This window comes from Danaus plexippus (assembly GCF_018135715.1).
Source record: "Danaus plexippus chromosome 9 unlocalized genomic scaffold, MEX_DaPlex mxdp_24, whole genome shotgun sequence".
Classification (NCBI taxonomy): Eukaryota; Metazoa; Arthropoda; class Insecta; order Lepidoptera; family Nymphalidae; genus Danaus; species Danaus plexippus.
Window position 1 is genome coordinate 1,778,081 of NW_026869847.1, and position 72,089 is coordinate 1,850,169.

The 72,089-nt window shown below is 29.1% G+C and overlaps 1 protein-coding gene across 1 annotated transcript; it reads left to right on the forward strand.

Annotated features, from left to right (window-relative positions):
* Positions 1 to 19,949: 19,949 nt before the first annotated feature.
* On the forward strand, positions 19,950 to 59,940 carry LOC116767751 (uncharacterized). The gene is made up of 9 exons (XM_032658221.2): positions 19,950 to 20,074; positions 49,972 to 50,054; positions 52,856 to 53,312; positions 54,488 to 54,596; positions 55,371 to 55,453; positions 55,662 to 55,798; positions 58,641 to 58,821; positions 59,387 to 59,538; positions 59,820 to 59,940. Exons 2-9 carry the CDS (start codon positions 49,994 to 49,996, stop codon positions 59,912 to 59,914), a joined length of 1,275 nt encoding a protein of 424 aa, XP_032514112.1. The 5' UTR covers positions 19,950 to 20,074; positions 49,972 to 49,993; the 3' UTR covers positions 59,915 to 59,940.
* Positions 59,941 to 72,089: the final 12,149 nt, after the last annotated feature.

Below are 72,089 nucleotides of genomic sequence, written 5' to 3' on the forward strand. Positions count from 1 at the left end.
CGTGTGATTTCGTTTTATATAAGATTTGCGAGTAAATAAAAGGATTACTTGGTTGCAGAACTGTTATAAAAAAGGTGGAAAGAAATCCATTGATAGAAAAAAAAACTCAAAATATTACAGTTACACTTCCAAGACAAAATAATTATTTATTTGCAGAAGGCGAACTAACGAAGAGTGAAGTCAATATATAAAAGTAGGTAAAAGTATTCAAAGGAAAATAAGGTTTCTGTCATTAGAGCTTACTTTTTTCAAGAAACTTTTGTTACTTGTCTAATAAAAGATGAACAGAATTGCTTTAATTTAATAATTTTCCCAGGAAGAACAAATTTTATAACATTTTTTTTTTCTAAGTTAAATTTTATGCCGCGATTGTCACTTAGTGAACCTTAACCAATATTTAATTAACAAATGCTTCGTTACAAACCATCTTATGGGCTAACGGAATAAAGGCTTTTACGGTCATTTTCAATTAATAGGCATTTAATATTCATAAAAAAGTGATGAACCAAAATTAAATTTCCAAATATATAAAAAATATATAACAATTAATGTTATTATAATGCGAAGAAAACAGAAATAAAGTTTGCAATAGATATTCATTGTGGAAGACATAAAAATATTATGCGGTTTTAATCTTCCCTGTTTCGTAATTTTTAAACCGGGTAGCGTATCGAAGAGAGGAAATTAAAGATAAATTCTTCTGTTTATGTCTCCTATTGCGAGCTTTAAGCATCTTTCTATAAAATGACCAAAGTTAAATTTACAGTCACAGGTCTTTGTGATTACTTTTAGTGTTAATGACTTAAGTTTAAATAGTAGGGAACAGACTGCTACATTAGATAGTTCTATTATTAACCGATGGAACGAAGCTATTTATGTTGTTTGTTAAACAGTCAAATAGAAAATTAGATCTCAGAATGGAAAATATTTTTTTTTTAGTTTATCTAGTATTTCATTGATTTGCTTCCATTTTATTTTTGAAAGCCTTTAGTAGAAAAGAAGAAAAAAATATGTTAGGTGTTAAAATAAAGTTCGTTGATACTAAGATTTTGAAGGATGAATCCAGCGGAATTAAATGGGCCATGATCTCAATGGAGCTAAAAGTGAGCATCATGTGTTGGATCTTCAGCAAATTTCTGTTTGGTTAAGCTTCGTTATCATCATCATCATCATCATCAGCCTATTAGAGCCCACTGCTGATTCCAGGCCTCTTCTCGCACGGAGAAGGTTGGAGCATTTATCACCACGCATGCTTAAGACGGGTAGGCGATTTCAATCTTACAATTTAAAATTATAAGACCAGCTTTTCTCACGTTGTTTTCCTTCACCATTTTTCAGTGATGTCTTAATTCAGTTCTTCAGTCTTCAGTTCTTCAGTCTTCAGTGTATTTTTAGAGTACATATGATTCGCAAAAGATCACATTGGTACTTGCCAGGTTTCTAACCCGCGCCCTCACCTATGAGAGGCAGGCCTTTAACCTCCAGGCCACCACGACCAATACCAATTAATATTATTGTGACATGTGAAACTAATAATTAACAATAATGTGTGTAGAAGCGATCATTCTTAATGTTGCAAGGAAGCAGTAAAAACGTAATTACACTTTATAGACACAGTTAATCATTTTCCCTCTGAGGAGTTATTTGAATAGAAAACATGATACAGCAACAATTAACAACGCCAATTAACCAAAATTAAATTTAGCTGTTATGTAATCTTTAGTAAATAATTTATTTTAGTAATAAAAATATTAATTTTATTATACGTTATTTGTTAAAATATGTCAGGTATTTTTGGAATAGTCGTTTTATAAAATTATTTTTATTTGCTTGAGACCTGGTCAGATAACGCATGCCCCTCGATATCCAGCTGGTTTCGGTCCACATTACTTTATGAAGTAAAGCGGCAGCGATAGTAAAGTAATTGAAACGACCAGTCAGGAATACTTAAACACTATAGGCTTGGCAACTTAGCTTCATAATCTAAACTGATAGCAGCAATGGTTTGGTAATTCATAATATTTTATAAGAAGTTATAACTAGTCATTTCATTCAAATGAAACTAATATTATTTGGATTACTACGCGTATTTTATTATTTAAAAAACTACATACTCCCGACGCTACTGCCAAGTAAAGAAAAAGTCGGGGGTATGTAGTTTTTTAAATAATAAAATACGCGTTGTAATCCGAATAATATTAGTTTAATTAAATTGAATACTCGCGAACGTCTTAGATCTCATTAGTCATTTTATTTTACTGTCAAGAACCTTTTATGATATTTTATAATAATAAAGCACTATAATACTGTAACAGAATTTATTATTTTATTGTTTAAGACGTAATGATTTTTAGAACATTATTGATATCCAACGAAATTTCTTACGGTAATTCCAATTAATGATTTCTAGAGGAATAATTTAAGGATGTCCTCACCGATGATAAAAAGTTGATGTAATACTTAAAATTCAAATATATGATTTATTTTTGGACGAAAAATAATCAATTGAATATAATGTTGACATGAAATGATTAACATGCATACAAATATATACATAAAATATTTATATAGCACTAAAATGTTACCAAAACGGATCCTGAGTGTTGTTTTGATTAATGATTCTGTTGTTTGACAAATTATTACTGACGACCCAATTCGTTTGACAAATAAACTGATTTATTTCGTTTTGTTATACGCAAAATAACAAAACATTTTCCTCATATCCGAAACCATACTTCCCAACCTATCACGTCTATTTCCAATGTAATGTTATTAGATAACATTACACTTCGTTGTGTTTCTTGTTTCTGATTACATCGGCATGTTACTATACGGTTACCGTTGGTAAAGCTAAGACTATTCTTACTTACATCTGTCAGTCTATGCTTTATATTACTCAAATATATCCCGATAAAATTTAAGTTAGTGAATTCCAAAACGTTTTATTGTTTATAAATTATAAAACAAATTCAAAAATAACATTTTCAAATAGATATTGAAGTATAATTTTGAGAATCCATATCTTACATGCGAAACTACCTTAAAGTGATAAAATACCTTAAAGTTATAAAAATAGACAATAGTTAAAAGCATTGGGTATTAAGGTCAACTTGACAACTTCTGAGTTCATTGGATCAGTTCACTATATTGTATAAATCGTTAAAGCATACATAGAGCTTCGAATTAATTAAGAGCAGACATGGAAATATGTATATTACGGAGCTATTACGCAAAAAACTAAGAGAAGGCACTAGGGCTACAAAATTAAACATCAAGCCTTACTCTATCATTAAAACGGCTCCGTATTGGACTGTAATGATGGATACGTATGAGAAGCAATATAAAATCCTAGAGGGTGCGTCGGCGTCCAGACCAGACATATTCGCGAATTTTAAAGCGCGTTGTGCTAATAGAGCTTAAGTTGTCTTGGGAAACCAACATTTCCAAAGACGTGGAGGTGAGCGTTTAACACGCGTTAGGTGGGGCCCCTGTAACATAATCCTGGGTCGCAAGTTCCAGGCACTGTTGATGCTCCTCTCCCTGCAACGCGATGGACCCGGTACCCGCACGATGAATCCATGGAATGCTAAAAGGTTTCTTCTCTAAAAACCAGTTATAGCACACAAAGCTTAAATTAGTCTCTCAATTAGTAATTAGCCAGTTGAGTTAAATTTGAAACATATTTTTTTTCAAATGAAATAAAAAATTTGCTCACACATAAAAGTACATCAGAATAGTAAAAATGGTAATAAATGTTCGGTACAAAATTAAAAAACAAATGCCTTGAAAAATAAATAAAAATATTACTGTGATTAACTCAACGGCATAACTGTAACAAAATAAAATTTTGTGAGTGCAATGAAAAATATACTAACTACTCTAATACGTTCTATAAAAATGGTACGTTTTTTTTCTCATTTATTACATCAACGTTCTGGTTTTTTAATAATACAAATAACGTAGTTATGTCCTTTAATATGATTATGTTATCATTACTAGCACTCGTAGACAACGGTGTTTTTGTTTTTGTTGTTAGTAATTATTTCATGCTCTTACATTTTCGTATTTAAACAAGTGAAGCTTTCATGCATAATGAATGGTAATGGTATCGTTAATTGTTTGATGAAAGGTTATACATAAATAATGTAACGCTTGGCAAAAAAGTAAAACATTGTAAGTGTGAAATTTTATTTATTTATCAAACCCTTTTGATTCCAGAAATCAAAAATGTTTGCTTTGTCTAATTAACAAATGTTCTTGTTACTTGTTATGTTAAACAGAGGATCCAGGGTACTGATTATTTTAAATATATGTAGGATCCTATAAACACAATAACAATTGGATTAATAATTATAAAAGATGATATAGATATTATATTATAATACATAAGGAAAAGAAATAGATCTGTATTAGTGTAAATAAATTATTTTTACTAAATAGAGAATGTCGTATACTTAGTCAGTCGGAACTTCTTTTAAATTAAATTGCTTGAACTTAGTTTTAGAGATTTATATGATAGGAAATTACATTGTGTGCATGAAAAAGGACAACTTTTAAATTTCTTTTCTTTGAGTTCTTCTGGATAAAGCGAACTAAGTGACTTCTTCACAAATATATTAACTGACTTAAAGATTTTGGCTATTCAAAAGACTCGTAAGCAGTTACATGGATGAAATGTTTTAATTTGATTAATTTAGTAATAGTACCTTTTCTTTTACCTAACCTACTCACTGCAAGATGACTCGGACGTTTTCGCATGACTGTCAAATTACCCACTACAATAACCAACGGTTACCCATATCGCTGTAGTAGGACATTATGGGAACACTATTACACACACCGCAATGTCTGGAAAAAGTAAAACCTTATGGTGGCGTCCCGGGAAACGAGATCCTAGTCAATGGAAGTATTCGTGGCAACGTTCCCACCAGAGCTAAAGCCAGTAGAGAAGGCGTGGAGGGCCTGCTCCCGCTGACTTCTTCCCAAATTCTCATATGTGAACTTTTTCTTCATAAATAACTATATTATTATTCTAAATAGTTTAAGTGTTTTTTCTTGAGAAGTTAATTGTTAATTTGACATTTTGTTGAAACTATTATCATTATAATTACGTGTGTAAGTAGAGAGTTTTCTAGAGAATGTGTTCCGGTATACCCGTTCAAATGATTAAGATTCACACTTTCAAGATAATATTAAAAAGCAATAGCAAGCATATATCATAAGTAATATGAAATAAACCACTATTTACCAAACATAATAACTAAAATGTTATAGAATTATATTTCCATAAAATCTAATTAATGAGTTTCTGTGAATACAATTAACAAAGAGTTAACTGCGACGTAGAATTTTTAAACACATGTCCCATATAAATGGAAGTCTTAACTTTAAACAGAGTCACAAGTCAATACATGGAAAATATGAAAGTTCAAAGTTTGCATATCTTCCCTCATTATGATCTTTTGTCGTTTCATGGTCTAGGGACATCGACTTTAATGACTTGCTGTCTGTTGGTTCTATTTTAAAAAGTCTCTACAAAACAAGAGAATCGTTTTTGGAACAACCTAAAGCACACGTAACATTTGTTGATTTAAATGACTATTGTACGTATGAAATTGAACGATATGTTGCTGTTTTAAATATTGGTTTATTTTTAATATTAGTTTTGGTGAATGCATTGTATTGCTTCGATATTATTATTTACATGTATTCTAATTAGATTTGAATGTTAAATATACTGGTAATTATAATCGATTCCGGCATGTTTTGAAAATAGTTTGAATTACAATATTGGCTCTTTCTATATAGTTTATAGAGTTTACTTATTTTATATTAATTAATATTAATATCTTCAATGACAATTTTATACAGAAGCGATTTACATTTATTGGGCCATTATTTTCATATTTTTAAGTCGTTTATAATTTATTTATATAATTAAATATTTCTTGTTATACTACTACCTACCTTACCTAATACCTTATACAACTACCCTCTATACGAAAATAAAAAAAATATTAAGCTCAAAAGTGGCTTTATAAGACATAAAAAAAGATTTGAACAACTATTAATAAAATTCAAAACATATTCCGAAACAAAAATCCCGAGGGCTACGGCTGATGCATTAGAGTAGTGAATTGAGCATTACAAAGACGTCCGGTCGAACGCGTGACTGGATTGCAAATGAGACCAAAAGCGGAAGGAACAAAATACGCACTTAATCTTTTGTAGGGGAGCCATCAGCTAACGTGAAAAGCCATTACTTTTGACAAATCAATACTGAAATATATTAAATTAAATATAATATATTTTTAAACAGATCTCTTAAATCCTTAGTATCCTAAAACATATGTTCAAGTCTGGCAAGTAATAAATAGTGCATAAAAATATCACCAAACACAATCAAATCAAACTCTTTTCAGTTTTTTCTCTTTTAGATAATTTAAGGTTTAATGAACTCAGTCTCATTTGGGTTAACACTCCTATTATTTTGCAATGTAAAGCCAGATCTTATGACAAATAATAAAACTGGTTAAATTCATAATTGTTGGATTATGAATTTGACCGGTTTTTTGACTAGACCAACTTTACATCAATTCTAACGTATATATGTGGCAAGACATAAGGATTCCATATCATTTCTGAAGACGTATTTTTATGAAATATTCGATACAATATTTCAAAGAAGTCTGACAATATTAATATTTGTTCATAAATGCCTTTATTATAATTTCACGGAATTTCTCTCGACTAAAAATATTCATAATAAGTAGTGGGAGTGACGGCGTCGTGTCGTAGAATAACGAGTGATTTATGTTCCTCTGACGTTCCTTATTTAAAAACAATCTTGAAAATTTCCTATCCTAAAGTTACCCTGTATAATGAAACTAAGAATTATCAAGAGAATTGTTAATTTTTCAACTACTGTTACAACTTTGAGACGAGTTTTTAAGATATTATCAAAATTGTAATTCAACTCTAAGGTATTGTTATATTAATCGCTTTAAAAAGGTTTTTATTTTTGTTTACTTCACGATATGAAAATAAGAGACGATCGTATTTAGATTTCGTCAATTACAATTTACATACTTTAAAAAACTACAAAAAATATATTATACTGTTCTATAATAATAATAAAAACGACGCCTACTTAAAAATATCAAATAAATCCATACTTTAAACACATTTTAAGTATGAATTAAACTTAATGATAATGTATTACTCATAATTAATTAAGGAGGGAAGTATACTTACACGGAACGTAATATTAAAATATATATATATGAAAAAACACTCGAAACCAAAAGTTTTTGCAACATTTACAAAATTTAAACAGAATGAAATATCAAGTTGCGGATAATATTAAAGAAATAGGATACCAATAAAGTTAAGATTATTCTCATAACTTCCAGACGTGGCAAATATTTCAAAGCATCCCTTCGAGTGGATTTACAGAGCAATAAAAAGTAACTCCGGATATGTTTTCAGTGGTCCAAGTAACAAGCGTATTGTTTGTGGCTATTAATAAATACAACTCATACGTTGAGAAGGGAATTAAGAAGAACATAATGAAATGATAAAAGTTAATATTACTATATCAAATATATAAATTGGATATTTTGTTGCACTAAAAAGATATTCTGGTTTTACATAATAAATATTTAACATAAACACACACACACACACATACATGTATTGCAATAAAATAAATAGATTTAAACAAAAACACGCAATTCTTCTGTGACTTGTAATCATAAAAGTTTGACAACGTATATGAATGTTAAAGAACTTGTTATATATGCCAATGACAGGAATCAGTACGTTTTGTAGTTCACTTTTCTTTATTTTTTATTATAAAGATGTTTTATACACTATAATATATCCTTAATTCCAATGTCAATCAGAAACAACCCCTTTCTTTTTCGAGTTGCGAAACACAATGTTTTCAATTATGTAAAAAAAAAAACTGTTAAATTCTAATCTAAGACACTTTGTATTCTTTTCACTTGCTCGTAGGCTTACAAAAGCTTTTGACACTTTTAGGAAAATTGAAAATTAAGTGAAGGAAGCCTTAGTATTGTAGCTTAAGGAATTAAATTTACTTATAAAACTCATACAACCAATCCTTTATAATCTATCATAATTTTCTTTCAGTTTGAATGAATGAGCACACTATAGAGATATTTTATCTAGAATATGAAAAAAAAATATAATAAATTTAAGGAGTGATGATTTTATTGAGAAGAAAAAATCTTAAAAAAATTGTATACATATTTTGTTTGTTGTCCTTTTTTTTCATATTTATTTACAACAATACTTTATAACAACTTCAAAAAGGAGGAGGTAACTGTTCTTGAATGTTTTTTTTTTTTGTTTTCGTGAATAATTCTGTTCTTTATGATAATTTTATGTTGGATAAGGGTCAGATATATATATATATATATATATATATATATAAGAATCACTGGTAAACAAGTATTAAAGAACACCAAATACAACGTAGTTATGTGATTACATTAATATAATAAAATGAACTCGAGATATGAAAAAAAAAAGATTAATACTAAAATTACATAGTGAAAATTGAATTCAAGCACATTTAATTATTAGAATAATAACTAACTGCCCTAATTATATTATGGTTTACTTTATTAACTTAACTTTTTAATATTGTATAATAAAGTTTTACATAAAAAGACATAACATAATCTCTTATTAAACAAAACAAATAAAGAGCGAACAGAAAATCATTTAAATTAAATAATACAAAGACCACAGAAACAGAACAGACATTCATTGATAATTACCTACTAATATCAGTTTAAGACGTCGAGATATAAATAATACTAATACCAGGACATATATAGTCTTATTTGGTACCAACATCAAAAGTAACAATATGAAAGTGAGTTAATTTATTTAGTTACTTCGTAGTTTCCTGTTTCATATCGTTCTTTTTTTAATTTGTTGAAAATATTTATTTTATCAAGAAATGAATCAAATCATCACAATTGAAAATAACCGCTTTAAAATTAAATTTATAAAAATGTCGAGACCGAGAACCTGTTTTGATAGAATTCTTAGAAACGTCTTTGTAAGAAACCTTTCTTATAATAATGGGATATTATTTCTGTGAAAAAATAAATTAATCAACCAATTGTTAACAGTTTGGCTTGAAATGGAAAAAACATTGATTATAAAGTGAAAATATCAAAAAATATGACATGTTAAATTGACCGACACAGTCGATGTTCGAAACTTGTGGCTATAACCAAATATGTTATGAAATAGATGAATCAAATCAGAGTAAACTTATGCTTAAAAATGTAAGATACTTTTGTTTTCATATTAAATGAAAATTGTAATATTTCCCACGTGAAAGTATACAAAAATTATATTTAATAGAGAATTACACTAAAGATTTGTTACTTTGTTTTTAGTACACTAAAAATATTTTACTTTGTTACATGAAACAATAATGGCTACGAAAAAAATGTATTAAGGACTACCCGTCCTTGAATGTATGTACAAACCAGATTTTAGTTTAATATTTTTCTTCCAGTCTTCTTAAATTTTCTTCCGTCAGCTTATTTATTAATAACATTATTTTATTCTAGTTCCCTGTTTATAAATACAATATGATGTCCCTGCTCTATGTAATACAATATTGTCCTGTATCGATCTTTACATAAAATTTTAACCTCAAGAGACACAAGTTTCGTAAGATATTAATGTAGATTGCATGTATCTTAAATTTGTCGCTACTTAGTTACCCTGAAAGTAAATCCTTATTTGATATTTAAAAATTTTATTTCCTTATCAGATTATTATCAATGAAATAATTTAAAAACATACAAGTATAGAAAAGCATATTATGTGTGTTTCATGGTTAGATTTTTTTTATTGGTTTTAAGATTCCTAATGAACCGGTTATGTAATATTTTTGTAATTTTATGAAAAAACTAAATTTTGTTAGCTACTTAGCTTTTGGAGAGCAAAAGTAAAAAAAAAATATGGAAAAATATTACAAATAAGCATATCAATTATTATCATTGCTACAGTCTGAATAATTACTGATTTCGTAGGTTGCATTATGTCAACGATTTCTTGTTTGCGAATATTTTGATATGTTAATTATAATATAACCTTTTAAAATATAAACATAGTTGCTCTTGCAAAATAATAATATATGGAAATGCTTATTATAATTTGCTATTTATGATTCTCATGTCATAGCTGTTTTCCTCGAAAACGGTATTCTCCAGGGACTAAGAGCAAAATGGCATTATACGATGAACCCTATCATCTTCATTCAGACTTGAATGCCTCTACAATTTATTTAAGATACGTACTCTAATGTTGGATATGTACTCCTATTTTATACTCTTGATTATAGTTCTTCTTCAGTGCCCCGCTCTATACGCACCTAAAAGATATATCACTGGTAGACCAAATGTTCATTCCTTATGACATGGGAATCTTTGAACTCCAGATAATCTTAACCTTGTAATGTCTTTCCACATTTGGTAATAACTTAAAAGTGTATTGCCATTAAATCATCAAAAATCAAAATTCTTATTAATAGTGTTCAGAAATATAATTTAATCGTGTTTTCCAAGAATTGTTACATTTCAAGACGCGAAAATAAATATTTTATTTCCGAGAAATAAATAAATAATTGTCATAAAGTTATTATATATCATGTTTATAAAACCACATTATCTTATCCTCTCCCAAAACCCATCTATGAACTCTTGCTCTTCTTCTTCTCTCGTGCTCTTCTCCGGGGTAAAGACTAGGTGGTCAGTGTTTTTTACTCCCTAAAACCATCTGGTGTGTTATGATAAGAGCCCCGTACCACTAACTGTAGAAGTGAAGGTAGAATTTCAAAAATATTAAATGATTAGATTAATTAAACCGAGGTGATATATTAAAAATGCATAAGTATCTTTATTGGCTATCCATTACTTCAAAAAATAATAAATAAAAAAATTATGAACATTCATTAAAGCTAAAGTTATAACAATTAATTAGATACTGATATCAAAAAATTATAAACACAAAAATTCGTATAACTTAAAGCAATATGTATCTCAATGGAAGAAGACGGATAGAGAAAAAATTAAATTTTTTAAACCATAGTCTAAAAATAGCAACAAATATTCTCACACAGAATACAATAGCTTAGAATTGGTAGTCTCTTTATGTATTACGCAGCCTGTTTGCTAAGTTGAATGAAGGAAATTGGTTTCACTTCGATTTCCTGCGCTTCTCGTCTCGATATAGCATTGATGTTGACCGTTCGACCCCTATACAGAGATTTCACCTCAAATATGTAGAAACCTATGTGCTAATCTAACAAAACTTTCCTTCGCTAAGACTGATATTTCATTTATTTTCGGACACAGTAATCAAGATTTGTCTAAAAATTACCTTTTGTGAAAATTTTAATATCAAAATATTGCAATATGTTAAATAATCAACAATTCGTTTCGTTGACAAGTAATTATTATACTACTTTTACAAAACTATTATTCAAAACAAATAATTTCATACATTAATTTACTAGTTTTACGCGAATACATAGAATAATATTCAGAATATGAGGTATATTCTAATCAACAACCCACTTTTTGATTTTCATCACTTTAATTAGAATGTAGAGCTTCCATGCAAAGTTTCCTAAGTTCGTATAAATATTAACATTTTTAATTGTACACCCAGGTATCTTCATTTAAAAATATATAACATATGTACTTACTGTATTTAAAAAAATATAACATATGTACACAACATAAAATATTGAATCAAAAGGTGCTCTTTAAATTATTAAACTATTTTTGATATTAAACATATCACATTTCTTATATTTTGCCTTCGATAAAAAACGAAAAAAACGTCGTTGATTTTAAGTTTTTCCAATTTCAAAATTGTAGTAATAATTACGAATACGAATTTATTGTTGAAAAAATTGTTTCTTTTTAACCTTTATTTACTTAAGCTTTTATTGCAACATTTAAAAATTTTATTCAAAATATATTTTATTTAACAAAGTAAAAAAAAAATTTTTACATATAATTATTTTCCAAGAAATCGCTTAATATCACGCCACTAAAGTATTGATAAATTTAATCGGTAAAGTTTTTGTAAAGTGGGTCTGCGCCAATGTTTACAAACTTCATAATTATGACTCGTTTTCAAGGTTTTATTTAATGTTAGTTTCTTAATATGATAATGCAGCTATTGCAATAGAATGTACACGCGACAGCAACAATGCATTAGCGAGCTCGTCCGTTTTATTAGCCAGGAGAAAATACATTTTGTTACTTCTCACTTCATGGACAGTTTTTATTAAAATGTATTAGGTAATTAGACAACATACAAGGATTAAGGTACTCATTTTTATATTTAGAAATCCATTTTTTTTTTTATTTCAAACATTTAATATAAATTATAATTACACTTCATGCAAAAAACTTAAAAAAAAAATAAATTAACTATTTAAAAAAAAAATTGATAGTCTTTAAAATAACCACGTGAAAAAGAACGCACCACTTTCGGGGGCCATGCTTATGACGTCACAATGTTAAAAGAATTTGAAGATAGTACACTGTCAACAGCTTCTAATCGTGAAAATATCCGTAATATAGTGTAAAAAAAATTACAGTATTTAGTAATTCAATTTAGTCATGTGTGATAAAGGATTTATAAAAGCTAATTCCGATAATATACCTGATGTGGATATATTTTAGATTATTCATAGAAATTTTTATAATGCTATGACTTTTAAAGTTACGATTTGGAGTTGAGTTAAAAAGAAAATTTATTGAATTCTATTTATTCAGTTTATTCGTATACATAAATAATTATTGATTACTATATTATTATAAAATCATTACATCAAAATGATTTTCACAACAAAAAAAAAATTATGTTGTTTACGTTTAACATCTTGAGGAACTTTTAAAAATATTTTTCGGGGCTTGTTTTTGTATTATTCGTATATAAGCAAACACGATAACTTTTTATGTTCAGCATTTTTAATATATTTAACGAGATACTATCGGTTAAACGTCAAAACACTGTATCAGCCGTGTGTTACAATGAGGAGAAATTTACATTGTGACGTCACACGCACTAGGGTTTGCTCGGGAAGTATCGATGTGTTTTCGGTACTGTAAAAAAAAAGTATACCGAAAGTATCAAGTATACCGAAAAAAAAAATTGTTTTGTTTTAAAACTTATATATGATCTTTCCACTTATCACAATTTTTTTTAAAAAAACCTTATTAATAAGATATTGTCATTTATTAAAAAATAAGCAAAACCTAGTAAATCCACTAATTTCTTGGAGATAGGTTGAAATCAATAAACAAACATACACGTAACAACATTTTTAAAAATAATTATTGTGTTTATTATAATTACCCCGTATAAGTTAAAAGTAATGAGGTATAAAAAATTAGGAACTTTTCTTACATAGTTATTAGACATACGATGATTCTAAAAATCAAAGCTAGTAAATAAGTTAGTATTAGTTCCTTACTGTGTGGCCACAGTCAAGAGCGGCTTGGGCCGCGGTGAGACGAGAGTCGCTGCGGGCAGGGTGATTTGCGGTGGTGTGTCACAGCTAGACGCGCGGTAGAAACAAAATTATTTTTTTTGGTCGCGCGATGCCTCAATATATCCACCGATGAAGCCGCGCGCGCCGCTCTGAGCTGTGGCCGCCTCGATACTCGTTAGTACATTTGTTTCACTCGCGCACCGCGCAGCCCGTCGCCGCCGCGTGCGGTGCGTGTCTCCCGCGCCGCAGGTCGCACCGCGGTTCGCGTCACCGGTAGCTATGGCATACTTCATAGGTTGTCTACCATTTGTTTTTGCCGCTCGCCGCTTACCGCATCGCAAACCGCGCCGCAATCGCTAGATTGGCCACACCGTTAGATTTTCATTATGACGTTTAAATCTTTAACTATATTTATCAGGCGGTAGAGCTTAGCCATGGTCAAGTAAATACAGCTCGAACACGGGCTGCTCCGACCGGGGAAGTAACATCCTCTCACAGAAGATCGGCCTGAAGTAGTCGTCAATGACTGCGTATCGACCGAGAAATGAGAGAGTTAGTTGCCCTTTTCCTTTTCCCAAACTTTCCCTTTCCTTTTCTACAATCGAGATCGGCAACGCAGCCGCAACATCTCTTATGTTTCAGATGTCCATGAGCGACGGTGACTACCTTCAATCAAGTAGGAAGTCTCAGAAAAATGATTTAGAATTTCAACTAGATTTATTTTATTGATTAATTTAAAATGCTTGTTGTTAATAATACTCAACAACAATTTCAGCTTATTTTGAACAAAACATAACTTAACCATGTTTCATGTACAAGGTTTACGATTGACAACAGTTGAATAATTAAATCCAATCTTGCCATTGCATGATAACAAAAGGATAAAGTCTGGGAAGTTTAGAGTCGGGTCAGCTTCCTCATATTGTATTATTTATTTACTTGAATATTAATTTATAATGCAAACATGGAGCACAAAAATGTTAAAAAATCAACTTTATTAACAGGTAATTTAAGGTTGATTTTATTCTGTAATTTTCAAATTACTATAAAAACCCTTAGAACTGAACCCTTGAAAAAAGAACTTTTTAACATTATCCAATAATTATTGTAAAAAAGATTTATGTAATGCTTTAAAATATTAATATACTATAGTGTATAGTTCTGCGATAACGACGTAATACACGAAATAAAATATTTACTCATATATACATATGTCGTCACAATCTACTGAAAGATTCACAATCTTACGATTTTATTTTTAGGCTTATGTCATAAAATGCGGCACAACTCTTCATCTATAAAAATTGTTTTATATTCTTTGCACATTTGAAATTGAAATACAAAATAAAAAAAAAATAATAAATAAAGTCGGATATTCCTTTTTATCAATAAATTCTCTATCCGTTTGTCTCTATCATATCTGTAAGTTAAAATATGTAGAAAATAGCTTTTCTACATTCTTATCAACAAAATTAAACTTAGACCCAGTATGACCGATCAATGTTAAATAAAGAACGTCTTGTTAAAGGGCTAGATGGACTGTAAGATGTATCGAGTGTCCCACCACGTTCTAATGTCTGTTTAAATGTGTTAACAAGACATTAATATAAACTCCTGCTCTAGAGCTCCCACAAATGGCTAACGGCATGTTTATCTGTTGTATTGTCAAAACTCAAATGTCCAATCCCACCCTTGATTTTTTGTAGCCATAATAACAGCATCTGTTTTGTCATTTTCGACCATTTAATTTGAATTTATTAATAAGGTGAATTAATATTTTTTTTCATATGATTAAAAATTTTGTGGCCGCCTTTTCTGTGACATTGCAAATTAGGTACTCTTTTCATCACTCATAACTTGAACACAATTTATCCCAATGAATTGACAACACGACTTTGACAGGTTACACACTTAGTAAAGTAGAAAAGAAGCTTTTTGTGTGCCAAATCTATGAAATCAGCGATATATAAAATTTGGTCGCATTAGCTAACAAGTGACGTATTGGGGGATATATACGATCAAGGGATAATATGGTGCATCCTAGAAAAAAAGGTCGTATTAAGTTCTATAGCTTCAATTTGGTCGTCTTATAACAAGAACGAATAATTTGGTAGCCGGTCATTTAATAATGCCCTATTAATTTTTCATCGTGGGACGTAAATATTTTGACAGACAATTGTATTTTTGAACGTTCGTTAGTAAGTGCCTTGTTTAGATTTAACAAACAGAGCTTGATGAAACTGGGTCTTAGGGTTTTAAATAACCGTAAGAGTTAAAATAAATTCAGTCATCGTATTTTCAAAGTTGTAGAATTATCATACTTGACCTGGTTATATTTAAAAATACGTTTGAGCCAAACTGAGCATGGTCAATATATGTGTATCTTAGTAAAAAATGCCTGAATTTGAAATTAAACACTTCACAAATAAACTGAGTATAAGAAAAATTCCACGCCAGTTCACAGAGAGGAATTCCGGCCTAACACTTCCATTTTCTTTGTAATTATGCTAGTTCAGTAGGGTATATAAGAATTTTTTACTTCGCCCATTCATACTTACCTTAACTTTAATACTTTAATTGTATCTACAATAAAAAATTAATGTAGAACAATATATGGAAGTTACAGACAAGGCAATCGGTAGCAAGTGAATACATTACAAAAGATTACTTTCAAAAATGTTGAGATTCCTTTAGTGCCCTGTAGTTTATGGAAATATTGAATTTAAAAACACATATATACTAAACGGTCGCATATAACTACTACCTATAATTACCTCACTGCGGCGTGAAGACAATTAAATTTTTAACTTAAGACAGCTTCATTGATAAAGCTGCAAGGTCGCTAGTACTGTCTCTGCAAACATTGAAGACCAATGTCATTAGTGTGTCATTATTTATAAAACTTAATTAAGTATATAATAAAAGGACAATAAGCTACTAAAATATTGAAACAAAACTCATAAATTCGTTTTAACATAATGGAAATAAAAAGATTATACAAATTGAATAAGTTTTATAAATTGACTTTGTCCGTACTAAGAGTTCTTTAGTTTCTCAAGGTAATGCTATTTATTACTTGAAGGAGCCGGTGAAGTTGGCGATAAGTAGATAACTTGCAACTGCCGTAAACTATTGAAACCTTTATGAGAAGTAGATACGTATGTATAAACATATGTACATACATATACTGCCGGCCAAAAGTTTGAGACCACCCTCATCAAAGAATAAAAACGAAGCAAGAGGTTTTATCAATAATGAACATACTTATAAATACTTCCTACACATACCTCAAGAAGAAAAAAATAATAATTTACATTTAAAATGCCGTTAATATTTAAACAGATTTTTCATCAAAAAACCCTTCCTTGCATTTTATTACTTTTTTAACTAGTCTTGGCATACGACCAATCAATTTGTCGATCGTTTCTTGTGAAATATTGTTCCAGCTTTCTTGTAAAGTCTTCCACATGTCTTCTTGCGAGGAGGGGCAACAACTGCGTACATTTCTATCAAGCTCTACCCACAAAAGCTCGATCGGGTTGAGTTCCGGGCTCTGAGGGGGCCACACCATGTTTTTTAACGCCCCTTCTGTTTCTGTATCTTCTAAATAACCCCTGCATAAGGTAGAGTATCATTATCTCGTTGGAAAAAAAAAAACTATTTCAAATTAATCTTACGCCAGACGGAACGGCATTTTGTTGTAGTATTCGTTTATACTGCTCCTTTTTCATAATTTCTTCGACTCGTTCCAAATCTCCGGTTCCATAGCCCGAGAAACATCCCCAGACCATAATGGAACCACCACCATGTTTGACGGTTGGCACCACACAGTCTGGCATTATCTTTTCCTCGGCGCTACGTCGAACGAAAATTCGTCTTTTCGATCCAAATATTTCAAATTTGAATTCATCTGTCCAAAGAATTTTTTTAAAGTCTTCTTCAGTCCAGGCTCGATGGGTAAAGGCCCACTTCATCCGTTTCTTTTTGTTTTGTGGCCTAAGTAGTGGTTTTCGAAGGGCAACGCGACCAAATAAGTTAGCATCTCTCAATCGTCTCTTTACTGCAGTCAGTGACACATGTTTAGGTCGGGATTTGTTCACTTCTGCGCGGATTTGTGGTGCTGTTAGGCGTTTATTCTGCTTTCTGGTAACGACAATAAATTTATCCTCGCTACAAGTGGTAGCTCTCGGCCTTCCCGATCGCAAACGATCTCGATAACTGCCAGTCTCCTTATATCGGGCTATTGTGTTATGAAAACAAGTTTTCGACAATTTAAGTTGAGAGGCAATCGAGCGTTCAGATTTGCCTTCGTTGTGTAAAACAACTATGGCACAACGAGTTTCACTGCTAATTTCGCGCACTTTACCCATATTAATGTCTTTACTTTAACAGTGACGAGCTCAGACTAAACAAGATTTAACTTTATAAAAACTCAGGTAAAAAATATATTTAGGAAGCTAAAATAATCCTGAATTTCTTTTAACTTGAAACAAAACCAAAATATTTAGTAATGAGCAGCTCATAAAAATATTACAACGACTCTACCACCTGGTCCCTGCGCGGCACTCATTAATGTTTTGTAACAATAGACATTTATAGCAACATAACTTATAAATATACAAAAATAATGACAATAATTAGTAGTTTAATAACAATAGAATATGCAGGCATTCAAATTAGCTATTTATCATATGCACTTTTGAAATATTTTGTTGGTGAAGAAGATTTTTTTTATATTAATAATTTTTATCTAGTATCGGGATTAAAAAATTGGGGTTAAGAGTAAGTAACTTCCCACCCCCCCTCTCTTAAAAGTTATATGCAGTCGTTTAACGAGCATTTGCTAAACCAGCACCGGTTTTTTAAAAAGTATTTTTACTAATATTTATTATAATGTACTGACGTTTAAATTATACCGATAATTTAATTTTTTTTTATTAAAGGCACAAAAGGCCAACTTAATGGAAGGTAGTCACGGTCGCCCATGGACGTCTGCAAAATGAGGGTTGTTGCGGATGCATTGCCGACTTTAATTATGGAAGAGGGTTAGGAAAGGAGTAAAAAAAGGGGTAACTGGTACTCCCACTCATCGGAAGAAAAGCAGCCGCTTAAGATTACTTCACGCCGATCTTCTGTGAAAGGTTGGTAGTTCCCCGATCGAGCCAGGCCATGTTCGAGCTGTAGGAACTTGACCACAGCTAGGCTCTACCACCTTAATAAATATATATATGACCTTTGTTTCACTGCATTTACAATTCGAGTCGTTTTATCTAATTACTGGATAAGTAAAGAAATACAATTTTATGGTAATCCAGACAGACTTGACATTTGTGTATATTTCGCAATGTCACTTGCGTCATAACTGTTCGCATTGAAATTGTTTTCACATACTTAACAAATTTTATAATATATTAGCTTCAGCCCACGGACTTCACGAATCTTCTAAACCTGATATAATTATTTATTTACTCAAGAGAAACATATTTTTGATTGTAAAAATTACAAATTATTTGAGTCCATGAATAGCAATAGGCAAAACAGTTATGTACCATAGGAAATAACAGATTTTAGGAATCAAACCTACATATATATTCCATCTAGTTACATTCTTTTTAATACGTCCTAAAATATTATTCTCTGTAAAGGTCTTGCGACAAAAGATTTGGACTCCTTTAGAAACTACTTCACAATTGTTTCAGGGTACAAAAAAATACAAGCACCTAAACTGGGAATTGTTTTTCTAGTTTCTTAATAAATAATTTGGTTCAAATTCACATTTTTAATTTAACTAGAAATACCTAGCTTCTACTACTACTACATCAACTACGATAACTAGATGAATATAGTTCAAGACACTGGATAGTGATATAACTTTTTTGTGAAAAGAATAATTGTATTTTTAGAACCTCTCTTCTCAAATAAATGTCTCGTGTATAAATAAACAAATAACAAATATTTTTTCCTTTTTATATAATAAACATTAATGAAAGTTTAAATTTTATAACAGGCTAAGATAAATAACTAAAAACTATATAACATTTTTAATACACTGTTCCACAAAATTGCAAAAATAATAAAGAATTTATTATCGAATTTAGTAATCGTTAGATAGTTTTCACTTGATTTTCTTTATCTAGACATAACCTAACAAATATAAAAAGTATTTTAATGACTTCTAAGTCACTTAAAAACAAAAGAGTTTTTAGAAATATGCCCCACTTGCTGTTCCTTATATATTCTAACGTAGGATTTTATTATGAATATTATTGAAGAAAAGGGATCTTAAATAAGGTTATAAAAATCTATTACATATCAAACATCCCTAACACAGTCAGTGTATTAGGAATCCACCCACTCTGTACTACGCCAGTACTTCTTAGCCGTCCGTGAGGGACGCACGCGAGTGCGGTGTTGTACTTACGTTAAAAGTTATATGAGTACGCATAAGTGGTAACAATTATTGTGTTTTTTTTCTGTGTGACGGTGAATTAATTAATATTTATTGTTGGGGTAAGAATTTTATTATTATTATTATTATTAATAGTAATGAAACTATTGATATCAGTTGATACGTATATACATATTGTATTTGGCATTATTTTTTATTAATAGCTGCAATCCAAATTGTTTCATAAATTAATAAATATAAAATAATAAAAAAAATAACAAGCATCTTAGGTTTTATTTGTGAGGTTCGATAGATTATTTATAATAAAAGAATACAAAAAATGAATGAAATCGTTTAATAGTTATAATCGTTTTAATTAATAAATATTAATAATAAAAAAAAGTTGAATTTATCTGACGACATACAAAATTTTTGGTTTTCTGTGAAATTTCTGACCAACGTGAATCAATTTGAAGGATTGCTTCCTCATTGATATATAAAAATTATATGAAATATTTTATATACAAACAAAACTGTCAAAGTAGTGTAATCAGAATGAATAAGTGGACAAAGACACTCGCCTTAAGTCATGTAAGATCTTCAGATATTTTTTTAAGTAGTTACTAAAACATCTCAAACGTTTTACAGAATTATATGAATAAGTTCAAATTATTCGAAAGTATTTTCAATCATAAACTCCGAAATTGTTCCAAAATATGCTAATATATTCAAGTAAAAGAAAATTAGAAACGGTATTTCAAAATTGAATAAAGATGAAAACGAATGTACATAGTTATACATGTTTGATTATACTACGGTGTTAACGTAAAACTCAGAAATTTTCATTGTAAAATTTAATTTATAGAAGTGAAATATAAAAATATTTCTGAAAAGATTTTCCTGTGCATATTAACGAAATATCAAAACTTATCACACTGTAGAAGGCGAACTGATACTTTTAAAATATACATAAATAAAACTAAAATACATATAATATTCTTCAAAAAAGCCCATTTATACTTACTACATCGAAAAGTAAAAAAAATATATTTTTATTTTATTTCCCTTAAACATTGTAAAACAAACCTACCCAGGCTAAAACAATGTTTCTAAAACTTAGCGTGTGTTTTTTATATGTTTTGCAAATGCAAGTTGAGTAGGAAAAGATGTTAACCGTTAAAGAGTGTTTTAAGTTTTATGTTGCGGTATAAAAAGGTACGCTCAAAGATGTTGATACTTGGTAACGAGTTGTTTGTAAAGTAACAAACCTGAAATAGCAAAGCTCAATCTTGCGTACATAATTTGAGACTTCAGAAAACAAATGGAGGTATATAAGTACGTGTTCTTCTATGCTTCTATAATAGAAAAAATTTAAATAATTTTTTTAGTCACCGTAAAATATCTCAGTTATTTGTACAGTTTCAATGTCTATCTAAACAGTAATTGTCCAATGTGTATTGGTCCAAAATATCCGAATAAGTCTGAATTGAATATATCTAAATCGAATTATTTATAGTTAATTTTGCTTTCGAACACACTTGCACATATAGCTTCCATATTAATTTGGATAAAAAAAGGAAATGTTACTGACAAGACAAGGGCGATTGCTACTTTTTAATTGGGAACAATTAATGTTCAAAAGGCAAAAAACACTGATTGAAATAACAACGCAAGTTATTTGATAATGAAAATAAAAAACTTATTATATACTTCACCTGTTTAGAACTTTGGTACAACTCCACTTGATTTATTGGGTCGTTATTTTTATTCAACATTATAGAAAACATGTGAATATTGAAGAATGTTTTTAAACAAACAACCGATTAAATTTTCAATTAAAAAAAAAAAAAAAATTAAACATCACAAAAATTTATAACATGCACTCAATAAAACAACAATTAGTTTATTTTATTAAAGCAGATTTTTTTTTAAAGTCTCGTAAGACAATAAACGGAATAATTACAGAAACTGGAAAGGAATGATGATAAAACCAAGAAAAGTGGGTTCAGAATAAACCTTAGGAAGATCAAAAATACTCATTGATGTTAACTAAAGTATAATACTTTGATAAAAAATACAACCTTTCGAGAGTGAGACTTAAGAACCCGCTTTGAGAATATTTATATGAAAGAAAAAATGAAATGATTCCACAATTTCCAGTCTGTAAGAAATCTTAGAAGATACATTTCCCAGAGCATTAAACTTTATGAAATATTTTTTTATATAATTGAAAAATTCATCTGAATTAACTATCTCCCATATGTATCTTACAAAATAGCAATATATTTATTTAAAAATACTCTTTGTTTCGATTTCTATTTTTGGTAATATTACAGCTTAAGAAAACCGCCAACATATACGTGAATTTTTATAATTAGTGAATGTCTTTGGTAATCAATGTAATTAATTTGACAGAGCATAAAGCCAAACAGTTCAGAGTGGCTCCTGATTGTAAATAACAGATGTTTCTGAATTATTAACGTATAAATTACGAATTCGGTATAAATTTAGTTCTTTTTCTCTTCGTCGTCGTTAAAATACGGTGAGATGACCGAATTTTAATGTCTATTATATTAAAAAGCTTGAACGATTTAAAATAACGACACCGGGTTTCAAATGGCACTTACTTTGAACTTATTAGGAAATATTCAAATTCTGTCAAAGTTTCTTTTAAATTTTTTTTCTTTTTTTTCTTTTTTTTCTTTTTTCGCATACCTTTAATCTGGGATAGGAGGAATTCGAGTTTATAATGTCATATAATTAAAACTAACTAATCACAACATTAACTTGACTACATATAATATATTCAGTGAGAACTTTCTTAGTTTCTGCATATTTTATGTGTACTTTATATACAGAATATGGAATTGTACAATTTTCTTAAATAAAATGAAAATATTGAGTAATTTGTTAACAAGCTTCATACAGAGCCGGCTACGTTTTCTATTCGGGTTTATTTGTTATGTGCAAACAGTACGTGTTTTGTGGTCATTTATTTCACGGACAAACGGGATGTGGAATAATCCTCTTTGAAGATTAACTCTGAGAACAACAATATCGGGTTTAAAAGCGTATAAAAAATATCTCCAATACTAAACTAACCGGCAATGTATTTCGCAAGCCCAGTAGCAGATGCTACAGTCATCGGAACTGCTGTAGAATAAACCTGAGCCATCTGCTCTTTTGCTCTTTAAAGCACTTGAAATAAATACGATTTTTTTTTTAAATAATATTTTTTTTTGTTTTATATCATGGACATAATATCACAATAAGGCTTGTAACTGGTAAACAAAATTTTACTATGTTGTTAACGATTTTATGAACTCCTGTTTACGATTCCTGACTGTTATCACTTTATTTCGAGAGTGTTTGTTTCGATTAAACTGAAACGCGTACTTAAGTTCGCCAAAATATTACAAAAGCTAAAATATTACAAATATAAGGTTTTTTTACAGTTTTTTTTTTAAATATAAAATTAACTTTAGAATACAATATATTGAATTTAACTTTAAAATATGTATAGATATATAGAAGTGTAAACGTGTTATACTGTGTCACTAAAATTATAGTGATAATATTTCGTTTGAGTTTTTTATGAAGTACATGTGTCAAGAATCCCGGCCAGGCGGGGTCTTTTGTCATTGCGTTCCGGAACACGTCCCATTTAGAAGATGTTTTTCGATGTCAAATGGAACACTATTTTGTCTAATGTTTATCATTTCTCTCGTTTTACGCTTACACAAGTATTCACTTCTGTTTTAACCGAAATGTTTAATGTCTAATCTATATGTGAGTTATTTATGCTTAACAATATTTAAAATCACAACACAACAAACCTATTATCGTTTTTATCTGAAGGAATATACAACATACATTTGCGTCGCAGCCGTAGGCTTAAGCTAAATTACGCCATCTAGCAACAAAGCATTCGCGTTATTCACTTAGGGAATTTAAATATTTAAAGCTTTCTTAAAAGCAGAAAAGAGTCGCTGCGTCTATAAAACCTCACGAACGCTAAAGCACATTTAAATACAATAAAAAATTTAAAGAATTTATTATCTCATACAGTAGACATATTTGCGTAATCAGATCAACAAATTTATAATTGTCTTAACTCATGAGCAGTACTTTAAATAAAAAACGGTCATGTCCATGTGTCTATTGCAAGAACTAAATGTTTCAGTATATGAATATAGTAGCAAATTTTACATTTGAATTACTTTAACTTTTATATTACTCAGTGGAAGAGACAAGCGACCGAAAATATCATTATAAATATGACCGATTCGTAGAAAAATGAACCAATAAAATATCATGACTTGTATTTGTTCTAGCATCAGGCTGCTCCACCCTTTATTTCGATAAGGATCCCGTTTGACGGTCTCACAACGATGTTGGGAGTATTGTATTCTGTTTATGAATAGTGAAAAAAGTATCTGAGATTTTTAATATAACTACTAAAAGTTTATACTACGAACAGGCCTTGATCCAGTGATTAAACTAATGTTTTAAATAAATTCAAATTATATACGTATATATATCTATATATATATATATATATGTATATATACATATCACTATATATATGTATATAGTAATATTCCATCACATATCGGTATTCAACTAATTAAGAAAAGATACTACAGTTTTTTTGTTTTAAATTAAAAATATCTCGTAAGAAACATGACTTCTATATGATTAGTTTTGTATGTCCATAACTAAGTTAAAACAACGAATTAGTGACTTATACATTCAATTTCACTGAAATTATCAATGTATAGATTTTTGAGAACAATATAAAAATAATAACAAAATTTCCAAAAACTTATTACAAATATTAAAATAACTTATAAAGTTGAATGTATCAGGTTAAAACTTTAACTATAAACTGTAGCGGAATAAGAAGCCTTAAAATTTACCCGAATCCAATGCACGGTGAGTACATAGAATATCCAATTAGGGGAGACAGGATGCTTTTCTGAACAAGTTTGCTTGCAAACGACATGAAATTGATGAGTTTAATAAATTGTAACAGCATAATAAAGATTGAGTCTCTGAAGTAATAACATAATATTAATATGATCTTCGAGATACATTCTGTAGTATAAGAATTAATTAATTAGAAAGAAAAATATTTTGTAAAAAATTATCATGTACTATTGATCTACAAATTTAAATAGAAAATTCCCACAGAAACAAAACTCATCGTAACTTTATGACTTATGCTACAAATATTATGTCTAAGTTGTCTATTTTGTTTAAAGTTATAAATTAATGAAAGTCAAAGTTTGGTCGTAAATTTGAAATTTTAAATAAGTTTTTCAGTTTCGTTTCAGCTAGCGTTTAAATTTATTTGAATTTGATTACCTAATTAAAATGCAACTTCTGTTTACTACTGAAAATACTTAATCAAAACCAACTCCTTTGATTAAAAATAAAATAAAGAGACTTGAAATTAATCAAAAATTACTTTATGTATTACATACATTGTGTTAATGATCAGTGTAAACATTTGAAGAGTAAATTAAAAGTAAGACGTTTTTTTTTTAAGTAACACATTTTCATAATTTATAATTAATTATTCATGTTTACTTTAAAACCAGTTATTCACTTTTACTATCTTTTCGAAAGTAACATTATCATAATTTGTATTCTTGAAAAAGTATTAAAATTTATTACGGTTAATATGGTATATTTCATAGTATAATTTATATACAGTTTTCGTTACAGTAAGTTTTGACTATTGATAAAATTATAATCTCACTGCTTAAACGATTTCCTATACTTTTGAATCTCTCACTAACGGAACTCCTTCACTTTTGTAAGAATACCTACATAGAGATGGCTCTGGCTTTTTGAAGATCTCAAAATATTTCAACTTTTTAAACAGATTCTGAGTTTCAGAAAAGGTTTTGTTTCTTGATCTATTTATATGTATGTAAAGCCCTTCAGATGAATACAATAGATTACTTTATTGACATACAAACTATCTTAGGTCTTGTGACAAATTTTTAATGATTATGATAAATCTATTGCTCAACAGAAATATAGTCCATTATAATTCAAATATTGTAGACTAAGTAGAGTTCGCAAATTAAGGTAATTTAACATGACAGCACTGTCAGCAAAGTAGAAACTTCTTAATCCGAAGTCGCTGCATACATTTGTTCATTTATAATTTTGTATTAAACTATATTCTCAAAAGGTATTTCACACCGATTTACCGTCCAAAGAAAGAAAGATGTCACATTTCAATCATACAAAGATGAGACCCTGCGCAGGGCAATTATAGAACACCCATTAGAGTACAAACAATGCCTCAAATTCGATAGCGATAGAAGTATTTAAATCTTTATATATATAGAGAAGAAACCTTTCAGCATTCCATGGATTCGCCGTGCAAGTGCCGGGTCCATCGCGTTACAGGGAGTGCAGCTTCAACAGTGCCTGGGACCTGCGACCCAGGTATAGCTTTAAGGGGCCCCTATTTAACGCGCGTTAAACGCTCACCTCCATTGTCCAAGCTCCTCTCTTTACCTAATCAAATATGAAACGAACCTGCTAGGGCTGCCTTCGAATCACGTTCCAAGAATGAACTGATGTTAGTACTTGGCAGACCTAAGTCTTTTAGCAGGTTGTAGAGAGATTTGGCTGTTATACCTCTAACTCCTACTTCTACCGCGTACAAATTTACAACGAACATATTCTTAGTGAGTTCGTTAGTGAGCTCGTAATACTTGTTGACCTTGATGGCATGGTGTTTGGGGATATTGTTTTCCCAAGGAACTGTGAGCTCTATTAGTACAACGCACTTTAAAATTCGCGAATATAAAAATATGTCCAGTCTGGAGGCCGACGCACAAATATCTTCTGGGATCTTAAATTGCTTCTCATACGTGTCCATCATTAAAGTCCAATCCGAAGTCACTTTAATAATAGAGTAAAGCTTGACGTTTGATTTTGTAGCCCTAGTGCTTTCTCTCACAAAACCTATTGATCGTTGGTTCGTGATTATTTATTTTGCGGTCTTGCTACCGATAGACTAACCGCTTGACGTATGATTTTTAAAACCCTATCGTGACGACGCGAGTATTGACCGCTATCCAGGAGTACCCTACATACCACCTTAGCAGTTCCAACTGCCTCCCCGCAGATGTAGCAAGTATTTTCGATACCTTTGCCCCATCTTACTAAATTACTCTGATCCGGGAGAGTCATCTGGAACGCATTGAGGTAAAATTTTAGCCGTGCTGGCGACCAACCATTAATTAAAGTGCGCTATTTTAGTGCTAATGGGATGCGAAAATTTCCTATGTGTAGCCACTCATTCTGCATTTCTAAGCTCATTGTATGGATCTCATATTTAGAATTCTCGTTTTGCCGAATAAAGGTCTTTAATAAATCCGTATCTTTGGCCTTCCTACTTGATCCTAACCCTACTCTATTACTTTGTGCCCCTATCATAAACTGTTTGTGGAATTGAAGTCTCGATTCTAGCTCTAGGATATCATTGTCCTTTGGGAGTGATGTAATAACGTCATCCTGGGATTTCCCCAGGATATGTCTCTTGGAAACTCTTAGGTGTTTATAGAGCTCCGATGGCCTTTTTAGGCCTTACTAAAATCATAGACGGGTCTTACTAAAATCATAGACGAGGAAAGGCCAATACAAACGTGATATTAGATAATTATCGTAGATCCAAGCTTTTTTGACGTTACTAATCGGTTGGTTATTGTTAAGGTCGTTCAAAAAGCTATCTACTGTTCCTTCTAAAGATAGAGTACGACCTATATTAGCAATCTTACGACCGAGAAATTTAAAAGGAGCATTTTCCGTAACCGTAGAAACGCATTTACCGCCTAACGATAATCCCGGATCGTATGAGGTATATTTTGTATTTCGCCTACCGAAACACAGACAGTGACATTTATTTGATTTTGTCCTCAATCCATCCGTCCACTCACAGAATTTATCCACCTCATCCAATAGAACTTGACAGTGTTTGGGGTTACGTGTCTGTATTGCGAGATTCTGTGTATTTGTTATTGAACTTGAACCGATACCCCAATTTTTTCTCGTTGCTTATTAGTTTATCTACTAAAATATTAATAACAATATTAAATATTATTGGAGACAAACAACAGCCCTGTCCTACATTATATCTCAAATTTTTTGAAACGCCTTCTTTAGATATTATAGATATATTTATATATATATATTTAAGTATTAATTTTAGAAACTATGTATGTAAATCGATCCTTCAAATAAGTGACGTCTGACATAAAATAAAGTCAAGATAATCCCTATTTGATTGGATCTTAGAAAGAGCTGAGTGAGATATTATCTATAGGTGATTGCACCATGAACGAGCAAACGCTGAAATATTTTGAGAAATAATATAAAGAGTCTAAGAAAATTGCAGTATACTTTATCAAAGAAACGAAACAAAAATTTATCTAAGATCCAGCCAACGTGACTATAATGGTTTCATCACATTGAAATAATGTGAATTTTGAACTGATAACGTAAGTACTAATAGCGTACGCCCACGGAAGATTTATCTAAAAAGAGATGAACTTGAAAATTTACTTCGCAATACTCTAAACCGTGTAAGGTCTGAATAAAATATGATTCGCTGACGTAATACAGTCGTGCTAAACAATCTCATTTCACAATTAATAATTTCTGGCGAAAGATAATAAGATCATAAATTATGCTAACATACATATCTATATGCTCTATTTTTTTTTAGTTACTGTGTAAATATTTTTACTCAAGGAAATAAAGATACATAACAAGAAATATTAGGAAAAATAATATATTAAACCAATAACCTCACCTTATTTATAGCAAATAAAAATGATTTACAAACATAAAACATGTTCCTAATATAATCTCTTTTCATATCCTTATTTTAGCTTTCGTATATAATTTTTAATTCCAGAATAAATATTACACTCGGTCTTTTTATTTATATGTACTGACATCGAAAGTTCCGTAAGACTTAACTTGGTGTATCGTATTTGGAACGGATAAATGGAACTGAAAATATAATTATTCTTATTTTGCTTACCTTTTAAATTAATATAGTTTGTGAGAAAATGTATGTCATTTGATATTAGACTTAACTAACGTCATTACATTACTTATAAATTGCCAAAGTAGTCTTAAGATTCTTTCATTTAGAGAAAAAAAAATCGACGGAGCTAGGTAGATAGATTAACTCCGTCCAGATAAGACAGTCGAAATATAAAGCATTCTTAATACCCCGACTCGAGTCAGAGCATAAGTTAAAATAACAAAACATTGCGATGCCTACATCTGTTAATGATAATATTTTATTGATGAATAATTGTTAAAAAGCGAATCATAAAACGTGATAAAAGTTTAATTTATAAAGCTAAAATAATGTTCAATTAAATAAACAGGACAATTTGCTCAACAAATAGACTTATAAACGACAGGGGATTGATTAGTTTGCAATTTGCACCAACATGGCAACGATTGATTATCTCAATTGAGGACATTTATTCTAGGGTGTTTTGGTAGAGCTTATATTTTTCAAATCATTGTTTATTTAGTTTCTGGATACACGTTATATATAAATTTATTTTGAATGTAAAATATGTTATATCTAATTAACCAACTCTTTCACATAATTTAGATTCATCTTATAATTTAATGTCAAAATAACTTTAATGTAGTAAAGTTTTTTGAAAAATAAAAACAATATGGTTGAACAGAGTCATAACGTTAATCATAAGCTTCCTTTTATAAATTAATGGAAACGCTTCTAGGAGAACTGTTACCACATTAACGATTTTCAAGTATTTTCTATAACATACAAAGATTACGTATCCTTTCAAACTGTTGTTTCTTAAAATTTTGTTGTACTTTTTTTAGTGATATGAGTGATTATAGTGGTTTGAACACTTTGATATTTCATTCTTTATTTTTGTGAGAGTTTATCGCTCTATTACAGTTACCTCTATGATCTTTAAGATTATTGATCGGTTTTCAACCAGCCCCTTATTTCACACCTAGAAAACAATTATCTTCTCAGTGACAGGTAATACGGGTTTTCGCAAAATGGTAGAGAGTTCTAAAGAACAACAGGACAACTGTGAAGTTCTCGCAGTTTCACTTAACCTCTCGAAAGCTTCCGATAGAGTTTGACACAATAGTCTTATCATAGCTGTGAAATATTCTTCTTCTTCCTGGCAATTATCCCAGCATTAGCCAGGGTCTGCCATAGCTGTGAAATATTCCCTGATTTAATTGCTTGGTTTTCTGAGTTTTTGTGGTACTGTTTTCTACGAATAGTTGTAAACGGCTACTCGTTTGAGCCAATAGTAGTGGATGCCGGTTTTTTTTTTCAAGGATTTGCCTTCACTGCAACTCTATTTTTGCTGCTCATTCACGATCTGTTATTACTGGGTATTATTAGTTACCTAGATGATGGTTACACAGTTGTGGATAGTTACACAGTTGTGGAGTGATATTGAGCTAGTTCAAAGGGCAGCTAGAATCGAGTAGAGTTGGAATAAATAATCCATGGAAGGGCATGTTAATTTTTCAATTAAGACAGTAATGAAATAAAAATAGTTATTTTTTTTAAAACAAAGTAATAAATATATAATTTACATATATCAACGGGTATGCATTCTGTTAATTAATAATATGGGATGAAAATATGTTTCCGCCTCTAAAAACTAAAATTAAAAGAACAATTAAAGTTTTGAGCCCTTTCACGTCTTTCCTAGAGATTTTTATACGACCAAATTTAAAATATGCTGATTTGGACGAAGTAAAAAAAAATTACCAAAGATAGATAAAAAAGCTATTCAAAGATTTTTTTTTAATACTTAAGAAAAAAATTTAAAAAAATGGGTAAAAGGGTAAAAGATTGTAATATAACTACTCACATTATTACCATCATCTATCGCATGTTGCTTCAAGCATTATCTGTAATGAGGTCATTGACTCATTAGGCTTTAAAAATGTCTGCTTTTTTCTTTAAAACCTTAGTAGATAATGTTGCAAAGAGTTTTCTACAAGACATAAGTTAATATTTAGTTAGTCTAATTTACTATGTAAACCTATTGTTAGTTGTCAAAATATGAAAAATTAAAAAAGCTTTATTCTTCTTTCTTTTATTTTTTTGCATAAAAAATATTAGTTCTTTAATTAATCAGCTTATTCTTTCATGTGAAAAATATATATGTATATGTCATTTTACAATCAGCCGAGTAGTAGAGTAAATTGAAAGAGAATCGCCTTTTCATTGTCTAATTATTATGTTTTAAAACACTGCAATTAATTACCTAAATCGAATAAGTTTCAGATCTTTCAGTTGAAGACCAACGATCAGAAATATTTCACTCAAATCATTGTAGCAATAATCGCCTCTGACTGATTAGATATTTGGTAAACGAATGACGTAAGTAAATAAATGTTAATATAAGATTGAGCAAGAAAATTACAAAATAAGAAATTTGTAGGTAGAGGTCTTTATTGAAAAACAAACAAATATTTGAAAAATTTACAATTATATCAAGCACGACTACAGGTGCATTTATTTTGATAGTAAACAAAAAATAAAGACTAATATAAATTTTTAATCTCTTCTACATATGCATTATGCATATTTTTTATTATTTCAAGCTTTAATAAATATTTCTTGCATATTTTTTCAAACATTTATAATATTTTTCTATGTTCCTAGCATATAAAAGTGACGTCTTATAGTGAACAATAGAAAAATTTTTGCCCTATTAAATAAATATGTCAAATATATTTCGTAACGTGACAAATTGCTCTGTCACAAGGTTTTATGTCACGCATAATGCTTGAACTTGCGAAATTATCTGGTTGATGGATTACACGCATTTAGAAGTATCGAGGAGATAAAATGAAAAACAGCAACAGCAACATTATTCCGAACTAATTTTACAAGTGATTAAATTATCACTTATTGGTTTCTGTTGCTACATGAGTATCCAAGTTCATAAAATGTAGGCAATAAATTAGTCTTAAGAATTGTCACAACACAAAGATATATTACAGTTTAAGTTGTTTTTATTAAATTAAATTAATTATTTAAATGTCTCTACAAAATTAAACATTAACGTCACATATAAGTATGCCAAATATTTACTCATAGTCACATAACTAATTTCTACTTAATTCCCTCACGTAGTCCTAAAAAGATAATAATATGAAGAGGATAAATAATTACCGCTGAAAATTATTCTAATATAGAAAACAAATTACTATGAAATTAATTTATAGTAATTACTACTATATGTTTAAAGTTGAGTTATTAAAGTAATAGTTAAAAAAAATTGTATGTCGTTTTAAAAATGAAAGATTTTTATTTTATAACCAGTAGATAAAGTCAGATAACAAATGTAATTTTATTTCTGTCAAGTCTATTTAATTTTGCAACTTCTTAAACATACCATAACCGCACTATATATTTAACTATGATTAAACATCGAAACACCATATTACTATCATAATAAAGATAAAATTATCTTATTCCTAAGTACGTCAAGCTTTCGTTGTAACTTCAACGACGAAGACAGGACTTACATCTAACAAAATTAATCTGATTCTGTATCAGAATCTGTTTCTATTATCTCAATGACATCTAGAAGTTAATTATAATATGTAGAAAACCTTGATTTCTCTGTATTTATTAAGCTTTTACAATGCACAAATTATTGTAACTATTATGATGGCAACATTTTCATTTTATGTGCAATTTATTTAATATTTAAACAGAAAATAAACTTTTGATCACCACCATAAAATAGTCTTATAATAATAATAATTTCAAATGATTCCTAATAATTATATAAATATGAAAAAATCGCAGAAATGTCTATTTGTTTTACAATAAACAGAAAACTTGGATGAGTTGATAACAACAAACTATATGAAAAGTCTCTCTGAGTAAAATATACGCGGCATTACCCACTCTGGATGATTAAAAAATAAATGGTAATCTGAAAGAATTCCACTCAACAATAGCAAAGCATCTTTAATATTAAAATTGATTTTTTTCAACAAACACCTTTTCCTTCCAAATTATTATTTGATAAATCCATAAAAGGCGACCTCTCGAATAGGTTTGAATAAAAATATTTGAAAAGAATATATCTTTTTAGAAAGACTCCAGAAATATTCCGTTTTTATATCAAGACAGATGCGGATTTTACGAAACGTTTGTCATGCAAATTCTATTAATGGCTTTTTCATATGAACTAATTCTAATTTTCTCGATTTTTGATTTACTTTTCTGAAGCTAGCACAATTTTCAACCATTGTTCTGAATAAAACCTACTTTAAATACTACACCTCGTTAACATCTATACATAAAGGGTTTATAACATTGCACTAATTGTTTCAAATTGCAAGAAAACCTTCACGTCTATCAAAGTTGTCAAACTGACTCCCGCTTCATATAATCGATTCGAACATCCCGCTGCGTCAAAGTTTAAGAGTTAGACAGGCGATCGACTTAACCAAAATTAACTTAAAATTTTTGATAAATTTCAATATTAGAAAATTGTGCAAAAATTTTTCAACAAATTTCGAACTTAAAACTTTTATAATGAAAAAACTATTTTCACATCCAATTTAAAACTTTTTTTTTTATATTATGAAACTTTCAAATGAAAACAAATTCAATGGTTATTTTTTTTTACTTTATACTTTATTCACTATACTTGAAACTTAGAGTGAGACAAAAAAAATATTTCGATTTGTATAATTTTACATGAAACATTCTAAATATATGAATGCAAAAATTTAATTAAATCCTATTACAGTTTAGATTGATTAGCGCTCAAAGATTAAAAATTCTTCAGTCATTCGAATGAAACGGCAAAAGTCGAGAATCCAATGTCATGTCAAAAAGTGCTTTGTCATAGTAGAAGAAACGGAACGCACTTAATTGCCTTCGAGTTTCTATTAATTTTCACATTAAAAATGTACAAGAACTTGTTAAATCAATTTATCATTTTATTAAACAACTTCAATATACCATACATTCATGTTTATGGCCTTCCTTATCCAAGATGTTCAAACAGAAGTATATACGATAAATCTTTTTTATTAGATATCTGAAATTAAAACTGTGAGCAGATATTAATTTTTTATTACATCTGTATATCAACACATAATAACACCCTGAGTTAGTACAAGTCATTCTTGCCAATAAACATATTTTTCAAACAAAATGTGAAACAAGGTTCTGAAGGGCATAAATATGTATCATAGCCCGCAGTGGAAGCTAAATGTAAATAGTTTTTGAAGCAAACATGTTTTATTTAATGAAGTAGAACAATTAGAAGCTAGATTTGTTTCATTATATTGATATTATGGATTTCTTACTAATGACCAATACTAAGTATTTGTCCATTCATCTGTCAAATATTGTCGGACGTTATTGCTTTTATATTGTTCCGACCAGATAAGAGCTGCTGTTAGACTTACTCTTCAACTTTATATCTCATAAACTTATATTGGCTTCTGCGCTTGGATATGTAGGATTATAACGCAGGGGATTAGAATTCAAATTCTTTTATAGCGTACATTATGAAGGTTACTACTGGCAATATAAATATTGTTCGTCTAGATATAAGTGAAGTGGGTACTTATGACACACTTTGATGTTTGGATATACGCCAATGTATGTACTTACACTAGACAACAATACAAACAACGCGATTGAAATCTATTCATAAAATTGTTATTTCTAAACATTGCACAGCTAATAATTGATTTTATTGCAGGCGTAAAACATTTTTCTTTAATAGGCATCAAAATTCTCGACTCGTCAAACGGACATTTTATAACACTTAAGTGCTTTCGCATAAAAATAAGTAATTTCTAAAGCGTCATTTCTTCTATATCAAATTGAATACGACAATTCAAATAAAATTTGAATGGCATTTATCGCTGTCACCATCTCCCTTGCTCTCATAAAATTCTCACCTCGTATTAATCAGTTTCTTTGATGAGTAAGTCTGTTAAAGTTGTTTTCAAATTATTATTTCCATTCCATTAAAATGGTGTTGACGAAAATATTCTTCATTTCAATTTTCCTATAATTCTAAACGGGATTGGATATATATTATTTTGTGTGTAGAGTAATGAAGATGTTTATTTCATATATGTAATTGAAAAAAATATATTACCTTTGTATTGCTTTATTTCAATGAATTCTTTATTTATTCGTTGGCTTTCTAATCCACTAATGAATCAAGAGACGTCGAAGTACGGGCTTTTTACAAGGATGGTAAGTCTCTCAATTTTTTTTTATATTAATAAATAATTGTTATTATACACTTTAAATTTACCAACATATTATAATCATTGTGTGTTGTAGATCTAAAACACTTACTTTGTAAATGTAAATCTAATTGACTAATTTCTAATTTGAAACATCGCTAGAAAGTCCTCGACCGTTCTTTGACGTAAACAGACTCCGCTATCACTTTAGGCCCTCAATTATGGTCGAATTATTCAATAACTAATTTTAAATGATCTGCTTTTAAATTTATTCGCATTTCTGTGTATTTTGGTATTGTACTTTAAAACAGTTTAAGTCAATTTTCAATTTTTATATTCAAAATTTTAGTTTTTTTCAAAACAATAATATATCCTCTAATGTTCTCCATTGATCCCGAACAAAACAAGGTTATATATATTGTTTACTATATTTTTAGATAATACGAATTCATTCTTATAAAACCAGATCCATCTGTCTGTACATACGCACATTTATCTAATGAAGTTTGCCAAGAAAATATTAATAGATTTATTGTAGGTGCATATACATATTACCGGTTCTTATATATATTCAAATAATATACAAATTAAGTTAACAAAAAATGTTATTATTGTTTGATAAGTATAATAAAGTATATGTCACACAAACTTTTGATATGAAAACATTCGGTTGTTTAATTTTTAATCTATGTATAACGAGATTCTGCTTTTTATTTCCTTAAAAAATATAGATATCATTAATGTATGAAGTACATTATTACCATAGCACAATATTACATTGCATGTATTACAATAAAAATAAAGAATTTCAAAAGATTGCATTCATTTCCAGTGCGATATTCGTATCTAATCTAAAATAACGATATTACCTTCTGTTCTATAGAATTTTGATTTATGAATAGGTCAAACAGAGGCCAGTGGACATTGTTAAAGATTATATAACTCAACTTTTAATATCGCCAGCTCATAGCGTATTATTTCAAGCTGTCTAATGCTAGCTGCGGTCAGCTGAGCTCGGAGTGCTTTAATAATGGGCATTGTTAGGAAAATCGCACACAGTCCTTTATACAGATGCCTTAACTATTGGCTCTTTGTATGAACTATTTTATTTCTGTTCTTTAATTAAATTCTATTTTTTTTTCTTATTATAATCTTATTCTAAATATATGTATTAAAAATTTATATGAATTAGTATTTTATAATAACGCTTATTTAATATTTGATTACTTGTTATAAAATTTAAATACTAGTTATATTTTTAACATTAGCTTATTTTTATCCTAATAAAGAATAACAATTTTAAAACACCACATCGTTACTGTAATTTTGTACTTGGTTGGTCTTGTTCATTCGTCGTGTACAACTTCATTCAACTTTAATACAAGTTGGCATTTTGGATGTAAATGTCATTCACTATTTCTGGTTTGTTTTGTAATGTGCTTAGAATATGACTTCTAGTTTGTACTAAACTAGAGTCGTGTAAGCTTAAAACGGCGCGCGTTGTATGAACAATTTAAACTTTTAAATTGTCAATTATTATATTATGTACTAGGAACCTAGCCCGGCTACGCTATAACTTATATTTATTTTAACTTAACAAAATTGTTAAATAACATTTATATTATTTCGAAACAAGTCAACGTATTTCCTTGCAATTAACGAAGAATGACTGCTAAAGAACATGCAAACCTTATTAAATATTAAAGATATATAAACCATAAGATTCATTGTAATTTTAACAGGTAAATAATATTCTTTGATTATCATTATGTTTTAGGTTACCAAAACAGATAACCAAAAAGAATATAAATTACCAAAAGAATTCCATTACATTCTCTCCGATGTAACTACTACTTCTGTACTTATATTTGTAATCAAAATACGACAATTTAATTTTGTTATAAGTTGCACTCTTAATAATATTTCTTAGTTACAAAAAAAAACAACAACAAGCTTTTGCAACTTATAAATTTATAAATATCTAAAATCATTTATTTTAAAAACTTAAAAGGTTCAAGTTAATATCGAATGTTCGTAAAATATTCATATAGTCATATCATAACTTATAGTCGTTAACAATACTGAGTTGTTGAATAATAAAATTTCAACAAAAGGCCAAGCCTTGTAGTTGAAGTAAGATTTAAAAAAAATATTCAATAGGTTTAATAATTATTTGAGATAATGGTGCAAGGGGATAGTCGGAGGGGTACATGTGACCCCCCGAAAGAGGCCTGATACTATCCACTGAAACCCAAAGGTTACCTTCATTGCATTAAAAGAGCGCCACGTTGTCGTAAATAATATCACCAATATCGTCTATAGAAAACATTTGGAAAGATAAAATTAGTTTATTTCTTAATTATATTTTTAACACCTTTTTAACCTTATGGACGATAATTTTATTAAAGTATGTTTAAGAGCTTCTCTTACTGAGTCTCTTTGCTTAGATAAATAAAAAAACTATTGAGATTAACTTGCAATTTCAAGTATTTTTATTGTTAATGGAATATCCGGTGAATCTTCGGAACATCAATTTATTGAATAAATAATACGGTTGGCGTGATTTCTGTAACTCTCTTTTTTATTTTCTATACGGATTTTAAATCAATGCAACATTTTAATTGGGAATTTTCCGAAACTTCATCCATTTTCATATTCCAAGACTTGCTTCATTTCCGTATGAATTACGTGTGAAAAGTTCCTTGAAATTTTTAATTGACGATTTGATCATAATAAATATTTACATAATAACACTTAAACAAATATAATTTCTGATAAAATATAAAAATAAGCTGTATAGAAAAGCAGAAAATGTTTTCTAAATGAGATCTAAGATTTTCGCGAGTTTTATTCATTTAAATGAAACTAATATATTTCAGATATAAAATCCGCGTAGTATATCCGAAATATATTAGTTTCATTTAAAGTTATTCTAAAATTAAAATAAACGGTCTTTATAAAGTTTCAAATAATTTTAATGGCGAAATGTATGTTTCAAAGAGAAGAAAATAAAATCTAATATACTATGTGAATTCAACAATAACAGTATCCAGAATCCAAGTGTAAATATATTCATACGAGAGCTTATCTCGTTGTCACACGGCCAAGAGCCGATGTTGCATTTAAGCCAGCACTGACTGTAACCCGTTTAAGATACCCCACACACTTCTACGGAAACTGAACTTCCTAGTATCGCAATGAACGTGACAAAGATAGCAACGATACCGCGAAATTAAAAACAAACCTATACTAAAAAGATGTTCTCGAGAACAAACAAATACTATTAATAGAACTTATAAAAATGATGAAATATAAAAAATCCAGTGATTGTAAAGAAAAGATGGCTAATAGGTAGTAGTAAATTGGAAATCTTCGTATCGATCAAAATACAAAAACGACGAAAGGCTTTTTTCATAAATAATCTTAAGACATTTTTAATAAGAATATATATTAATAAATAAAAGTAATACTTTGCCATACGAATTTAAGTGTCCATCAAACTTGCATTGAAGATTACTGTCACCCTATAAATCTTATAGGTTGTATTTACTGGAACTCAGCCAATCGCTTTTATGTCTTTTAAATTACCTTTATATTGTTAGGAGATATCTTTGTATTGACATATCTAATAAAACAAAGAAAAAGGTCCAAAAATAAATAGGATCAGTGAATTATCTTAGTACAACATTGTAAGTAATAAAAGCCATTTAAAGGAAACTGAAAAAATATTAAAGTCTAATAAAATCATCCATACTTCAAACAATGGCTCTGGGGCTTCAGTCTTTATAAAGGGCACTCGACCCTTTTCACTCTTAGGTTCTTCAAACTCTCATCCTTTTCAAGCAGGTGTTGAATCCACTCTATAACGCTTTGTCGTATATAATAATATTTAAACATTAATTTATAATGTTATATTGGTAATTGAATAAATAGAATTATTACAATATTCACAGATTATAACATTATGAATGATTTAATATCTTATTTCAGTTTGTTTATTTTATCTTATTAATGTATACAATCTATACCTATAATAAAATCGTTCACGGTGTTAATTATGTACATTAAAAATAAATGAGAATGAAACCCTATAGGGGTTTTCATAGACGAAACAGATGCCAAAAATATGATTTTTGAATTTTTTGTGTCTGTCTGTCTGTTGTTCACTTATAACTTAAGAACTACTGGACGGATTTCAATAAAATTTTATATGGGGGTTGCTGATCACCTGATGCAACATTTAAAACACCTTTTACCGCGGGAAAATGCCTCATCTCCATCGGAATATTTTTAAACTACTTTGAAGCCAACTTATGTAAAGTTACTTGCATTGAACACTTAATGGGTTTAATAATGACATGTTGTATTTAATTAATGTACTAATTTCCGAGGGAAAATTCAATCCAATCGGCCCAGTGGTTTAAGTTTTTAGACCAATGGCAGCGCCACCTATCGGAATCAGTTGTAATCATCCCGAAAGCTAATTAAATGCATATACCAGATAATTATACTAGATAATTAAACCATATACAAGGCAGTTAAAATTTTACAAAATATGCAATTTTTTAATTGTATTTAACAGGAATTAGAAATCGATAGACAGGTATACACCACACCGAAGTAAACAAATTTATATTTTGAGACCATGCCGACAACAGTGTCACCTACCGGGTCTAAAAGTAATAGTATTTAGAACTAATTCAAAACTCTGCTACTTATATAGATAAAATTTCTACCAAATGAGCCCAGCCATTTAATAGCTTTCATACCATTAGCAGCGCCACCTACCGGGTCAAGCTGTAATCGTCCCGAAAGCTAAAGCAATACTTATAGGTACATACGAATTACACTGCTTACAATGGTTAGCAAAACACGATTAGATCGTGCTTACTTACCGTGCGTTCACGTACACAGCGTGAACTTGTATGCAGAAATTTTGTATTAAGGTACTTTTTCTACGCGAACAAAGTCACGGGCACAGCTAGTATTTAATATAGACAACATAATTAAAACTAATGGCTTCTTAGAATCATAATGTAAGATATTAAAACAAACGCTTCGATTAAGTTAACCATCGTTATATAAATGCATGGAGGTTCAGTACAGACAGGTTATTCAGTTATTAATAAAGCTGTCTTAAATTTTAATACTTTCATAACAGAGACGATTATTCCTCACATGATGAGATGTCGTCGGAGAACGTGCAAATGCGAGAGAACGTCTTCGGAATATAGAGATGGCAATAATAGTAATGGGATGCGTTACCGTAACATTTGCACGTAGTCATGTAAGACTATATCGAGGTAACGGAATAATGTAAATTGCTTCAGTGAAAATAATAAAAAAAGTCGTCTTAACAATGAAGCCTACGATTTTCGTCAGCTCGCTCCCTAAATGATTTAATTAAGAAATAAATGTAGCCTTATAATACACCATTTAGGTTATATTTTTATTGATATTATTATAATATCCAAATAATTCATGCCTTTGTGTATTATAAAACTTTATTTTGTATTTTTAATATTGTTTAAGTCTTAAAGCACTATCTTTTTAATTTTCCAATTTCATTATTTAACTTAAAAAAAATCATTTGTCTTTTTTAAAAAAAGAAATGCAAATTATCTTCTCGAAAAACGTAATGATAGCCAAAAATCCTCACAAAGACTTTTAAGTGCAATTAAACAAATTTCACAAAAGGGAAAAGCCCCATTAATTCGTCATTTACTTTTTATTTGAAATAGACTCGAAACGAAGCTCATTCAGTGAGTAACAAGATTATTCGTACCCTTAATAAAATAATGTTTCACCTAATCTGAGTCTACAGAATTATAATTACGAATTTTATACATATTTTTTTCACCGGCATCGCTCTATGTATGCTCTTTATTTTTTTCTACTATCCATTATAACCCAAGAAAGCAATATTATAATTTTACCTTCGCTAATATTTCAGTTTAAATGGATTACTTATTAAATGATTGATTAATAATTAAAGTGTTTTTTTTATTCAAATATAAATGTTACATTCTTCCTTTGACTAAGATCGTATTATGATTGTCGTTCCTGAATTTATTCCATAAAAACCAGTTGAACAAAATAAAGGAGTAAACAGACTGCATCGTTAAGCAATTGAACCGGCAAAAACCATTTATTAAAGGATGAATTTATGTTAAGGTATTTATTAATTTATTTTTTAATATACTTCTCCTACTTCTAAGAATTTTAATAATCACTATGAGCATAAAGCATTCACTGGAAAGGCATTAAACAGAATTTAATAAAAATTAATTTTAACACAATAAAATTATAATTTCTTTTTGTTATGTACGTATTAGTTACGCTAAAGAAACCCCAAGAATTTTTGTCTCTATAACTCCAGAATGAATATAGGAAGCCACTCGCTTTCATGTTGTATTTCTTTATATTATCAAACCATTCGCTTTAAATGGAATATTTTTATACCTACATACTTTGTCTTTTCATAGAAAACTACATACAAAATAAATTTTAACAATAATTTGTATAAAGTTTTATAATTTAATAGCTTAATAAAATAAGATCATTGCGGGAAAAATTGGTTGAGTATTATTTTTTTGTTTCTTGAATGAATAAACTGAAAAGGAATGTTGTCCTGACTCGTCAACAAAATAAGGGTTAGAACAATTTTTCCACGTCTGTGTTTCCTTGCACGTACAATTTCGATGTCTTGACAAGAGAAAATGGTTTTCATTGTGATAGTGCGTTTACGATCTACGCCTTCATTCTCACTTTTGTAGTAGTATAATAGTAGAGAACTATCCATTAAATGATTTCAAATTACTGAAAATAAATCAAATTTAAAACAAACGTCCATCTGGTAAAATAATTTTAGCCATATATGCACTTTTAGGCATAATTATTTATAATATTAGACGGAATAATAGTTAGGTGTAAAGTAAAACATGCCAACGTTACGATAATACAATTGTTAGATTAGAAATTAGAATTTTATTTTAGTTTAAACAGTTAGTATGGAATTTTTGTACACCTAGACCATTTTTTTACAATGAAAAAAAAATACATACTAACTGTCACGCTACAATAAACGCAGTTTCTGTTTTAAAGTAAGCAATGTTTTATCAAAACACATATTATATTGAAGTTTTTTTTTGTGGCTCTAGGTAGTAAATTTTTAGCGGCCGGTTTACCTTTTGTATTTGCACACGATGCACTTATTCCGCCCCTTCCTCTTGTATCTGTCATCTTTATAAATGGCTATGTGCCTCATCAGTTTTCATTTTCTAGTAAGCGACGAGACATCTGTAATTTAGAATTTCTTAGGGATCTCTACATTTTTTTAATGTGAACAGTTTATTGCCAGGGGTACGTTGTTTCCGATTCCGTTAATATTTTTTGGGGGGTAGTGGAAAATGACATTGCATTTTTTTTTTTGGCAATACTATGACTTTTTCCGGAACTCTATTCTTCAATATACTCCTGGAAATTTTTTTTGAAAGCAATAAGTTCTCCAAGACAAACATATTTTTGGACGTATTCAAGAGGGATGTCATTTACCAATAGATGATAGATATCTCGTGATGATTAGTTATACCTTTCCTTTCCTCAAGACTGATTCCTAATTCTACTTTGAAGATTTGGTTTAGTACTTTTATTTAATTGTCTAGATGTGTAAGGTTTTCAGAGAAAAATGTGACATTGTAATCGAACGTTATGTGGCTCAGTCCATTTACGCTTGTTACTCAGAAAGCCATCTATTGTACTCCATAGCACTAACAAATCTTGTTCAAATCACCTTACTCCACATCTCGGGTAATGTAAATTTTTATATTTCTTCTATTTTTATTATACTTTTGTGATCGATGAAATCTAGGTATAACAGTTGCTCCAACTGAGTATTTTTCTAGCAATGCCGTACTCTTTATATTGTTCAATCCAATTTTGATTCTGTAATCCGAGTCCCACTTTCATATGAATTAATTTAACTGAATATCTTAGGGTCCAGGAATTCACAAGCATGCATAATGTAAAGATCAATTTAATTTTATCTCTTTTAAACGATTCCAAGTAAGCGAAGAACACCCTGTATTTAAAAAAAATTAAGCTATTATTTTTCTATTTCATTTTAGTAGCATTTTGTTTCCATGAAATCAGTTACGGTAACCTCAAAATTATTACAGTTCTTGTGTCCGCCATTATGAAGTAGGAGATATAATTAAACTGCGTAAATTTTTAGTATATGTATGATAAAACTTCTGAACAAAGACATCTGAACTAATTAAATTTATATATTTTTTTAATAAGTTCCCACTTACTTCAACATTTTAAGTTTAAAACCCAATTTAAAAAATACACAATACAGATACATACTACATTACGATGGAAGAATTAAAGGATTTAATGCAATTTAAAATTCCGATCTCATTATTCCTCACTTTACCAAAGTCTGCTGTATTTTCAACGACCGATAATCCTTTTGCTATTTCAGTTACTACGGATTATACTACGTTTTAATTCACGGAAAGGTTTTTTTTTGTTAATTCTTATCCGAATTGCAATTTTATTATTTTATATCATCAGAAAATATGTATTGTATCATAAACTTTTTCTATATTTTATAACCTCGAGTGACAGGTGTAGTGTGGACATTTTAAAATGTAATATTATTAAAGCTGTTGCACTATAATTAATTGTATCGAAAATTAAATTACTTTTGCCGTAGGGAACAAAATCTAAGCGTTACGAAAGTAAGTACAATATAAGATAAATTACTTTCGAGATTGCGTAATATCTATTCGCAAATTGTGGGCTTTCTACGTAACTTTGGCAAGATTCCACTGTTAGTCTAGGTTAGGCAGTGTGAATCCTAAATGAATATTTCTTAACAATGTGCTAAGGAATTTCTCAACAGATTGTGGTTGCGAAGATAAAGGTAAATAGTCGTCCCAAATTATTTAATTCGTTCCGCGCCTGTTTCTGAACATTGATTGAAACATATTTTTATGATAGCTATAAAAAGAAGACTCAAAACTAATGATGCTAAATTAATTAGATTATTAATAACAGATAATAACCGATCATTTTCAATTTATTATTGTATTTTATTAAACAAAGCTTTATTTATCTTTTCAATTGCATTAATCATATATTTTCAAGATATATAAGCGTACAGTTTGTTTTTATCTGATTAAATATACATAGAAATAGAAATATGTGTAAATAATTTAATGAAAGAATAAATTCAGACTGAAATGAATATGTACGATAAAAGAAATATATTTTATAAAACATTTATTTAACTATAAATATTCACACTTAATATAACAAACAACTTCGACCAGTCAAGCGTTCAAACCATTTGACGTACTAATGCGAAATGCATGTGCACAAACAAGCAGCCTCTTACTCTTAAGGCGTATCCATTTCCGTTCCCTCACAGATAGATTTATTCGACATAATAAGGTTCCTTAAATTGTACATCTTTTTTTCTCTATCGATCATGTGTTACCTATAAAATCTAAAATTGTATAAGTTACTTGCAGACAGTGTTAATAATTATATCCCATATCATGAAAATGGATGTCTATGTATTTTTTTCGTATTCTGGTAAGTACCAGCTAGGCAAGATCATGTTTATATATGTCGTTTTATTTGTACTGAAGTTAGACTTAGAGTATCTTGCGCCTCTTTTAAATAATTATACTTACATATAATGGTTTCCTGCACCAATTCCTTTCAATGCGATAGTTAGTTAACTACTAAAATTGAATCTCAAACCTCAATACATTATTAATTTTACATTTTATCGTCAAAAGCTATATAATTATTATATAAATTAAACTTAAATAATCTCTGTTTTATAATTATCAAGACTCTGAGTGGTTTTAATTATTAATACTTACATATAAATATTTTTTATATTATAGTATGGAATTACAAAATAATTACTCACAGGTTCATCTGTATTCATACTGAATAATGACTTTGCATAATTAATTTTTGATTAATTATTACTTATAGGTATATCACTTAATAGAATATATCTTTATTAAATACGTGTTGAAAGTGAACGATCTATGATTGTTGGTGAAATTAATTTAAAGAGAGTCTTATGCTATCATATTATTGCTACAACCTATTTCGTTTACGTCTCGTATTAACTGACTCAATTCATGTAATAAAATACGGTTCTGGTGATAATTATTCATTACCAAACTAAAGATATGTTTTTCTAAATAACCATTAAGTTATTTTGAAGTTGGTAACTGTGGTTCCGAAAATGCAAGATTGTATTTAGACCTCAAAAATCTACCAACACAAGGAAACGACAAAAAGAGATTTTTATTCATTTTTAAATATTTAGATTTTGGATATAGGTACATTTCAATATTTCTGTTTTTTGTGTCTGAAATTTCTTAAAAAACTAAAAAAAATTGCTACAACGAATATACAACCAAAATCATTCGGAAATACTGATGATAATGGTAAATTTATTATTGGAACAACTCTAAACACTTCGGAGTAATTTGAAAGAATAATCACTTCGGTACAATTTTTTTTAATTTGGTACATGCTCTATACATTTTTAAAAAGATTCAAAAGCAATTTAAATTTACAATATTTATAGAGACAATATGAATTCTTGTTTCTACTGTAATGTCATCGAACCGCTTAAATAATAGCAAACTCCTATATTAGGCAAAAGTCTTATTTATATGAAAATAAGCTGAAATATTTAGCTTGATATTTAATGTTAATATTGGGACCTGATTTTGTTCTTTTTCTTTGACACAAAAATGAGTCACGTTTGTTCTATTCGTTATATCAGGGTAACCTGTATTCGGCCTGGTGCTCTCTATTTTCATTACTAATTATACCCTCTCGTTCTGTCTCTTTCTCTTTGCACGAAATTTTCAACCATACTCATGTTTTATTCTACTGGTAGTTTGCTCAAGTAAGTCTGCTATGTAACTTGGATCGATTAAAGATAATATATACATATCATATATAAAGTCGTGGTGGCCTGGAGGTTAAAGGACCGCCTCTCATGCGTGAGGGCGCGGGTTCGAAACCTGGCAAGTACCAATGTGATTTTTCATAGTCATATGTACTTTCTAACAGTATTTAGACGCCACTGACGGACGGTGAAGGAAAACATCGTGAGGAAACCTGAGCTTATAATTTCAAATCATAAGTTTGAAGAGTTTCTCCATGCGAGAAGAGGCTTATGCTCAGCAGTGGGCTTCCGATAGGCTGATGATGATGATGATGATGATACATATCCCCAAAGATATCAGGCTATGTAATTTTCAGTGCTCATAATTTTAGTGGACAAGATTTAGTTATAAAATGTCATTCGTATATACAACAAGTAGTCTTCAAACTCCCTTAAAACTCCTATACTTAAATGACAAGAAATAAAATTAAGATTGAGTTTAAATCTGTAAAAGTTAAAAGATTTAGTCATTACTCATTTTATAATTGAACATTCTAAAATCATTAATTACACGTTTTGAGCTTACATACCTCAATACTTGAAAGAACTCCACTGTTTATAGCTTTTCATCAAACAGTTTTCTTATTGTACATAGCAATGAAATCTAAGACTTAGTTACTCAAGACAAGTATCAATCTTTCATTCCAACAAGTTCTGCTACATATATTTGTTATCCATATTAAATTACATCTTATTAAACAAACACGAATGTGGGCTGATAATATTCATTTCACACTATATTTTTTACATATAAGTGTTTCACACAATTTTATGGAAATATTTCTTCACGTGACGTAACATACGCCTTTCGTTCCTGTACTTCCTATTTGAAATAATAAAATTGAGATGTCTATTAATGCTCCAGTTATTTTATTATGAATTATTGAATAAATATATTACTTAACTTCACAACTGTATATGACAAATAAATATACTGTTAGTTTAGTTCTGTATTAAATACCAAAAGTCAAAGTCAAATTCTGCCAAAACATTAAAATATACCGAGGTATTATTTAAAACCCAATAAAAAAACACGTATTAATAATAAGGTAGAAATTTTTTCTTTATTATTTATTAAACAAAGGCAGCTTTTTGGGAGAAAAATCAAGTCAAATAAATTATTCATTTTAATATTTTCATAGCGAGACTCTTTCAAAAATAATGTGATCAAAAGTTTTTCCTGTTCAATTCATATGAACCTTAAAAAAACGACTTCTTTAGCTTAATTTATAATATAAAATGCTAAAACATACCTTGAAAAATATCTACTTCTGTTATTATAAAGTTTCAAAAGCCTTTGTAAAGCCTTGTAAACTTTGATTGTAGAGCAAAACATATTTTTAAATCAGTTTCATCCCTTTGAACTTCGTCTTCGTTTATTTCTAAAATCTGATCTCGTTTAAATATTTAAACTTAGAGTTTGGTCACACTAGTTACATTGTTGCTCTTGAGTTTTATTTTGGAAAAAAATAAAAAAATATATATCCATTCAGTTTAAAAGTAGCAATAAAAAACTGAAATGTATTTAAAAAATAAAATTATATTCTTATACAAATAATTTTGAATAAAAACAAACACGAATAAAAATAAAATCATATATATATATAATAATACTATATATATTATAATAATAATATATATAGTATTATTTAAATGAATCAGTCATTCGAATACTTCTAACGCGTTTGTAACAACATAAGGCTAGATCTTTTAAGTTAAATAAAATTGAATGAAAAAGAAATTCTCTCTTCATGTGAAATATAAGCTCAAGAGTCTTTCTTTGCGGGCCTTGTAGAGACTTAAAAACCTCTTTTATGACTTTTATATAAGCTATGAAAGTAATTATTTTATAAAAGCTATTCATTTATATACTCACAACCAAAATATGAGATAGAAGTCATGAGTCAATAAAAATTTTAATTCTTATAATTCATCCCGCATTCGAATCTATGTTCTATAAAAAAGATAGTTAAATAATGTATTTTATAAAACATATTTCTTCGTTTATCGGAAAAGTTTACCCATAAAACTGTGAGCTTAGGTGGCAAATTGCTGTTTCGTACCTTGGAACTCTTAAGTTTTACACTTTTATTGCAAATGAATCTGCAAATATAATAAAAAGCACGCGGCCATTTAAAACGTAACTTGAGTATTTTTTACTAATTCGTCTAACTGTATAGAAATCAGAATTAATTTAAAATCTTTTCTTAAAAAATTAAGAGAAAGTCATTGATAATATTACGAGGCGATTATAACAAATTCTTATCAATTAAGAAAGGTCAAGATTAGGATAAATACATTTAGCTTTCAATGACATTGTCCTGCATGTAAAAATCCCAATATTAATTGGCAAATGTCAATATTCGTCATCCCTCCATTTAATATTCAGCAAAACAGAGCGTATATTAATTAAAAAATTTCCATTTACATTTCCATTAATTAATATTAACTCAATTTTTAATCCAATAATAATAAAGAGAATTATTCCATCACATTAAAACTCAAGTTGATCAAAAGTCATTGGCATGTATAATATTTTGTTTTCCAATATTCAAGAAACTTTACAGCTATAAGAGGATAATTTGTTTTTAATAATACTTGAAAATGCTTCACAATCAGAACCCTACAAACGTTACGCACTTATTAGTTAAAGTTTGAAATATTTTTTTCGTTATGTTACTGGTTTCTTATATTTTTTTATGGGTTCAAAAAAAGTTTGGTAATAATTAATATGCATGACTTTTTGTAAGCAAAATTTATCAATAAATACATTATTAATAATCAATCCAGCACATTCTAAGGGATATCATCGTGACAATTCATGATTCGAGTTGGGTCTGAGAATACCCATAAAATATATATAATTTTTTTGCTATTTTTTTTTAATTATAAACAAGGGAACAACAACAGTATTTACACGTACATATATGATAAAAAAACTTCAGTGAAAAAAAAATACACATAGTTAAATGTACAATACGTTTTTTATTATTATTTAACATCAATTTTTTTTTTAATCTGTGAAGCGTTCTATTTAAAATACTTGATACATATATGTATTATTTGTAACATACAAAATACCTATGTTAGGTTTTACAATTTTCTTTTCTTATTCTTAAATTCAAAATGATTATGTTTGCCATTCCCTACCTTCGTCTGTTTGACTGTTTAACCAGAATGAAAATTATTTGAATAAATGATGTATTGTATGTGTTTATTGTATTATACTTAAAAAAAAATACTGAGACTTTCCTTATTTACAATACGATCAATAATAAATAAATTCATTTGATGGGTAATTTTTGTTAAGCACTAAACGTTTAAATACATAATAATTAAGACATTACTCCATGAGTGTCAATTTACTGACAAATCAGTCGTGTTCTTACCTGTCTCACCGTTTAGATACTGCAAAAAGTGACCTAGGACTTTGACTAAAACATTAAGTATTTATTAATTAAATGCGCATACAGATCGATCTATAATACGAAATTTATTTTTTGAATAATGACATTCGAAAAATATTAGCTTTTTCTATGTCATCGGTTTGCTTAATTTTATTAATATTGTGAAGCTCTTTGAAAAGGATAAGTCATGAAGAAAAAATGTTATAGCCTATATTTTCAGTTTGTATAAAAATATAAAATTCTGTTAAATTTAATGTCTGTGTTTTCTATGCTAGCCTTTAATGTTTTAAGAGTTACTTTAGTCTATTTTTTTTTCCAGTGTTATCAAGAATGTAGCAGAAATGTGCGCGCCGGCAGCCGCGGCGCTCTTCTTAGCCGCGCTCGCTGCACTTCCATGTAAAGGTACAGATAATTTCAATACTAAAGTTATAATAAAAACGTTACAAAATAATTATTCAATGTGATATTCTATACCTCAATATATCAGGGTGACATACTATGAGCGCAGATGTCGTTACACAATATTATTTACGTTTAAATCTTTGCTAAAAAATTTTAATGGTAAAGCCAAATGTTTTATTAAAGTTAGATTTTATATTACATAAACCAGTTAGTGAAACGAAGTGCCTATGTCAAAATAAGTCTCGAGGCTACATATAAATTCAAACAACGAAAGCCTCTGTTCCAATATAGTTCCCAAGGTCTGATCAAAGGCCGCGTTGAAGCGACAGACGAAAACCGTACCCTTGAGATGATAACGAAATTTGGAAATTGCAAACATCCATGTACACGCAGTACAAGGATTTATTTTAGTATACCCATTTGGACAGTAAATATATGTATAACTTTTCCTTTCTTAATTTATTAAATACAGGATATAATAATGTATAATTTTTAATTGAGAATTGAACGTATTAGTATTAGTAATAAATATTTTTTTAGGCTTTTATGAGAACCGAAAAGAAATATATTAAAAATATTCTTATGATTCAAATTATATTGTCATCAAACAAGAGTATTTTTTTATTTTTACTCATATAGAATATACCTAATACCTACATTTATATGTAGACTCTTTATATCCAAATGATATCAATTCTGTAAATATGGTGTTTGTCTTCAAAAAACAAAACACTTCTCAAAGTAAGATATCGGAAAAGTTCCCTCGAGTTTAGAATACTATAACCTAAAGCTTTAGAAGGATTATACCTCCTAAACGAAACTAATATTTTTCGGATATACTACGCATGCACGCGTACTATATCATTTAAATGAATAAAACTCGCAAAAGTCTTAGATCTCATTATTATTTACTAATTCCTAATATGTAACTTTAACGAAAACAACATACTTGATGGCAGACGTCTGACTCCTAGACTGTAATAGACTGTACTGATTCGTCATTATACATATATTAAATATCACTTTTTAAATACGAAATTACTTCATTATATCCTTACTTTATTATAAGACGTTACAATAAAACTGCTCATAAACTCTCTGAAGTCAATAATTGACATTCGACGTAGTTTGTATTAGATATCTGAAGAACTATTTAATTTCTATTTTATAATAAAAAGGACACAATGCAAGACATTATGCAATATAAGTGAGGCGAATTACTCTCTTTCATAATTTTATTCGCCTCAACATTTAATCCAAACTCATCCGGCAAGGCTTAAGTGGAATTAAAACGCCACGCATTTCTTTTACTTCTCTTTGAAGGCATTTGAAACGTTTCGGCGAAAACATTAATTAAATTATGTATTCGCCTTTAATTAAAATATGAGAGCCCATTACTTTGAATAAATATTTATTTTCAGTAAGTTTAAAAAGCTTAGGATTTAAGCTGTGGAAATTTTGATGGCCTTATTTACATAAAGATGGTTGCAGGAAATTAATTTAAGAAGACATCGCTCATTGCGGTTACCGATCGCGGTATTTTTTATAAGAATTTATATTAAATTTATAAACAATTGTTTGTTCAAAATGATATAAGATACGATGGAAATTAAACCCAGCAGTTTAGAAAAATGTAATGATTAAATCGTTTTTTTATACATTTTATACTTTAGTCCTGACGACTTCGTAATGTCGTTATGACATATGTCACCACAGAAAAAAAAAATTAACTTTCCTTTTGTTAGTGTCTCTTTTGAAATTCCATATTTGAAATAAAAAAATTGTCTATAAGGTAAAATTACTAAGCTATTGTTATGTTTTTACTTCATACGTTTACAGATTACTTATTGAAATATTTCTTAATTTTATAATATTATTTGATGTTCTTCAAGCTAATACATTTAGAATGAGAAGTGGTTTCAGAATATAATTCAATCTTTATTTAACGGCGTAAAGATACCTTTTAATTTTTTTCCATGCCCAGCCTTTCAAAAGATTTACTCAAAACTTAAAGCTGCTGTTGTTGAATATAATTTATGATTCATAAAATTACACGTTGGATGGTTTGAATACAATAAAATTATACATAAATATTCTTTGTTTTGTATTATGTCAAATCCAAATGTGTCCCAGGTATATAAATACATATACTGCAGGGTTTTTAAAATAAAATAATAATAAAAAAATCAAATTCAAAGTAACTTACAAACACCAGTAAACACGATTTGGTAGTTTTTATTTAACATCTTAGTACGTTTGAGTATTTTGGCAATTCTCTTGAAAGTTTTCAACACGTTTAGAATTTCCACGTTAGAATCTCCTGAGGGAAGTTTCCAAACGTTGCCGCTTTGTTTAAAGGGGAAGGATACAGTCTTTATACATTTTTACTTTTACTAAAGCTTTGTAGTCTGTTTTGGTAATATAATATTTTTATTAATTATACACATATACTACAATGCTCTCTTGTTCAATATATGTGATTGGTATGTTTTTTCGAGAGCTTTTATGTGTACAAAAATTAGAGTATAACAGAATTTTATTTGCTATTCCTTATTCATGCAAGTTCTTGTCACTATGAAATTTGGTACAACCTTAATATAATTTAGGCATCGGATTAGGACATAGGCTAACATTTTTGAGGAGCTCCTTTTACATTTGAGCTTTAAAAAAGAACGAGTGTTTTTAGTAAGCTAAATAAAAAAATGTACTTATAAAAAAATATCGATCTAAATGAATGAAAATGATAATTTTTTTTGATAATTAACTTAATCTTAATCCATTAACTGAATATTATTTTACAGGAACAGATGCAGACACCTCGACAATACGAAACGAAAATAGTGAGAAAAATCCACAACCAATGCTGAATAAAGTATATCAGATGCTACACACCAGCACTGAACTTCATAACGAAACTAAACTGTCCTTTAATGCCTCACCAGTTTTACACAGTTTCGAAACAAATATAGAAAAATCACGACTTACATGCTGCCAGAATGACACACACAGTTTTTCAAGTGACGATGGTGCTACAGACAACCAGACAGATGAGGACAAGAGAATTAGAAATCCGCGACTTGTAAATGAAATGCCAGTGGAAAATGTCACGTTGCTTCACAATCCCACAGCAGGTACATCAATCGCAAGTCCAGTAGTCATGGAGAGAAAGAGGAAGTCAGGCGTATCTGGTTCAAGTGCCCCGTTACTGAATTACATATTCGATACTTATTCCAACACACATTATCATCGGAATGAAAAGTAAGTGAGGCTCACATTTAATACAGTACTGATTTTGATTACTATTGTGTTGTACAGACATTAATAATAATATAAATTCTATAGTTATTTTGGAGTTATTGTAATGCTGATTGTGTAATGAATGTAATGATCATTGTGTAATGATCAAAGATAGGACAACGGTTATTGTATTGCTAGTATTTGGTTTTAGTAAAGGTTCCTAAACTATTTTTAATGTAAGTAATTTAATATTATGACAGCAGAAAAACTGAAAACTAAATGTATTCAAGTAACTGCAGGTTAGGTAGCCAGAGCAATCTATTAGAACGAATCATTATTGAAAATTATATATACTAGATATAATGATTTTTTATTCCAAAAATCATTTTGCGAAAAATAGCTAATTCCATTAAAAAGATATTGCCACCCACTACAGGGTTGCCTGTATATGATTAGCAGTCAGAGTGCTCAGTATGTGCGTGACTTAATTTTGATTTTTATATTTTTAGCCTCCATGAAATATCCCTTTTCAATTTTATATTCTATTCTGAGTTTTTCTGTATTGAAATCAAAATAAAATCTAGTCATGATTCTTGCATTCTTATTTTCAATCAGACTTTTTAAAGTTTATGAGATCTTATAAAGAATGTTACATAGTATCAATTTCATGATGACTGTCAATCTTATGTAATGATTTATAGTTTGAAAATCCAAATCACTAGACGGCAAAACTTCGACATACCTACTCTAATTAATTTCACAAACAATCGGTACAGATAGTTAATAATTTTGAACTATATAGACATTTACTTGAGCTTTGATTTTAATTAACCGAACCAATAGTGATTTTGTTAACATAGTTGTTACTTCGGTTTACTTCTAGCTAAGGGTTGGGGAACGTAAATAAATTGTTTTGTGAGAGTTAGTGTTTTTCTTTCATGAACAATTATGTTGTTAGTCAATATTTGATCGGCTTACAAAAATCCCTAGAACTGTCTAAGTAACTACAATCAAAAAGTTTCTTATACAAAATATAAAAACCAAGCAAAAAATTTAGTATAATATAAAATTACATAGTATTTTTTAATATTTCTTGACAATTAAAGACTTGTTCTTAACTGCATTGGAGATATTTATAAGATGCGTAAATTTTTTTAAAGTTAATATAAATAAGTATAAGTGTGTTTTTGTTTTAGAACCAGCAACGGTAATAGTATATACGTAGCAGCCGGTCCCGAAATCGAAGCACTTGTGGGATCCACAGCCCACATGGACTGTAAAGTAGATGCCCTCCACGACAAGCTGGTAATATATTATATATACACGTGTAAATATTTTTGTTTAAAACAAAGCTTTTATGATTTTTTTAAACTAATAAGACGAAAATATTGTAAGGACAACCTAGAACGTAGATTTCGCAAAATTTTACCTCTAAGCCTCAAATAAAAATTTTAAGTCTTCATAATATAAATGTTCCATAGTGTGTATAAAACTTAATTTGGTCTCTATCGTTACACAATATGTGAACTAATTACTACACTACCTAATTCACATATCATGTTATTCCTGTGGATATTTCTAATTAATATGTAAGATCGTCACGAACATTATAATTCGCTTGATACTAATTACCATTTATAGCTCAGCTGATTGATGTCTCTACTAATTGAAGTGTGATATACATTCCCGCTCGAATAAACCGGGTGCCAACCACATCAAACTCTAAAGGTTTATTGAATTACTTCTAGCATTTATTTTGACTTTATGCTAAACAGGTCATTCAATAAAGGTTAAGATTATCTGGATTGTGATCTCACTTCAATCCCGTCGAATGGTTTCTCCGGGGAAATATATTTTATCACTCTACGCAGAACAAATCAGTAAAACAGAACAAAAAACAAAAACTTGTACTATTTGTTTCCATTAATAATTTGTCATCGTTCTTAAAAGTTTCAGAGAGTATTTCTTTGAATTAAAAAGTATTTTTGAAACATTTAAAATTACTTCGAAATCTTGATTATTTTATACATATATTCCTGGCACCTGAATATTTTATAAGCATATATATATGTCTCTCAGGTGTCATGGGTACGTCGAAAAAATGACGAAGAACCAATGGAACTGCTTACGACTGGAACACAGCAGTACACTGCCGATAATAGGTAATAATGAAAGCAACGATATTTCCAAAAGAGTATAAAGATGAAATAAACTTACATATCTTTTTAACATCTACAAGCCACTTCAACAACTTAATTCCCTTACTATTTTAAAGTCATAAGTCTAACTCCATACATTTTCCGTTTCATATTTGGTTTGGCATTCGAGGTTCTTATTACATTTGCCAACGATAACTTATTTATCTTTCAGGTACTCAGCTCGTTTCATCCCTCCTGATATTTGGCGGCTTGAAATAAAAGAAGTTAGGCCGACCGATGCGGCTTTTTATGACTGTCAATTATCCGCCCATCCACCCAGAACAGCTAGGGTTACTTTACGAGTTCCAGGTATATAATTCACACAGGATGAAATAAGAGAAAGTTTTATTTATTGGCCAGAATGAACACAGGTTCATGAAATTAATGTTAAAACTAGAATAGAAAAATATAATTTGCATATTTGTACAACTTGTTTTCTACAATTATAGTTTATTTTACCATAAGTACAAAAATGTTAGTTTTAAATTTTGTAGTTCATTGCATTTTAGTGTTTTATTATTTTAAAAAAATACCTTTAAATCAAATCAGTTGTTGTGTGTGTAGTGGTACTTGTTAATTTTTTTGTTAAGTTGGCATTGGATTTTAATAATCCACTTTTATGAGACCTTAAATTTTCATAGATTTTTTTTTAAAATATATATTCTTTTAGAATTAAGTAACAAGACATTTTTACACTATAAAGTTTTATAAAATATCACATTTGTCGAAACAAAATTTTATATTCTGTTCTTATTTTATAACACAGGCATTTAAAAGAAACTTGAAGAATCATTATTTTTTATGTTTGTAGAATTTAACTATGTATTTAATTCCCAGCTCCAAATAGGGGTATTATGAGTTTGACATCAATATCTGTGTGTTTGATACAAAGATGGTCCAGTGACGTAAATGTATCAGATCTATTCCATAATTATGCATATTGGCTTATGATTAATCGATTACGCGTGCCATCTTTGACTGACGACATAATGCTCAGGGGGATTTTAAAACGTAATAAAAAATAATAACTAGTTAAATAATAAGCGGGTTATCAAAATTGGCTCTTTTATTTGAGGTTGGTGAATTAATATATTTCACCAATCTTGAAAAAACATCGAATTTTAAAAACCTGCTTCCCCGCAACCGTTTTCGATACCACTTTAATTTTGTAATAAAATAACTAACCTTGGACTCCCTTAAAAAGTGCCTAGTAATAAAATGTAATATTCATTTTTTTATGAAAAATGACTTTATATTTTTCGTACGGTGATAATATAAGTATTTTATAGAATATAGCTTTCAATTTAAAAAAGCCGTGAAGACGATCACAGTCCGCATAGCTCTAGCTCACGCTACTGAAATTTTTTTGTATAGTTTTTATAAAACATATTTGTATTCCATAAACGTGGAAACTTCAATAAAAGGAATAAGTACGGTCTTGTAATAAATTAAAACAATATGGCTGCGGATTGTAAGGTTAGTCATATTCGAAAATGATTTTTTTGAGTTCAGTACTTTGTGTTACGATTGCAAAGAAATTTTCATAAATTTGTTTTAGATTGTAATCGAAAACTGTGACCTCTTTAATACTCGGGTTTGTATGAAATTATTACTATCTGTGTAACACTGTAACCCTGTTATAAACGAAGTACGCTGCGGTTGCCAGGGGTTTATAAAAATGAATACTGACTTATTTATTTTAAAAAAGAAAAATCTAAGCTCACAAAAACAAAAAAAAAGTAATAATAAAATAACTTAATGTCTTCTGAACACTAAGTTTAAATTATAGCAATTTTTATGTCTATTTCTGTTCATAAATAAAAATGCTGCCGTATCTGAGAAAAATCACAAACAGTTTGTGCGCGGACTTCATAGCGATAAAAATTATGTTGGCATCTTTGCATGTCACCGCTTTTATAGTAAGTGAGTGAATCCGCACTTAAAAAAGCAGTTATATTTTGATTTAATATAACGCCAATGAACTTTTTCAAATTTTAAGTTTTTTCATACCTACGCGTATTCTAATACACTGAAATTTATCGATTATTTTAAATACAGCTTTAAGCCATTCAAGAAAATGTTCCCATAAATAGGATGACTTATAAATACTATTCATTTTGCATAAGGGTTTTGGTATGGTATTCATTAGATTGGAACCAACTTTGATCAGTACGTACGATTGAAAAGCCTTGCCGTATCATGTCTTTACAAGGTAATACACGCTGTGGTTTGGTATAATTAAAAAAATATTTAAATTTTAAGCCAGTCACGATTATCCTCATAGGACCTTAAATCTAAATGTAACATTCGTTTAACAAATTGATCTACTTATTTACTAGTGAGTGTGAATTTAAAATCAGTTCAGAAGTTCAAAAAATCCCAGATCAAAATGAATTTTTTTTTGGATATAATGGCAGTAATTCGTTAAACGGTTGCGTGCATCATTTTAACACATTCATGCATTAAATACCTACACGCTTACTTCAGAAAATATTAATGACTAAAACATATATAATAAATATATATATATATGTTTTAAAAATTTTATAGAAATAGTTTTAGGTTGGTACCTATTTGGATAGGACTCGAGTTAATTTCGTTACATATGTAATACAATTTGTTTTACAGAAACATTTTATGAATTATGAACACTACATTATTTTATCTCGACATTTGTACATACTGTAAAAATATGAGATAAACAATAACCTTTTGTTTCGAAAACAATGTCCCGGTTAATAACCTTTATTAAAAGTTCCCACTGTCAATATTATGATTCAATTTTGTTACAAAATAAACAACCCTTGTACGTTAATAAATAAACCGAAAACTCTTTGTTTTTTTAAAGAATCTCCGTATTTCATCAGATCATTGATGTCGCTTTGATATATGTATGTCATGAATAAATTATAAGGCAAGTGCCCATTAAATTAATGAGACTTAAACATGTGTATTTCATTAATACAACGACAGTATTAACTATCGATCTATATAGTAATAAATTATGATAACTTACTTAAATCATACGTTGAGTTTTGGCATATCTTTTTATAGTCATTTTACATTCAATAATAATAGAAGAGTGGAATGGAATAAACCTCAATATCGATACTGTAGTCTTATGTTAATTAAATTTGGCTTGTTTTTACAGAGGTGTCAATTCAGATAGTAGATGGAGCTGGTGCCCCAGTCTCCGAACAAGTCTGCGAACTTGGCAGCACGGTGGCATTGCGATGCGAAGTGAGAGGCCTGCGTATGGAGGGTGGACCTTCATTACTTTGGTATAGGAAAGATGATTTGCTCAACGATGACACAACTAGAGGTGGAATTAGGTAAATATAATAAATTTAAGTAAAAAAGTCCAATCCATACATAACGTATTTGAAACTGTTGATTACAACAAAAGGATTTCGGAATTGATATATAAAACTTTTTCAATATAAACGTGAATCCATAAAATCATTTATATACTTATCTTAATTAAGAAAAACAAAAATAACTGTCGGGTTCAATAAAATATAAAATAATATTTAATGATATGTCATACGAGAGTGATATCTAAGATTTTGCGTGTATTCATTAAAATGAAAGTAAGTTTTTCAGATACTAAGCGATTCTTTATTATTTTATAACTACACAATACCGAGGTTTCAGTTCCTATATATCAACCGTGATCACGAGCAGACGAGATGAAATTTGATATAAATTTCGGGGAGCTTTTCTGATTACAATTCTATAATATCACTTTTAATGAGATTAAAGAGTAAAATATGTCCAGTAAATATCATTTCATAAGTTATCAATTCAGAATTTATATAAAATATACTGAGTTGAGGCTCTCTTCTTATTTCAAATGTTGATCAATAATTAATTTATTAATCAACCATCGTTGCTTAGTGTAAGGACGGAATTTGGTCCTAACGGCGCTAGCTCGGTCCTGCGCGTAGCGCGCGTCAGAGGTGACGATGGGGGGCAGTACAGTTGCAGCATCGCACGGACACCCCCTCCACCACCTGCGCCTGCGCATGTTATATTACACATTATCAAAGGTAAAGCCTATATGTAAGAATTTTCTTTATTATTTTTTTATTTTTCTTGATTGATTTATTATAAATAAACAATCACTGACTAGTCACTATTGTTTTACCATAAAACACTCCTACCTCATTCATTTAAAAGAACCTGATGATAAGGTAAATGTAGAGATATCTGACAAAAAATACATGAACTCAATCTTGTTCTAAGAATACTTCTGTAATACTTTTTATAAACGTCTTGCAGTCCTTATCATTAGAAACAAGCCTTACTTATGTTTTAATTGTTTCTACAGGAGAGAGTTTAGCGGAGCTACATCAAGGCGTGGGACGTCAGGCCATATCACGATACCTAGTCATTGGTATAGTGGCACAACTTCTTTTGCAATAAATTCATAATATATTATAATAAATGGTTCAAATTTATAATAATCAGTTGTTTTTTTTACCCTTTCCTTCGTAATAAATTTCTGAGTCGCCTGACATTTCATAAGCTTTGCTTCAGCAAATGTGATACTAAATGTAATGATTACAATACTAGTTAAGTATGGACAATGTAAGTACTAGTCTCTACATAAGATTCCTAATCCTATGGATTTCATAGGAAAGCATGCAACTAACCAAAATATAAAACTGTATCTAAAGTAGTTAGTTTGTTTGTTACAAAATTATAAGTTTTGGCTTTGTTATTTGAAACTTAAATTAGTACATAACCTATAAGTCCATCTTCTGTAAGTTAAAATCTTATACCAAAATTGGGCTGCTTTATCTAAATTTCTTCCAAAACTTCCTCGGCGATGTTAATTAGAAACTAATTACTTGATAATCTCTAGAAACTTAAGTTTACTGATAATATTATTTAAATGAAACTAGTATTATTCGGATTTACTACGCGGATTTTATTATTTAAAAACTACATAATCCCGATAACTACATAACACCTCACACCTCGTCTGCCCGTGATCACGGTTGCTGCAAAGTAACCGAAACGTCGGGATTATGTAGTTTTTAAATAATAAAATCCGCGTAGTATATCCGAATAATACTAGTTTCATTTAAATCATTTCAAATCAATTATCGAAAAAAAATCACTTTGCAAAATATTGCAGAATAATTAAAGGTTCCGAAAAACTCATGTACTACATTAAATCATCCTCTAAAATATAAATATATTTAAAGACAAACTAAGACAAAAACGTGTGTTAGTTTTTAAAAAAAGCCAATTTTGTTATTGAAATGTCCACCTGTGTTTAAATATACATCATATGAACGTGATTTGTAAAATCGTTGCTCTGGATAAAAGTGGCACTAAATGCTACATTTCACTACAGCATAATAGCCTTTGGCAACTATTATGAAAAGAAACTCCGCCCTTCGCAGATGTTTGCTGTCATAAACTAACTCTTTGACCTGGCATTTTGAAAACTACTTGTAAAATGTAAACGAGTAATTTCAAAAAACGTTAAGTGGAACAAACATAGCAAGTTAACTTTGGGCTTTTTTTTATTATAACTTAAAAAATAATTAAAAGCTATCATGTATCATCTGGCTATAAACATAAAATTTTACCAAGAACGCAAATAAAATTCAACCGAGATACCAACGACCAAGTACACTTGTACACAAACAAAAGATATCGCAAAATTTTTAATTAATTCAACCAAAAAAATATAATTGAATTGTGCGGTAAAATTATTATTCTGTTGTTGAGAGTTCGCAACGTCATTGAATTTTGGGGCACGTAGCAACCGGTTGAAAGAAAATTTCTGTATTTTAGTGAAAGCTGTTTCGATGGCGTAATGTAAAGGTGGCTTTAGAAACAATCTTTGGGGATCGAGCTTAATTGGGTCGACGTGGTATTGTTTTAATTTTTAAGTTCGAAAATGGTTTACACTGTGCAAAAATTACTTTGAATTTCATTTTTTCATAATAATTTCTTCTTTACATAATATTATATATTGGGTGTCCCAAAATTAACGCAAGATTATCTTTAATCAAAATTAACTCAATCTTGCGTTAATTTTGGGACACCCTATATATAGACACTATTTTTTAGTATTATATAATATAAGATAATTCTAATTTAATTTATTCGCAGGAAAATATGTCGTGATATTATAACTAACGTTAGCTAATTATTTATATTTTTTTTCTAAAAACTGTATTTCGTTTGGAAAATATATATTATAAAATGATTACAAGTTTGTTTTTTGTTTTACCAGTCTCTTTGTTTATACAAAAAATAATAATTATAGGATTATAAGGAAGTTTGTTTATAGACCTAAAACAACAAAAACATTAACATGAAGCAGGGATGTATTAGCTTTTCAACGGAGAGTATTACCGAATAATCTCAAACACGTAAATAATTGAATAAATTGCTGTTTCATTTTACAATATAATTACAGAGAACGTGCACATGATGGCATAGAACGTCGGGATAAAAACATTCAATATACCAGTATGAACACAGCCTAATTAAAAATAAACAATGAGTTAATCGTGAACAAGACTGTAGTGGGTAATCTGCTAACTGTAATCTTACAACGTTTCATTTCATGATCTTTGCTAACTAATTAGCTTATACAGGACATATGTATAAGTTGTTAAGATAAGGTAATATAATTTTATCACACGCTTTATACACAGCAGAAACACTATTAATTGGCTATTTTAGTATTGATGAATGTTACATAATTTACAATTATAACCGTATGTTTTGTGGTTTGTAATTAAAATATAAAAGATACTCTACTTTCAACTAGGCTTCTACAAACGCTTGTTATCATAAAGTGGATGTCTTTAATTCAATAGCTAGCGACCTCAAAACAAATAAATGCCGAGAATTGACCAAAAGCTTAGCTAAGAATTTGTTTTTTTTTCTAACATTAAGTGTACCTAATATTACAAGTCTTGTAATCTGAATATGTTTTTTTCTGGGAATCAAAACTGTACCATTTTATATTTTACTAAAATATTTCAAAATTTTAAACAATTTGCTTAAAGTAATCCTCAAATAAAGATGTATCTTAGTGTTACAAAGAGTGACAGAATTAAAAGCCAATTTGTTATTTAATTCAAATTAATTCAGTTCGTTATTTAATTATATTATGACTTTAGGTTGACTTTTAAAGAAATTCAAAACTTGGTTATTGTTGTTTTTTCATTAATATATTGAATAGAATTCTAGTATTTTTATAAATGTTCTATTCAATATCAATCATATAAAAATATTTGAAGCCATAGATTATTATGATTGCTTTCTTTACTGTCTCAAAGAAATAACGAAATTTTGTAAATACGTTCTTTATGTATAGACATAGAGAGAAGTCGATATATCTAGTATAGTAAGTTCAAAACATATATGTATCTATCTCAATGTTAAAATATACATAAAACCAAACAGTCCATTCTTGGAACTATCCCAATATAAGAATATTTTATAATGACACTAAATTAAAAAAATTAAATAAGAGTTAAAGTACGCCGTCTGGAACAAATGAGACTAGATTTTTAAAACGTTTAAATTAATATTAAAGTTTTTTTAATAAAAGCTTTTCTTCATTCAATCCATAACTCTCTTTGAATGACAATTAAAAGAAAATTTCGTAACTAGTTGTAACAAAATAATCTATGAATTGTCATTTTGAATCGTTTTATAATTTTATATGTATTCTAGGTTAATTATTTTTAATTAGGAGATTAATAAGTAAGGATAAAACGTGACATGAAATTGCTCACCAGCAGATTTCAATATGTAGCCAAATGTAGTATAGGATGGTTAACTCCAGTTAAATAAAAGCCTTCTAAAAAAGAGGACATTTCGGATGAACTATAAGTGGTTAGTCTTAATATTCTGTAATAATAGCCTGAATATATTATAAATAAATCATATGATGTACAATTAAATGTACCTTGATATATTATTGAAAAAAAAATACTTATAGTTTGAAAGCAATCACTACGTTATTATAATTAGTAAAAAGCATTGTTGCTTTTTTATTTTAAATAATTAAATATCGAAAAAAAAAGTACGAAAAATATATATTAATTAACGATTGTTTTATAAATTTTTCAAGAAATTGTGTAGTTATAGTCATTATAAAAGATATTTAAATAAATAATTATAATTAATCTTAAACTATTTATAATTTCAGAACAATATTATACCAACAGCCACAATATGAGAACTTAAGATAGTAAGAAGTGCATATGTATATGTGTTATTAAAAACACGTTCTGTTTAATATATTTTCTTCCATGAGTTAATACACATAAATATAAGTACATAAAGTTGGTGATAGATCTTCTTAAACACGAAAAAATATTGTTCCAAATCAACTAAACAATTTTGAATATTTGATTATTATATTTGATATTCAACAATTCCCCACGATTACATTTTCGTGAATCACTGGCGAACCGATAAATACCACTTCAGTTATAATCAAATTGTAACCGTAATTGAAAGACCACAACCATAATTGTAGTGGCAGTACTGTTATCGCTGTTAGCCATTATTAATTCTGATAAAGAGAAGGACTGTACTGAACTATTATGATATATTTGCTGTAAATAAAATTTAAACTACATCAGGTTCAGAGCACTGGTAAGTTATAAAAATCTGTCGAAGTTTAAAATTTTAGGCAAGTTTTTCGAAATGAAAAGTGAGCGTTGTCACACCGTTAAGTCGTTAGGTGGCTTCACGATGACTTTGCAGAGTCTGAACTAGTTCAGGCCAGCACTCTTCTTGTTAGGGTTTTTAAAACTGCTTTCATAATTTAAACGGTAATGAATTTAGTGACTTTAAAGCGAAAATAAATATTTTTGCTATGTTTTTTTTTTATTAAGACTCAATATATTTTAAAAAAACGCTGGTACATAAGAAAGGACATACATATCTTTTATGGGTGAAAAAATTATCAATTTATTCAATATTATATACAAAATAACGCGTATTATTTTTATGTATATATATATATATATATATATACATATGTAATTATAGAAGTGGGGTTAATATGTAATCTCAAGATCTAAAAATTATTGTCCGTAAATAACTTAAATAATAAAGAAAAATAAAAAAAAATTATTGACATTATATGTCAAATTACGAAGATTAGTATTTAGGGAACCGGTGGTAGGATCATAGATATGTATGAAGAATATTATCGAGCCCGTCCAATGAAAAGGGGCATAGGTGGACGTTTAGTCTGTTGGAGAACAATTAATGGAAATATGAAATAACGACTAACTGGATTATTTTTAAATTAAAAAAAAAACTAGTTAAATTGTTTAAGGAGCTGTTTAATTTAAAAAGACAAGGCTGTATAACGAGAAAACAAGTCAGATATTACAAAAATCTTCTATTGCGTGACTATCCATATTTTTTATAACGCATATTCGTAGTCAAAAGCTCGAAACCTAGAGAAGTGATTGTATCTGAATAAATTTAAGATTGAGCCATCTTAGATCTGAAAAAATAAATCATCTCTGAATCTGTCCTTGGAACTGAACGGTGGCTTCACAATTTTTACTCCTGCAAATGAATACAACACTATATATGTGTATGTTATCTTTATCGTAGAAAGTCACTATACGTGAGCATTTATTTAAATGTATAACAAATCGTGTGAAATAAGAAAAATACAAAACAAATGTCACTCTAAAACGAGAACATATAGTTAAGTACACGTAGGATTGATTCAAAGAGATTACTTCATTCAGAAAACGAATATATTTCTATTTCAAAAAACAATGTCTATCTATAAAATAATTAAAGTGCCAAAATAGTAATTTATAATAAAATCTTTTTAAGTATAAGAGAGTTTTATGTAAAAGCGCTTATAAATGTAAGGGTAATAAAATTTTATGGCCTTTAAGGTCACATTTAATTCATAACTACGTTCTGATTAATGGCCTTTTAGTGATCTTTGTATCAAGACTTATGCTGTAATTAACTGTATAACCAGTATTAATGCCTTATAATCTTTGGCCTTATAATAATTCATATTACCTCAAACTGAAGTAATATCCAAAAAAGTAATATAATTAAGACAAAGGTCATTAATGTTACATTTGAAGTTCTACAACACAACTCGCCTCTTATTTGTTTTTGTGACTAAAATTCCGCTATGCAACAATACAGAATTGCCGTTAGTATATTATTAAGCTATCGTGTATTTGAAATCTGAGAATGAGATCGGTTCTGTTAATCTAGTCTTTTGTTCGATGTATATTTCTCTATTCTGTAATTGATTTAAAGACCCGCTCCGGAATTTACTACCACGTTTTAGAAAAACTTTTACAATTTACAGGATGTGAAATTAAGTTTACCAGATAGATAGATAGATACACATAGACTTTCACACTAGCTATTCCTATATTGATCTATATCTTTTTGACTAACATTTTCTAGGGATATTCTGACTTAAAAAGGTTTTACATTAAATGACACTTGTACATGTAGCCTAACCTCTTTTTTCAAGCTCTTTCTGTAAAAATCAATAAAACCAATTTAATTACGAATAATTTTACACTATTTATTGTATTAAAATTAGCCATTTCATCGATGTAAATAATTCGAATTCTAGTAATACATCAGGGGATTATTTTTATTTAAGTACCCACAATTTTAATACAGAATTAACCATATAAAAGTCCAAGCATAATCCTACTGAATTCATTCTACATTGGTCGCTCTTAGTAGCCACAGTGGTAGAATCTCTGCTATACGATTCTTGACATTCATTGTAAGAATTTGTTAGCAATAAACAAGTATCATTTTGAGTAAAGACTGTCTTTGCTTCAAAATGGAAACCCGTCCATCGTCATCGGTACTGGACGCCCAGACTCGAACGTCTTTTAAGGAACTAGGGTCTTGGCTTTGTTCCACGAGGATCCCCTCGCTTTCACATATATGTTAAATAAAGTGAAAGTATTTTTAAATATTTAGTTAAGGAATAACTCATAATAACTTTATTGAACTGACATAAAATGAAGGTTACTAATATGATACAATGCACCTAGAAAAATGTTATATTTATAGCAAAAAATTAATACAGTTCCATTTTCTTTTAAATAAAAAATATGTATATTGATACAGAGAAATTCTTTTGCACGTTGGTGGAATTTTTCCATGAATAAATCAATTTCTATAAATTTGAGTCAACATATTTGATTGAATGTTTTTAAACCTTTTATGGTTCGATGGTTGGATTAAATGTTTTTAAAACTTTTATGGTTACCAGTTGTTTCAGTAATTTATATATGAATTAATATGAACAGGCGTTATTTGTCCTATTTTAAGCGCTTTGTATTGAATAAGTATAAAAAGGTGTATAAAAAAATATTTTTTTCATTTTATTACATTTAATGAAGTAGAAATTTTGCAGTTATAATGTATATTTATAGCCTACAATTAATATTTATTCCATTATTTATGAACGGCTAAAAATGTTTAAAATTAAGAAAATCCAGGAACATTATTTCGTAAGGGAAAAAAAACTAATAAACACCAGCCGCTCTGTCTTGTCAATTTTATATGGGTAGCATCACTTATCATATTTTTTAATAAAAGCCTCCAAGTATTTTATTGCTAATCCAGATAAATTGAATATCAAGTATTAAGGTAGCCTGTAAAATTATTTTTTGAAGACAATATTTGCTGTGGAGAAGTAATAAGTGGGACGACACGCCTGTCTTATTTATGTTATGGTAAAAAAGAAATGTTATATTCAAAATGAACAGTTAATTATATATAAGCTTAAAATAATTCAAGACCACCAGGTGTTTATCTCCATTGACGTCATATCACCTGGTTGTCGGCCTTAACTTAATTTTTTATGAAATTTTGTCGTCCAATAGATGAATGGTATGATTTGGAGATTTTTTTTATTTCAGCCCACATAATCTCCATTTTGAGATCGAAAGAAACGATGGAATGCGAAGGAAATCAAGACCTGCTTCACTTAAAATTCATCTTCATCACTGTAACACTCTTAACACTAGAAGGACGGCAAAATACTCTTACCAAGAAAGACGGCTGTGATCAATTGAACCCACGTCGTAAAAACAATGTATTTAATATGTGCAATGAGCGTTTGATTGCAAATATGTTTATAAAAGGCAGGATTATCATTCCAACAATAATTTTATATTAATAAGTTTTTAATAACTAGAACTTTTATATTAATTTATTTAGAATTTTGACAAAGATATATTTTTGTTTGATTGCATTGTCCACATAATGGTTTTTTGCAAATATCAGACATTTTATTGGATTTATTATTACAGTTACTGTATAATTTTTTTTAATACTTTTTTATATGATGCAGAATATTATCATCCAATAAAAGTTTCCAGGCAGTAATAAACTTTTCGCCAATTTGTTTTCTTGCATACGGAGTCAGACCAGAGAGTTCAGTCAAAATGTTGTGCTGTTGCTCGTCGACCTAATTGACCAAGCTCATTTCCAGAGATTTTTCCACCATACTCCTACTGACCACACCATCTCTTACTGTTATCATCCGCATTATCCGCAGCTTTTATTTCGCGAATCTCACGCACTTGCCTCCTTCGTCCTCTTCTCCTAAATGATATTTGCCGTTGTACATTAGCCGAAAAGACAACGAAAAACATTTAAAAGTTATTGTATAATATGTCAAATCATCTACGTCGGTAATTCTAATGATCAATAGATGCAAATATTCTTATCGAATAAGTAAAGAAAAGGGATAATAATTACCTAGTGGCATGTGGTCATTTAAGTAGTCAGTGCTTAAAGAACTCGTTTCGGATGGACCTCTACTTCTGAATCGCATTTACTTTCTACATCTTTACTGACCGTCTGACTGATCCTCGTTTGAATGATTGTAACGATAATAATATTTGATGGTCGCTCAGCCTAGACATTGTAAAATAACTAAATAACACTGTTTACTCCACGAAAGTAACAGTTGGTATAATTTTATACAATTAGTTTCACATGTAACCACCACATCTAGAAAAAAATGTAAATATCATGACTTACTTTAAAATGGATACTGTTTATATTAATAATTGCCACTTGGGTCAAATGATCCAGCGCCGTCTTTGTAGGTAAATATTAAGTTTATTTAATACAGGATGACAATATAACAGTAACATCAACAGAACATTGAAATATAAACTATTCCATTAAAAGTCACGGGAGGAAGTCGCACCAAAACTAATAGTTTCGAAATTATCGAACGTTAAACTTCTAAATGAGTCAAAAGACCCCTGCCCGTCTTTCTAGTGCTAAAAAATGGTATGGCTAACTGAAAGACATTTTTTAAGTGGAATAATATAGAATAGTCATAATTTATGAAGTAATTTATTATAATTAACGATCTTTGAGCTGAACATTTTAGTTCACACCATTTCCCAGTTAAAATGGGCTTCAGGTGCTCGACTATGCCATAATTATTAGCTTTTATATCTTTTATTATTCGATTAAAATTTACGTCTTTCGATCAACCTAAAGTTATTCTTTGTAATCTAAAATTTATAGTTGTATAGTATTTATATGTAAAGATGTATCTATCAATGAAGTTAGGGAAGAAATTTGAGGGCTGAATATACAATTGAGTTTGCGAAAAGTTGTAGAAAATATAAAGCTTTATTACAAGAACTTCTCCGATATATGCAAATTCTTTACTAAAGTAACTTCATCTCTTTCACGTTATAAATTACAAACTAGTTACTTAACTTCTTTTAATTCGAAGGATACGAATGTTTTTTAATGGGCTATCTAACTTTTGGGAGCTTAAATTATAAAAACAATATCCCACCCACTAATAATTACAGTTTATGAAGTAACGTGTAAACTTTGATTGACTTTGGTAAAATATTTTGAATATTGTATTTTTTTTCTTCTTAGTACAAATCGCAATTTTTTTTCTTCTTCGTACAAATCGCAGCTTTACCTGGTAATACTCAATGATATACGTATAGCCGTACAGCCGTATATATACGGAAACGATATTATGTTACCTTTTTGTTCGCACAACCCGCTTCTCGTTCCCAAATAATAGAAGGATATTCGATTGCAGCTGTGTTAATTACAGGATTAAAATATCATATAAATATGAAATTGATAAAAGAAATTTTGAAAATGTAAATGAGCAATCTACCAATGAATTATAGATATAACCAGACCTCGGTCTACAAGAATTGACTTCAAAAAATATTTTTCTCCGTATAGTAGATGTAAGTTTCTTGCTATTACGACCTGACTACCAACAATTATAACTATATTTTAAAAGAATAATGATTCCCTAGATGTGAATAATTAAAAAAAAACTCTTTTTATCGAAGTTACCGAGTAAAACTGAGTCAGAGTTATCTATAAATAATTTTCTTATTTGAGCACCGACGAACCTTCCTTAATCTTTTATCTTTACTTGATAATATAGATAAATAACAAAAGTATTGAAAAACTAATTTTAATGAATTGATAAAAAGCAACATTAAACTCCTTTGCCAGATTAACTTTACACAAAATATCATAATGCCTGATTGTCACCCAGCGAGCAGGACCTTTACGTCTCAGCAAAATTGAAATTTTTATCTATTATATTTAAATATTACTAGGAGGTTATTATATCCTTCATGATAATCTAATAATGACCGCTTAAGCAATTGGTGATGAAGAAAAAAATATATGTTAGTAAAGATACTGCAGATAAATTATGTTTTGAAGATTAAACTGTCCTATACTAACACTACTACGTACAAAAAGAAATGATGGTCAAAGGTCAAATGCAGATATCAGATAATAATAATCACTTTGTTTGCGATCCAATAATTATTGTTGCTCGACCCTGGGAGGTCTGTTTATTCTCGAGAAATTCGGAGTCGAGATTCCTATAGGATTATTTAACTCAGCTTTTGTTATCGGGTGTGGATATTTTGATGGGCTAGGTACTTCGCACTCTCCCATGTACATGTATTTAAAATGTTTGTTACATACTGGTAGAGCTATTCAAAACGTTTATTTTTTGTAGGTCATTCAGTTTCTCATAAATTGAAACACACTGATTGCAAAAAACTTTTGAATAAATTGAAAATATATAGAAAATCTCGTTTATCATACGTGTACGAACAAACATTTAGTGACCATTTAGGCTTTTATTTACTTAACATAGCTTCGCCTCAAATATAACACGAATTGTCAGAATTTTTCTCGAAATTTTATTATTTAAAACACAATATTTTTATTAACATTCGTTGCCATCGTAGTAAATTTATTAATAAAACATTATTCAGTTCGATATACAGTCATGAAATTCGAAAAAATTAATGTATAGTATCTACCAGATAATCTTTGACCGTTCCGTATTGTTTTCATTATTACTAGAAATATATTAAATTACTATTGTAACATTTTGAATACTTCTCCATAACTGAATATTTATTACAAGAAATAGTTTCAATGTTTAGAATTAAGGAACTTTGATTTCATAGCAACAAATAAATCCGACCAATTATAATAAGTAGATATAAAAGTATATATTTTATTTCATTCGAACACTTAATTGACGCAGACTTAAAAAAAAATTGAAAAATATATTTCAATAAAATTTCCGGCAATAAGTATTGGCTAACTGATATTAAATATATTTATAACAATTACTTGCGTTTTTGGTATATAAAAAAAAATATTTAGGTTTCCGAACCTGAATATTTAAAAAAGAAATTAATTTGATCCAAAACAACCAATTAATTCTCATAAAAATTATAAATGATTTAGTTATTGAACACTCTAATGTGTGTCTGCTTATTATAATGATTTATTGTTATTACTATTATGAGTTATGATCTACATCGTAGCGAACATCCGACAAAATAATTTACATTTATATGAATTTTAATTAATTGCGCTGTTTATTAATGTTCTAATTTATTATTATCTATTCATGTTCTGTTAATTCTACATCATTGACAGCCAGATTACATAGAATATTTCAGTGGATCCGACATTTGGATTTTTAATAATCAATAATGTTTAATTACAAAATCTATGACTGTACCACAGAATAGATATTATGGGTATTCGATTAGTAACCCTTGACTTAAACAAAAGATAACCTATTTAAACAATCTTCGCTATCGGAACTTAGGAAGTTTTAACTTACCTTTCCCGTTACAAAATTTAACTTATGAGACGAAACCTCTTAGCATTCAATGAATTCACCGTGAGGGTGCCGGGTCCATCGCGTTGCAGGGAGAAGAGCTTCAACAAGGCCTGGGACTTGCGACCCAGGTGTAGGTTTAAGGGACTCCTATCAAAACTCTTGAAATATCTATGTAATAGTTTGTTTACCCGATCAAAAAATGTTTTGAGTTAAAATGGGTAATAAAACATATTTATATCAATATACTGCGTTTTGGGAAACATAAGCATCAAATGTACATATATATTTACCAAAAACATGCAATTAAACGAACAAAATAACAATAATTATTTTAATACAGATGGATACAAAACAAATTTTTTGTCGTAGCAAAAGACACTTCATTATAAAGATCATGCTTTGGTCACG

Excerpts from the sequence above, each read along its gene's own strand:
- LOC116767751 (XM_032658221.2), top strand. The coding sequence starts at position 49,994 with ATGTGCGCGCCGGCAGCCGCGGCGCTCTTCTTAGCCGCGCTCGCTGCA. Across the intron at positions 55,454-55,661 it reads CAGTACACTGCCGATAATAG|GTACTCAGCTCGTTTCATCC; the intron begins GTAATAATGAAA and ends TTTATCTTTCAG. Across the intron at positions 55,799-58,640 it reads GGTTACTTTACGAGTTCCAG|AGGTGTCAATTCAGATAGTA; the intron begins GTATATAATTCA and ends TTGTTTTTACAG.